Genomic DNA, 57,862 nt, shown 5'->3' with positions numbered 1-57,862 from the left:
CCATGAGAAAAACATCACACAAATCCCCACTGAGGGACAGTCTACAAAATCGTGGACCAGTACTCCACTGTACTGTCAAGCTCATCAAAAACAAGGAAAGTCTGAGAAGCGGCACAGCCCAGAGGAGCCCAAGGAGACTAAATGTAACAAGGGATCCCAGGACAGAAGAAGGACAGTAGGGAAAAGCTAAGGCAATATGAGTAGAGCATGGACATTAGTTTATAAGGATGTGTCGATGTTGGTTCATCAGTGGTGACAGATGCACCATGCTAATGTAGGATTATGACACAGTGCCCACAGGTGCCTCCAAAGGCTCATACATTCTCCTGGGCCAGGAGCCCCTCCGCCAGAGAGGTCCCTAGTTACCCTGGGAGGCTGGGGGAGAAGAAGCCATCTCCCAGGCCTCAGCCACTCTAGACACAGCATGCTCCAGGCAACAGAGGCCGGGCTTGGTGTCTGGAGAACTAGGCGTGAAGCTTGTCTCTGCTCAGATTTACTCTGTGGCCATGTCCAAATTCCCTTCCCTCCCAGTGCCAGGGACAAGAATAACCCCTGTCTCCCTGGGGCCCTGGTCATCCTTCAAGGCCCCTCTCAGGGCGCTGGTGTCTACTCAGCCCACCCAGCAGTTGCTTCTGGTGTGAACTGTTAGTCATGAGGCCCCCACAGCCTGTTCTCTGCAGGACTGAATGAGTCATCCTGGGATCATTTGCCTGCTGGAAAGTGGGGGATGCATGGGGGTGGTGAGGGAGGAGCATCTGCCGCTTTCCCAGACACCTGGTAGTGTCAAGGGAGGCCACTCAGTGCCCTGATGGGGCTCCTCTGGCCGCCCCCAACCCAACACCCAAGGCCCTGGGTCCCTGCCTTGGAGTAAGTGAGGGTCCAGCCAGGGATCCCTCTTTCTGCACTAAAGGATGAGTTAGTGGTGCCCTCCCTGAGTAAGCAGCCATGAGCAGTTGTTGGGGGTCAGTTGGAGGCAAGGAGCAGGTGGTTTGGAGGTCTTGGCCCCAGCTGCCACCCTCCCCTGGGTTTCCATTTCTCTATACCAGCAGGGTGGAAGGGGTCTTTTTCTCACTGTTCTCTCAGTTCTGGCAGGGCACCTAGAGATGGGGCCGATGGGAGAGGAGACAGAAACAGTGGGCGAAAAGAATCCAGCTCAAGTAGGAGAGAAGGAGGGGGGAGGAGCCAGGGCGCTAGGACGGAGGCTCAGTGAGGGAGGGGGCCAGGGTGGCAGTGGGGGCCTCAGAGACAGCGGCCGTGTGTGGCTGGGAGCCCGGGTGCCAGGCTGAGCTGCTGCTCCCAGCTCAGGAGCCCCTGTGCCAGCTGGATTCGGGCGGGTGGGCACGGGCAGGGCTGCCTGCCAGGCACACACAGAGCGCCCTTTGAGGAGGTGGCAGCTGTCAGCCCAGACCCCCCTCTGCTTGCTGTGGCCCTGCCTGCCCCCTCCAACAAGAACTTGCCCAGCACTGCGCTGGGGAAAGCGAGGTACACAATTGCGGAGCCCCCACTCAAGGGGTAAAGCAGGGCAACCCTGCTCAGCTGGAGCAGGGAGGGACCCCAGCTCATCAGTCCTAGAACCAGGACCTGGGAAACATGGCAGGCCTCAACTTCCCCCTTTTTTGCACATCTATTACCCCTCTCATGGCTGGTGGCCACTATTAGGACTCTCCCCAGGACCCTCCAGGAGGAGAAAGACCCAGGCAGCCCCTCTTCTTGGAGATGAAGACTGAAAAGCCTCCAAAACCCCAAAGGATGGTCTGCTAATGGGGGATTTTGAGGTCTGGGGAGCTGGGGGCCAGATCTGGGTCTCTGGGGAAACCCACCTGTCACCTGTCACTGCTCCCTTCCTCTGCTCAGTCACCTTAGGCCTCCTGATACTGCACACTTGGCAGACAGAATAAGCCTGTCCCCCTGGGCACCTGCCCCCACAGGGGCTGGCACTGTCTGTCTGTCCTTCATGTCCCCACCATGAGCCATGCTGCTGCCAGCCAGCATTATGGAACAGGCTCTGTCTTTCTTCTCCAGGTGGTGGGCAGCAGTGTTGACCTCCCCGGACACTGCCCTGGCCCCTGGAACCCTGGTCTAGGCACTCACTCATCCTACCTGGGCAGTAGCAGCCAATTCTCAGGTCTGGCTTTGCCCAAGCAGGGTCCCCAGGGAGCAGAGACAGGCTGTCTGTGATGGGTAGCAGAACAGAGTGGTCAGCCCCCTGGTTCTGCCTTCAGGTAGCTGAGGGGTCTCAGAGCCTCAGTCTAGCATGTTAAATACAACATGGGAACAGCAAGGCGTACCTGGCAGGGGGTGGGGAAATTAGGTCGCACATATATGTGCCCACTGCCTGTCGGTACGGTGTTTGGACACTGTGTCCGATGAGGAACAGCAGAAGAAATCGGGGGTATTTAACCTGGGGAAAGGAAATCTCTGGCCCCAAAGCCTGTCTTCTAGTGTCTGAGGGCTGGCCCCTGGCGTAGGGACGGCCTGGCTGTGGGTGGGCCCATGAGTGGGGGTGACCAGGAGACAGGATCCTTCCTAAAAGCCAGCCCAGCTCTGTCAGGGTGACCTGACAACGAGCCAGGCTGTTCCGGGGGAATCGGGAGCTCCCCGTCCCTGGGGGAGGGGCAGTGGGGAGCGCAGAGTAGGCAGAGGAGCCCTGGGCAGGGCCGCGTGTGGGGTACCTGGGGTCTCTGGCTTTTCAGCGGGGGCAGTGGGAAGGGTTCCTAGGAGCCCTGCTTGACTGACCTGCAATCGCCTTCAGAAGAGAGGCTGGGAGCCCGGCAAGGACCACATGGCAGGCGCCCAGCACCCTGGGCTGGACAAAGTCGGGGGTGGAGGTTCTGGTCTCCAGAACCGGGTGGGCGAACAGGAGATGGTGCGACTCGAGGTGGCCCTTGAAGGATGGGTAACGGGTGGAGACCGAGCCACCTCGCCGCCTCGCCGCGTTGGGCCGACAGAAAAATGCCGGGGTCCAGGGTCCTCGCCTTTAACGCGGCCCCCCGGCGGAGGAGACAGGAGGGGGAGGGGCGGTGCGGGGCGGCGCATGCGCCGCGCGGGCTGGAGCCGCCGGACTGTCCGGCCAGCGGGAGCGCGCAGCAGCCGGCGGGGACCCCCCCGAGAGCGCTGGACCCCGCGCCGGGGGCTCTGAGCTGTGCGGCAGACCGGAGCCCCCAGCCTGCTGGCGCCGCTGCCCGCCAGGGCACTGGGAGCGGCGGCCAAGATGTCCGTGCCGGTGAGTATCGACCGCCGGCCGGGACCCGGGGTCTGCTGCCCCGGCCGGGCCTGCGACCTCGTGCCGCCCGCTGCAGGCCTAATGCCCCAGGGGCTCCCGGGCTGGGAGGCGCCCCACCTGGGCCATCTCGGGCCGGGGATGGGGGCCGATGGGGGCGTCTCCCCCAAGCCGGCCTCTCTGCCCCTGCCTTTCTTTTCATCCTCGCCCTAGAGAGCCGGGTCGGGCTGTGGTCCGTGCTGTTCTCTCGGGGAGCCCCCCAGGAAGGCTGACTTGGCAAGGTCTTTGTTGGCCCTCGGGAAACCCTTGGGACAGCTGGCCCAGGCAGGAGTCAGTGCTGTCCCTCAGGACCCTCTCTCCCACCAGGATGGCCAGGCCTGGTGGGGAGGGGTCTGTGCTGCTCCCTGAAACCCCCTCTCCAGGACGGCTAGGCTGGGTGAGGGAGGGAGGTGGGTGCTGTCACCCAGGAAACCTTACGTGAGGTAGCTGTCCTCCTGTACTCCAAGGATCCCACCAAGATAGCTGGCCCTGGGCCAGTCTGTACCTCTCCCCAGACACCCCTACCCCAGGACAGCTTGGCCAAGTGGGGATCTGTGCCTGTCCCCCAGAACAGCTGATGCACTCACTTTCCCGAGAAGTTTTCCTCGGCCGCTGGATGCCCAGGGTGCAGGGCCCTGGCACCTCCCTCCCTCCTAGCCAGGGGCCTTCTCTTGCCTGACACCCCCTCTGCCTGGCCCAGCAGGCAGGCTTGGGCAGCCCCCAGGCCTGGCTCCACACTTAGACCACAATCTGGAGGCATCTGGGCCCCACCATCTGAGGGTGGCAAGTGATCCTGGCTACCTGCTGTCAGGAGGCCTCAGGTGCAGGCCCCAACCCGCTTTACAGATGGACAGACTGAGGTGGGGGCTGGCACCCTGCATCCTGCTTGGAAGGAGTGCCCTCTGCAGGCTGGAAAGCTGTGGTCTCCAGCCATTGTTTCTCTGCTGAGTTAGGGGCTTTTCCCTCTGACAGGAAGGGGCAATGGGCCAGAAGCCTGTCTGCCTGGTCTTGCTTCTGGGACTGCTCCTCACCTGGGGAATCCGGTCCTTACATTGAAGCAGACAGTTGGGGCTTCCTGGCAGGGCAAGTGGCCTCTTAATTAACCACCATAGAGTGTGGGGAGATTACTGGAGGAGAGATGCTGTGTAAGTGCAAAGCATTGTTATTACGGAATTAAAGATCCCCGCTCCTGCCCGCCTCCAGAAGCGGTAATGCCGAGTTACAGATGAAGAAATTAGGGCTTCCAGGCTGTGCCGATGTGACCCCCGCCCCCCCATCTGTTCTGGTTCAGAGCATAATTGTCTCATCTTTAGAAAGAAAGAAAGAAAACAGAAAATGCCCGTCAAGCCCTTTTTCTCTCCTGCTCTGCTTTCCTGTAAAACTCTGGATCTTTTTTGGCCCAGGGACCTGCCCTGACCCTGTGGGCACTGACCGGAGGTATGCGGTGGACCACCTGGGCCTGCTTGAGGTCCTGTGTCTCCAGGGCAGTAGGGAACAGGGAATGTGACTCAGGTCACATCAGAGCCTGGACAGACCTCAGTTGGGGAGGTCAGCTGTTGATTTGGCTTGGTTGTCCCCAGTCACAGCAGAGATCTGGACATGGAGTCTGAGATGGCACCCAGACCCCTTGGCTTACAGGACTTTGGGCAGCCTTCCTGGGCTCTGCGCCTCAGTAGCCCCATCTGTAACAAGAGAGGAATGGCAGGCGTACCAGGGACTGGGTGTGACTTGGACAGACAGGCACTGCTGTGGAGACCTGCAGCTGAGGTCTGCTCAGTCTGTCCACACCATTGCCAGCTCCAAGTCACTTCCCACCCTCTCTCCTGCAGCCACAGCCCCCGGGGATTCTGCACAGGATCAGCGGGGTTCTCACCCTCTGTCCCCTATGTGGTTGGGCTTTCAGATCACCCTAACTCTCCCCTGAGACCTTGGGCAGCGTGTGAGCTTGCGGGGCTGGGAGGAGAAGTTCATTTCTGGAGCAGCCGTGAAATGTTCAGAAAATTGCTTTCATGTGCTGGTGAGTCGTGAGGCCCCTTGGAGGCTTCCAGGCCGAGCCGCCTGCTCTTGGAACCCAGAATGGTGACTGCCCATGTGGTGCTCACGGACGCATTTGGGTTTTAAGCACACCCATTCATTTGGACAGTCTTTTCCTGGATGGGGCTGACGCAGGCACTTTGGCCCATGGAAATTACAAGATGCTTCAGAATGGAATGGGAGGTGATGGTGGGGAGAGAAGACATTGGGACAGGCTAGGTTGACCCAGGACTGACTTCCCGAGTGTCAGAGCAGGGGGACCCTCCAGAGATCAGGGGTCTGGGGCCCAGAGAGGGGAAGGCACACAGGGTCCTCCTGACTCCCTGCTCAGTGCTCCTTCCTCTACCCTGAGCTGAGGGCAGTGCTCACACAGCACCTGGAGATGCACTTCCTGGCTGTTCTCTGACATCTGCCTTCCTCTTGGGCATGACCATCTGGCGCCCCAGGCCTGTCTCTTCCCTCTGGGCAGGCAGGAAGTGTTTGAAAGGAAAATGGCTGTGCCACCCACCTCCAACCCCTGGTGGGCATTGGCGTGATCAGTGTTTAGGAGTGACAGGATGCTGGCTGCCCCTGGCACTGTCAGGCGAGAGGTCAGCTTCCAGCTTGTAGAGAAGTTCCTTGCTGCCTGTTCCTGCCTCTTGTTTCCTGTCTGTGAAATGGGCACAGTCATTCTAGCCCCCTCCTCTGCTGCTCCTTTATTGAATGAGGGACAGGTCCTTTCAAGGAGTGGAGGATGTGTGTGGAGTGCGTCCTGTGTGCCAGGCGCTGGGCTCAGGGCCTCACAGGCTCAGGGAGGACCTGTGTCTTGCCAGGGTCGCATGGCCACCGAGAGATGGAGCCAGGGTGGGAATGAAGTCTGGCAGGATCCAAAGCCAGAAAGTGAGCATCATCCTGCGTGGCCTCTCTAATTGTGGGGGCTGCGGCCTGTGGAGCTGTCCCCAGAGGCGAAGGCTGCTGAGAGACTGACCCTCTGCTTGTGGCTTTCCAAGCATGAGTTTGTGTAACCCCTTCAGCACCTCTGAGAGATGAGGCAGTGGGAGCGCAGAGAGGCCAGGCAGCTTGCCCAGAGCTGTGTGGCAGGGTGGTCTAGCCCTGCGCCATCCCAGCAGTGGTCGATGGAGATCCGTGGGCCAGGCGTGGCACCTGATTGAACACCCACCAGCAATCCCAGGGCCCCCCTTGTGCCTGGCTCTGTGCCAACCTCCTGTGCTAGGAGAGCTGGGCAGGGAGCTGCAAGGCACTGCCCTGGGCTCACCGCTGGCAGCTGGGGCCTAGTAGAACGGGCTCAAGAGAGGACAGTGGGAAGAGGCCGTGTCCAAGTCCAAAGTCCTCAGTTCAGTCCCCAAAGCACCCGGCACACCCCTCCTGCCACATCCCCTCCTCCTACCAGGCCTTGGCCCTGCCTGGCCCTCCCTCTGCAGGAAGTGACCTCCAGTCACTCCTGCTCACCCTCGAGTGTCAGGCAGAGGGCCCTGCCCCGGGAAGCCTCTGGGAGCCCCCTCTGTGACTGTGCGTTCATTGTTGGGGTCTTTGGTTGCTGGCAGCTCCTCTCCAGATGGCAGGCGTCCTCAGGGTAACCTGGGCTCGCTTGGCTCCTCTCTCTCTGCCATGTTGTCCCAGCTCGCCCTGGCCGCCTGCTGAGGAGGCCGCCCCGGGAGTCCTGAGGGGCCCCTGCAGACCCGTGGCTGTGTCCCTGTGCAGAGAGCATGGCGTCTCAGCTTATGTCCTGGGAGCCTGGTTGGGGGCTGAGTGGGGTTCCCAGAGAGGCTGCATTGGGGTGGGAAGCATGTTTGGTGTGTCCAGGACAGGGGCTCTAGAATGCAGGGTGCTGGCTCCTCTCTACCTCGGTGAGTTACTAAACCTCTCTGAGCCTGTTTCCTTGTCTGTATTAGGGGAATGTTAACAGTACTGAGCTCTTGAGGTTTTGTGAGAACTTGGCAAGGGTACAGAAATCTCTTAGTAAGGTAAGAAATCATAGCAGCCACTGTTGTCGAGGTTGTTATCTTTATCCTGCCCTGCCTGGCTGGTGCAGTGGCCAAGACCCACTCCTGGCTCCTGCACAAGCAGCTTGGGGAGGGGTGGTTAGCCCCCTGCCCCTGTAATTCTCCATGGCCTGCCCAGTCTGCTCCAGAGGCCCTTTCTTTATGGTTGATGTGGCTCCCGCCGAGGCCTGACTGGTAGGATGACCAGCCCCTCCCTGCCCTGGCCTGCCTGCAGGACCCGTGCCCCTCAGCCTTGGACGGGCAGGTACTTGTCCTCACCCCACCAACAGAGTGACCTCTAGGGGGGCCACCAGCTGGCCCCCTGTGCCCCAGCCCAGGTGGACACTCTGCTCGGAGTGCCCCCAGGAGTGGGTACAGAGTTTCAGGCAGTGGAAGCCACTGAGGCAGTGTAGGCCTGTCCTCAGGTGTGGTCTGCAGCAGCCTGGTCAGCAGAGGACAGGCAGGGCCCTCAGCAGAAGGAGAGAACCCCCGAGGTGGGTCCTGGCACCTTAAGGGAGGGGACTCATGCCTGCGCGTGAGGCAGGTGGGCCACAAGGCTGTGAGGGTAGCACCCGCTGAGCCCCTCTTCCCACCGCAGGGCATGAGGCTCCCTATGGTCAGCTGCACCTGCCCTGCTGTCTCCTTCCCTCTCTGTGCGCATCTTCGCCTCCCCAGCCTTTGACTTGGCTTCAGCACAGCTGCTTGCTTTGACTGCATCCTAGTCAATCTCCATTGTTTCTTTGGCTTCCTTCTAGTCGCTGTTTGCTGGGCCATTGTCTCCCTCTCTTCAAGAAAAAGGAGCTGGGGACAGGTTGGGGACCTTGGTAGAGGTGACAGTGGCTGCCCGCTGTGGCGGGAGAGAGGGTCACGAGTATCAGCTCTCAAGTTAAATCCCTTCTCTGAGGGGGATTAGGGGCCGAGGGGGCTTTTCACTAATTTTAATTTATTCTTTAAACCCCACCAAGTTCCAAGAAGGACTGGAAGCAGATTATAGTGAAAGACACAAATAGGCTAGGATGGTCAAAAGAGCCAGAATTGTGCAATGTGTGCGGAAGGTAGGCATACAAGTTTAACTTTAAGCAAAAAGGGTGACACGGTGGGTTTAGGATTACAATACCTATTTTTGGTATTCCTAATGCCATGTATTTTTTTTTTTGTCTGTACTTTATTTTTTCCAGTTGAGACTTTTATTGAGGTGGATTTTACAGATGGTGAAATGGACAGATGTTAGGTGTACAGGTGGGTGAGTTTTGACTAGTGTAGACCCCATGTAACCATCAATCAAATCAAGATAACGAATGTGTCCATCGTCTCAGAAAGTTTGTCAGTGCCCCTTACAGTCAGGGGTTCCTCAGCCCCGATAAGGTGGCCCACATTCTGATTTCTCTTGTCATGGCTTCGTTTCGCCTGTTCTTGACCTTTGCATACTGGAAGCGTATATAGTAGGTACTGTTGGAGGTCTGGCTTCTTTCATTCAGCACAGTGGGTTTGAGATTTTCTTCTACGTGTCGTGTATCAATAGTTCTCCCTTTGTGGCCGTGCTGAGTCGTGTTCCATTTATGAATATGAATGTACGTGCTTATCCATCCTCCTGCTGATGGGTACCTGTCTCTAGTTTTTGTGTGCTGTGTATTTTTAAGTACTGAAACGCTGGCATTGGTGGTGTAATACCCTATTTCAGTGTTTATAACACCTCATCTCCCATCATGTGTGCCTTGAGGCATGCCCAGAGAGTGGTCTGTCCCCCAAATGCTGGACCCCCACCCAAAGTTACATGCTTGTTCAGAAAGCGTGTGACCACACACCTGCCTGTTCACAGCCCTGCCCAGCTGTCTAGGGTGTGAATTCCCTCTTCCTGGGTTGGTGACGAGGTGAAGCGTCTTAGGGTTTTGAGTCACCTGTGTTTCCCTCCACACCCCTGACCACTCTAGAGCTCCTGGTGGGGAGAGGCTGCTAGGCGAACAGGAGGTAGAAGAGCGTGGAGCCTGTCCTGGGAGCTGGCTGCATCCCTCCACCCTCCGGGCTCCAGACAGATCCCTGGCCTCCCCCTCTTTGCCCCGCCCCCCGCCACTGCCAAGACACCCCACCTCGCAGACGCTCCTTGCTGCGTCCCCATCAACTTTGGGAGCCCTCAGCCCCACAGACACCTCATCACTCAAGAAGCTGAGGTGGGTGTGGGGGGTTGCTTGAGAGCCACCCCCTGTGTCCCTAACACCTCTGTCCTCCCTCTTCACGCTGAGGTTGTTGGCAGTTACTGTTATTTTTTTCTTCCTAACGAGCCTTAGCAAAAGATTCACATATCTGCTCAAATGCCACCTCCTCAGAGAGGACCCCCCCAGGCACCTTGTATAAAATAGCCCCTCGCCGTCACTCTGCCATCTGCTTTATTCTCCTTCAGAGCCTGTGTCACCACAGATGTTCCCATGTTTGTCTGTTTGTGGCCTCCCCCCGGCACACACCCTGGAGTGTGAGTTCCCCAGGACATGGACACATTCTCACAGCAATGTCCTAGTACAGCGCCCAGCTGCTGCTCAGTGGGAGGGGCCGAAGGACTCACTGTAATGAGTACAGCGGTAGACCCCAGAGCCAGCCACTCCCCAGCCCTCACGGCCGGCCAGCATTGGCTAGTGGATCTGGAGACACCAGAGATTCATGGAAAGATTTTGCCCCAGAATCTCGGGAGGTTTTATTCCTCTTGTGATTCAGGGGCTCCGAAGCTCAGGGCACCTGAGCAGGGGCTGGGAGAGCAGAGAGGGCTGAGTGGAGGCCACTCATGCAGGGGTGCAGGCCCAAGGGAGTGCCCTAGTGCCTGGCACGTGAGGCTGGTGTGTGCCAGGGAGGTGCTCCATGCAGCCTTTTTTTTCTTGTGGGGGTGGTGAGGAAGATTGGCCCTGAGCTAACATCTGTGCCAATCTCCCTCTATTTTATGTGGGATGCCACCATAGCATGGCTCGAGCAGTGCTAGGTCCACACCCAGGATACGAACCTGCAAACCCCAGGCCACTGAAGCAGAGCAGGCGAACTTAACCACTATACCACTGGGCCAGCCCTTCCAGGCAGCCTTAATGTGCCTACAGTCTCACAGCCTGGGGGTGAGGGTGAGCAGGGCTGCTGCTGGCAGTTACGCTTAAGAAATGTACCACCCGCTTAACAAACGTGGCTCTGAAAGGTACAGTGATGGGCTGAGGGTCCCATGCCAGCTGAAATCATTAACAGTCTCTGCTCCTGTCCTTGTAGGTTAAACCTGGGTGAAGACTTGAGCCTGGGTCCCCAGGGGCAAATGGAGCCTTTCTTTGTAGGCTGGAACAGGCTCCTGTGGGATGCCCCACAGTGTGGTCCAAGGAGGCAGAAAAAGCAGCCCTTTCCCAGTGACTGTGGGGTCTGCCTTTTCTGTATTCTCTCCTTCCTGTACTCTCACTGCACTGCTCCCAGAGCCCCCAAGGTCCCCTTCTGTGACCCCACTGGCCCCCTGGCCTGCTGACCCCAGCTGAGTGGCTGGGCAACTCTTCTGCCCCTCTGTGGGTTTCTGTGGGTGTGGGCACCTGTGCTCCTGTGGAAGGAGGCCTGAGGGGGCAGCAGATGGCATGTGAAGTCGCCCCCCTCCAGCTGCCCTGATATGCTGGGGCTGGTTGCCATGGGGAGAGGTGAGCACAGATGGCTGGCTGGGGCGGGTCTTGACCACACCCTTGTCCCTGCCTGCCCAGGCTGTGAGCCTGAGCTGCCCTGCCACCAGCAGCTATGCTTTCTCTCTGGGGACAGGAACATGTCCTGTGCCCCTCCTTCCCCCTCCTCCCTCTCCCCCAGCTGGGACTGAGCCCCTTTCTTCCCCTTAACCCATTTCCTCTGCCAGCCGGATTCCTCCCCCAGGCAGTGTTGAGAGGCTGCTTTGGGGTGAGGATGCAGGGAGTGGTGTCCCAGTGCCAGCAGGGAGGGCAAAGTGCACCTAGCCTCCAGTCTTCTTATTACACAAATGGGAGGGCTTGGTTGTCAGTCCCACATCTACCTGCCAGCACCCAGAGGGGTCCCCTGCTGGGAGAGGGGTGGTTTTCAGAGAGAGATGGGGAGGTGGAAGAGGGGGATGCAGAAGAGAAAAGGGGGGCTCAGGCTACTGGGGTCAGCACCCTGGGGTGGGGTGAAGAGCCCCTAGGAAGTGCTGGGGCCCAAGGGCCCAGCTAGGCTCACCCCCACTCCAGCCTCATACCTGCTGTGAACAGAGCTGCTCTGAAGCAGGCGCCTCCCTGCAGGTGCTTCTGCTGCTTTTTAATTTTCAAATTAGAAAAGCCATTAAAAGAATTAGGAGAGTGTGCTGCTCTGGTCCTTGACAGAGCTAGAGGGAGGAGGGGAGGCTGCGGGAAGGTGGGGGGCACTGGATGTGCTGGGATCCAGGCCTGAATCTGGGGAGTTGGTCCCCTCTGCCCACACACCCTCCCTTATCCCTCGGCTATGTCCCTGCACCTGGTGGCTCGGTGCCCACACCTGTGGCCCTGGTCCTGCCCTTGCACCCAGGTCTCCTGGGGGGACGTTGAAGGGATGGCAGGTTCAGGACTGGAGCCTCCCTGCCCTGGAGGAGGTGACTGGGAGGGATTTGGCTCCAGGCTGTGTGGCCCGCCCACCTCCCCACAGTCAGAGTCACCACTGTAATGACGAAAGAACTGCCCCGCTGGTCACTCCACCTTCAGGGAGCAGGGGAGGATGGGAAAGCTCTTTATGGCTGACGGCTCCAAGACCTGCCCTAAGAGTACACACTCTACTCTGGGGTCACCTGAGTGCTTTTCCATGGGGACACGCCTCAGTAGCTGAGGGGTGGGTAGGTTATGGTTGTAGCTCTGCCAGTTCCTGGTGGTGTGATCCGGGCAAGGCATGCCCCTCTCTGAGCCTCTGGGTAGTGGTAGTTCTGCCCTGGTCCCCATGGCTGCAGTGAGAACTGACTGACATCAGGTGTGGGAGTGTCTGGCCTGTGTGTGACAGCGGTTCTTGATGCAGCCAGGCTCACCTCTTCCCCAGGCCATCCACACAGTCCCCACACCCTTGCCCAGGCGGGGTTGACTCCAGCTTGCAGGCGGGTTGGGTTTTAAGCTTGCCAGTGTGAGTGGCCAGCCCAGGGGGAAGGCGTCAACTCCTCATGGCCCTCCAGATACATCATTTCTTCCTGTCCCTGGGGCTGGCAGCACTCACCTCCGGCCTCAGGAAATCCTTTCCTGCTGCCGCTCCCAGCTCCCAGCTCCCAGACCGGCTGGCCATCAGCTGACACATCCAGCCATGCTCTTGTGCAGCTGGGAAAGCCAAGGCTTTAGGAGGGGGAAGGGGCTGCTTGCAGGCACACTGCGCAAGCCATTTTAGCCCGCTATTTTCACATTGTCATAAACACGTTCTTGCATGATTTTGGTCTTTGAAAGTGCCCTCTTAATAGCTGCACAATGCTTCTTTGAGAGGCTGTGGTTTGCCTAACCAGTCTCCTATAGCTGGGCATTTGGGTTATGCACCCCACTTTTGCTGTTGTAAATGCTGCAGTAGACATTGTTGGGCCTGAAGCGAGAATACTTTTTCGTGCAGTGGGTCTGACCTGAAGCATTAGGCTCAAAAAGCCCAGAGAGTGGGAGCCAGCTCCCAAGCTCTTCTTCCCACTTAGGGTCTGGGCTCAGCAGCAGCCTTCGCCCCACTGCACGCTGTACGGACACATGAGAACCAGTGTTCCCGGGCGCTGGGCCTGCCATGTTCCCTGCACAGACAGCTCCTCCAGGCCTGAGGGGAGGGGTTGGTGAATGCCCCTCCAGCCGGTGAGCTCATCCTCAGCCTGGCTGGAGTTGCCAGGCCGCTCCTGGGGGTGACTGACTGTGGTCTGGGAGAGTGCTGGCACCTTGGCAGCGCTCCTGCAGCTCCGTCCTGCAACTCCTTCTCCAGGCTCATCCTCTCCTTCCTATCTGCGCATTCCCCAGCACCCGTTTGGGGTTGAACCCCCACTCACACACTGAGGTTCTGGGCCCCAGTTCTGAACTCAGCTGTGTTTGCCTGTGCTTGGGTCTCAACTGCCTGTCCTTTGGTGTCTCTGGGTGTAGTAGGGTCTTTGGCTTTCCAAGCCTGGTGCACCTGCCCTTGACTCCTTCCTGGCCTGTCCTGAAGGTGCACAGGGCAGTCTGGGTGGACTGTGGTCTGGCATCTCCACTGTCCCTTCCCTGGCCGCCTGCTCTGTCCCTTCTGTGGCTGGGAGTCTGTGGGATGAGGTGAGGGGCTGTAAACTGGTTCTCAACCTCTTCATCTGTAAAATGGGGCTAATCAGGAAGCCTGTTTTGCAGGATGGCTATGGTCATGAAATGAGCACAGGGTGCTGCTCCCTCAGCCTGCCCAGTGGGCACCCCTCCCACATCCACCCCCCCCCCCACCGGGTGGCGTTCCTCTCCCCCTCCAACTACCCCCCCTTCCAGCACAGTGGGGCACAGATCCTGAGGCCTTGATTACAAAGCGGAAATGCCATTCTGGGAGGCACAGGCTTGGGGGGGAAGGGAGTTTAAGTGGAAAAGGAGCAAATTTTTGAAATGCCTTCTCCTGTGCTGGTTTCCCCTCCCCCGCCTACCCGCCCACACAAGCAGCACCGCCCCCAGGGCCCTTTAATCCAGCCCGGGAAACGGGAGGGTCTCCTGTTCCCTTGGTCCCAGCCAGCCGCCTCCTGTCTCCCAAGGCCAGCTAGGACGCAGCAGGGCCAGTCCGCTGAGGGCCAGGCCTTTTGTGTCCCCGCCCATGCCCGCAGAGACCTTCTGCCTAGAGCCTTGCCAGCAGGGCACTGCCTAGCCGTGAGGCCTGGTCCTCGCCCCTCCCCACAAGAGGGGAGACCCAAGGAAAACCTGAAGACTCCCCTGGCCCCCAGCACAGACAGGCCCCCAGCACAGACAGTCAGATAACTCATATATGTCCCAGCTGGTTTTGATCTTCTCCCTTGGAACCTGGGGTGCCAGCCAGGCTGAGGACAGGGTGAGGGTTTAGGAGGGCCAGGCCCACAGCTTCCTGCCTGACTCGGGCACAGCTGTTGGGAACACGCAGGAGGGGAGGCCCTAGGTGGTGTGTCACTGAGAGCTGGCTCCTGTGGTGAAGTGGGCTGTTTTGAGGGTGACAAGGGGGCCAGTCTTGGGGAGGGCATAGGGTGGCAGCTAGTTGTCCCATTCCTTCTTGGGGACTCTGAGTCACACTGTGTCCAAATCCCACTGCTCCTTACCCACCCCTGTGCTGTGAGCTCTGTCCAGTGGGTCCCCAGGATGCTTTGAAGAAATGCAGATGTCCCAGTGCCCCCATACCCAGTTTTTCTGGAGGGGTGGGATCCAGGAATCTGGTTTTTAACAAGCTCTCCAGGGGACCTATAACCAGCCAGACTTGGGCTGCCCTAGCCTAGCCCCTTTGTTTTACAGATGCAAGAGGGCCTGCCCAAGGTGGCACACCTGGCCAGGGGCTGAGTCGGCTGAGCCCTGGGTGTCAGGTGTGTGTCAGGTGGAGGGGTCCACCTAGGGCTTGTATGTGTTTTATAGGCCATGCCTGAGGGTTCTCTGCTGGGCGAAGCTGGGTCTGCCCCACTGCTTCCCTGGCATTGCAAGCTGCCTCATGGTGTCCACACTCAGCAAGTGGCCCAGGATGCTGACTGTCTGAGGATCCCAGAGATAAGGCACCAAACTGTCCCATTCTGGAGCAGGTTCCATCCTGGATTTCCCTGCAAGGCTGACCCATGCTCAGGGACTCTGGCACACCCTGGTACTGCTGCGTGGGGTGACAGTCACTGACCTGCAACCTAGGGAGGGGGGACTCAGGAGAACTGTGGTGCTCTCCACTCAGTCTCTCTGTGGTGGTTCTTCCTTCCCCCTCCTTCCTGGCTGTCACCTCTCCCACCCATGTCTCCGAAACAGAGTTGTTGGGGAGTAGGCACAGGTGTTAGGCCTGGACAGGGCTGACGGAGGGATGAGGGCTGGGGTCAGAGCTCGTAGCGCAGAACCCAGACCGCAGCGGGTGCTTCAGAGAGGCTGGATTCAATTCAGTGAACCTGGGTGGCCTGGAGCCACGGGGCACATATCTGGTTGAACAGGATGAGCCCTGGCTTTGCACCCCCTGGGTTATGGAGACCAGCTGGAGTCCCCAGCCTCCCTGCCTTGAGCCTCCATTTCCCCGGGCTCTTATGTGGTAGGCCGCACCGGAGTCGGTGCATTGGCCCTTATAATTAGCCTGCTGCTGGCTTGGGCATGCCCCTTGCCCTTTCCCTGTAGATTTACATTTGAGTCGCACGGCTGCTCACGCGCGGAATACCTGGGGGTTGGTGGGCAGGGAAGGCAGAAGTCAACTTGAGGCCGGGCCCTCTGAGGCGCTGGAGGAGTGCAATCCCTGCAGTCTTCCCAGAAGAGGGGGCGTTGGCTTAGGCCTTTGAGGAGGGGAGCATTCTCGCCCATGGTGGAGGGCGGGGACGTGCATTTGGAGAAAAGGAGATGTCCCGCGTACTAAGCTTGAAGCCTGGCATCAGGCTGGCGCATAGAGCCTGGCGCTGGGAGTGTCGGGGGCGGGGGCCGGGGGAGGGGGGGCGCGCGGTTCCAGTGGACCGCGCGTGCCCGTGCCTGTGCGCGCCCGCAGCGCCCGCGCCCCTGGGCAGGCGGCTCATTTGCATGGGGAGCCGCAGCAGCCAATGGGCGCGCGGCCGGGCATGCCGGGAGCCGGGCTGGGCCGGGCGGACCGCGGCGGCGGGCGGAGCGCTGGGGGACCGGCTCCGGGTGGCGGTGGTGGCGGCAGTGGCAGGCGTGGTGGCTGAGGCCACCGGACCCGGACCGGGGTAGCTTCGGCACTCTCGGGGACCTGAGAGCGCTCGGCGCGGGCAGCTGGGTGTGCGCCCCTGCGGGGAGCCGGGGTCCCCGGCCGGCCCGACACGATGAACTACCTGGTGAGTGTGACAGGCGCCGCCCGGGTCGGCTCGCGGCGGCCGGGGCGGGGTCCGCGAACCGGCTTCGAGGCGGCCGCCCTACTCGCCCCCGCGTCGGGCCCAGGCGGGAAAGAGTTAAGCGAGTGGCATTTCCTGCCGGACCTGCGGGTCCTGGGAACCGCTGGCCGCTGGCGCCTCCGCGGGGGCGCGACCGGGCCGGGGTCCGAGGTCCTGGAACCCGCCTCCCGCCCTGGCCCGGGCGTCCGGAGGCGAGGACTGCGGAGGATTCCAGAGCCTGCGCGCCCCGGGCTGGGTTGGAAGGGCCGGACTCAGGGGCCGCTGGCCGGCAGGAAAGTTCCTGGATCCGGGAAAGTTGCTGGCGGGAGGCCCGCTCTCCTCCTGCTGGCTGCCGTCTGCTGGGTGACCTTGGGCCTGCGAGCCCTGCCCCCTAGTCTCAGTTCCCTCGGCTACGAGGAGGGGTCCGCGGTCCCTGGACGGTGAACTTCCAGGAGGTCTGAACTTCCAGGAAGCGGGGTGGTGGTCCGTCCGTCGCTCCATCTGTGTGTTTTGGAGTGGGGGCTACCCCGCCCCCAGGCTAGGTGTTGAGGGCTGGGCTAGCAAGCGTGTGGCGTCCGTGGAGATGTCAGCGCGGCGGGAGCGCCAGTCCCCGGCCGGTTAATGATTCACCCCCCGCCCTCCCGCGCTGGATTCCAGGACCGGCGGCAGGCGCTTCTCGGCCTTTACCTTCCCCGGTTGCAAAAACGGCGGCAGGAGCCGGATTCTTCTGGCGGCGGGAGTCGAGGACCGCACAGCGCCTCCGGGGTCCCAGCCTCCGGCTCGCGCGCGGAGCCGGGGTAGGGGCGAGGCTGCCGCTCGAGTGTCCGCAGCCCGGGCTCCCTGCTCCACATTGCTGCTGCTGCGCGAGGCAGAGCCCCAGGCGGCGTTGGAGGGAGCCGGAGAAGCTGAGATTTGCTGAGGGCTGGGAGTGGTTGGGGAGCGTGGGCGGGTTGGAGCCTGAGGAGATGTTGGGGTTTCGGATCCCAGACTGAGGACAGCGGCCCCGTCTTGAGAACCCGGAGTTTCCTTTCCTGCACCCCTACCATGAGGAAGGGTTTAGGCTGGGAGGCACTCTCCGAGTTTGCTGTGGCTTCCTTGCTTCCTTGCAGATTTGAGCCTTGCGGGCGCGGAGATCTTCCTCATCCCCCTGGGCTGGGAGACACGCCCTCCCGTGCTCATTTCCTTTCCCGGATGGGGAGCTGACCGTGGGGTCGAGAGATGGCAGGGCTGACAGGCCTAGAAGAGCAGGTGTGTGCTGGGTGCTGGGAGGACCAGGAGCGGGACTCAGGTGCAGGTGGAACCTGCAGGTAAGAGAGGTCTGGGAGGAGCTGCTGGCATGCTTTGGTGACATTAGCACCCACTACCGCTTGCCTTGGGCAAGGAAGGAGCCCAGTGGGAGCTGAGTGGAGAAGGGCAGGGTAGCCCCAGGTTTTGCCAAGACAGTGACTCTCAGCTCTGGGAGGAGAACTGGAGCTTCTGGCCATGACTGTGCTGAGTAGAGTGAGCACTGTGGGCTGGCACCATCTCTCCAGGCCTGGGCAAGGGATTGAGGTAAGGGCAGTGCCAGTAGGGCATCCTGTTTGAGCTGGAAAGGCACTTGAGACAACCACTCTCCCCACCAGTCATACGGATGGTACACATGAGGAGATTGTGGCACAGAGAGGGACGGGTACTTGTCCTCACAGAACTGGATCCAGAACTTAATCTCTTGCTCTGCCCCCATGTACCCCCCTCCACCGGGATTGGGGGCGCTCTGGTCCTCAGGGTGCTGTCATGCTCCACTGGGGCTGCCAACTTGGTGGGGTCCCTCTGGCTCCAGGGCTGTGCCTTTGTGCCCCCTCCTGGCATCCACTGTTATTTTAGAAGGTCCCACCACTCTTTTTTCTTGAGCCTAGAGAACTCCCTGCCCCACCCCCAGGAGCCCACAGCCGGTTGGGGCAGTCAGAACCAGCTGCAGGCGAGGTGCGCTCCCTGGAAGGCTGCCCAGAGGGGCGAGGGGCAGTGCTGGAGGCAGACTTGGAGGGTAGGATGTAGGGTGGGAATGATAGGGATCATTCTCCAGCAAAGACACTGGGCAAGCTCCTCCTCCTCCAGATTCTTAGGGCCCCCAAATAAGGGGCTGCAGTGGGGTCTCACTCCAAGGGGGTGGGGCTGGGCCCTCTGTCAGCCCCCTCTTCTGGCCCTCTAGCACTGGGGAAAGGCCCTGGCCCCTCCTCTGTTTTCCTGCCCTAACTCCCTCCCACCTCTGAGGAGTGGAGCCAAGTTCTGGGCTGGGGCAGGAGGAGCTCAGAGGGTGAAGGGGCAGGGCCCTGTTTCAGGCCCCCATCTCCATTGCCCATCCCAGAAATCAGGGGTTTGGTACTTTTATTTGATCTAGAGAACCCTACTTTTTGTGCCATTGTGTTCCCCTCCATTCGTGCTCAGAGATGGTGCTGCTTTAGGGCTGCTAAAAGTTACTCAGGACTGGAGAGTGGCAGAGCTCTAGGGGGCTTTAGATGTCAAGGTGGAGAAACCATGGCCTTGTAAGGAGTGAAATCCCTGTCCCACCTGGGCTGTCTTCTGCCTCTCCTCCTCCATCATGACAATTCTGGGGCTGGAGGCGGGGGTTACCCCTATGCTGGGCCTGGTGCTGTCCCTGAAGTAAAGGTCAGCCTCATGCTGAGCCCTCTGCCAAGAGACCAAATCCTGAGAGTGAACAAGCCAGTCCACTCAAGAATCTTGTGAGTCTTCCCTGCAGGGCCCCAGGGACAGAAAAGGAGAGTGATGGGTGGTCAGGCACACAGGTCTGGGATCTGCCACCTTGGGTCAGTTTCCCAGCCTGGGTCAATTCCCTGGGCTGGGGGGTAGTGGTGAGGGTTCTCAGGGGGTTGAGGACCATTCCCAAGCTGCCAGCAGCTGGAATGGGCTGGAGAGTGGAGGGTTCGGCCCTCACGCTGCTCACACAGGCTCATTGGTACTCTGACCCCAGGCCTGCCTGTTCCCACCATCTGTGGTGTCTTGGGGGCTGCAGATGCCATGTCCTGCAGCAGGAGGGTCCTCCCTATGCCACCTCTTCTCCTCTGCCCAGACTCACGGGGACAGTGCTTGGGACGCCCAGGCAGGGGTTGGGACAGGGGCCTGCTTCTGGCCCAGAGCTGACCCTGGACACAGAGGCATCTGCTATTGCTGCTGCAGCCAAGGCCAGGCTGTGGCTTGTGCTTGTCTGAGGGAGCTACTGGCAGTGGCCTCCCACCAGTGGGTTTTTTTTTTTTTTTTTAAGATTTTATTTTTTCCTTTTTCTCCCCAAAGCCCCCCAGTACATAGTTGTATATTCTTTGTTGTGTGTCCTTCTAGTTGTGGCATGTGGGATGCTGCCTCGGCGTGGTTTAATGAGCAGTGCCATGTCCGCGCCCAGGATTTGAACCAACGAAACACTGGGCCGCCTGCAGCGGAGCGCGTGAACTTAACCACTCGGCCACGGGGCCAGCCCCCACCACCAGTGGGTTTTTAGTCCTTCATTCTACAGACCTGTCTTCTGCCTGTTGAGTGTCAGGCATGGGGCACCTGCTCTGTTCTCTGAGCCTCAGACACTCCTGGGATGGCTCTAGAATGTGGCCTCAGCCATATTCTTGCTCCCTGCCAGCCATGCACTGAGGCCTTGAGCCCAGACCCTGGCCACTCAGTTGTACCTGGTAGTATTAGGGGACAGTGATGCTAAGGCTGACTAGTCCTGGAGTTCTGCCCAGGATGAAGGCATGGGGATGTATGGGCAGGGCATAGCTGTTGCCCTCAGGGCCCCATCAGAGCCTGTGAGGCAGGGCGAGGGGCTGGTCAGTACCCTGGCCCGTGGGCCTGCAGCTGCTGCCCCTCCAGGGGGATTCCCAGGGCACAAGTGAGCAGGGGTTGTGGGCACAGACTGCTAGTCGGGCACATGCACATTGGGCCTGTATCCATTGACCACCGGGGGCTCCTTGGGACAAGCAAACAGAATACCCCAGAAATAAACTTGGCCTGCGTTTGAGATGACTCTGGGATGAAGGGAACTAGTGTTTCTCGAATGACTGCTGTGTGTGACGCTCTGTGCTTGGGGCTGGGGTGTGGGTGTGTGTTGGGGTAGGGGACAAGAAGGGATGGAAAAGGCCTGTGAAGTTTCTATTCCTGGCTTCCGTGAACCTAAGCATTACCCCAGGAGCCTTCCAGATCTGCCTCTGCTGCTTTCTGACTGTGACCCTGGCAAGTCAAGTAACTGTCCTGCGCCCTCAGGTTCCCCATGTATAGGATGGAGATAATCATAGTGTCCCATAAGGTTAAAAGAGACGATTGAAGTAGGTGACCAACCCCTGCCTCTGACACGGTCAGTGCTCTTCCTCAGTGTTGTTACTGTGTGACCCTATCAGTCGCATCTCTCCCTTCACCACTCCCAGCCACCAGGTAGCACCCTCCCCCAGAGTCGGGGTTTGGGGATACCCAGAGCTGGCAGAGCCAAGGGTAAGACCCAAATACCCATCAGAGGGCTGCAGTTCTCCCAGACGCACGCCCATTGGCGGCCAAGACCCAGCTGCTCCATGTCCGAGGGCCCGCCTGGCTGTTGTGCTCTGTCGCCCAGAGGACCCCGGGACACAATGAGGGCCATTCTCAGTGGCAGGCAGGGCCTGTGGGGCAACCCTGTTGGCTCCTATGTGCAACAACCAGGGTGTTGTTCTTAGCTGGCCTGGCTGGCTGGCCACTGTCTGGGGAGTGTTGGCATCAGGCTAGGGGGGGGGGGCGTCTCCTCTGCCCCTTCCCTCTGGCGTGAGCAAGCCCCAGAAGGCCTTCCTGGCTTCCACAGGTGTGGCTATGCTGCTCCCAAGAAGGGCAGGACACAAGGAGAGCTTCTGCCTGAGCCTGCCTCTTCAGCAGCCACGTGCTCAGTGCCCATTCTGGGCCGGGCCTGCTGTGTGTATGCCTGGGGATTCCATGCTGAAGGAGACAGGCCCCTCCCATCCTGGGCGCCCGGGGTTGGGGGGCATGAAGTGGGCAATAACAAGACATGTAGGTCAGCACTTGGAGGTAGGGGCAGTCGAGAGCGGGTGCCCTAGGAGGGGCACAGGAGCCTTCCTGGAGGGGTGACACCAGAGTCATGTCCTGAAGGAGGACAGCGAGAGGTTTCCTAGAGGCAGGAATGAGGTGGCCAGAGACTGAGGAAGTCAGGCAGCAGTCTCTGTGGTGCCTCGGACATAGATGGCTGGCAGTGTCTGCCTGGACTGTGATGGTGCCCTGGTACTGTGCCCTCTGAGAGGTCACAGTGCTGTCCCCTTGCACGCTTGGGGGCAAGCACCTAATTGGCCCAGCAGTGAGAGAGGCTTGAAAGCCAGGCGTTAGCGGGGGTTGGCCCCTCTTCCAAGTTGGGGGCAAGACACTGGGTCCTGGGGGAGCATGTCCAGAGCAGGACGTCTCAGTGGTATGGGCTTTGCCCTAGCTGGGCTTCTCCTACCATGAGATGTCACCATTTGGATAACCTTAACTGAGCTCTCTGTGCATCATCCCATGGCATCCTGCAGTGTGACTGGCCCCCACCTGCCTGCCGCGGAGGGCACAGCCCTGTCTCCCCTGGCCTCTGCCTGCTCTAGCAGCTTGGCTCATGCCTGGTCCTCTACCTGCATGCTCTTCCCTGGCTGGTTTCATGGTTGCCTGGTTTTCATTCTTCATGAGTCAACTGAAGTGTCTCCTCCTTGAAGAGGCCATCCCTGACCACCCTCTATGCAGTGGCCCTGTCTCACGTTATTTTTGGCACCCCGCTTTTTCCCCCACCCTAGCAAGTTGTTTGGTGTCTGTCTGACCTGCTGGAATGTAAGCCCCATGCAGGCAGGGGCCTGGTCTAGCTGGGCCTACACCATCTCGTAGAGCCTAGCCCAGCACCTGGCAGAGAGCAAGAGCTAGGCAAATCTTTTTTTAAACAAAAGAACCATCCTATGAAACCAGGATTGTCGTCTTAGCACAGGGCATCTGGGTGCTCAAAGAGGCTAAAGGACTTGCCCAGGGGGAGAGCCAGGCCGAGATCTGGTCTTAGCTGCTGTGGAGTGACTCGAGAGAGAAGGAAGGAGGAGCAGCTGGGGAGGCTTCGAGGCCCAAAGGGGCGGGTACTCAGCCTGCTGGAGCGCTCTGGCTCCAGCAGTACCCAGGACTCAAGGGCTGGGCTGTGGAGAGGCTGCCTCTGGGGCTCTGGGCGGGGGCACCAGCTGACGCAGAGGAGCTCCTGGTGCCAGGCGCCTGGGACCGTGTGCCCAGCCCAAGAGGTGCTTGCCAGCCTGGCCCCGTGCCACCCCAGACTATACAGTTGTAGCCGTAGTTGGCCTTGACTGCTCAGTGAGCTCATGCCGAGGGGGTGGGGGCTGGCCACCTGGGCACAGGAGGCCCCAGTAGCTGTCCTGGGTTCAGGTGGAGCCTCCCCCTCCACGGCCTGCCTTGCCCTCAGCCAAGCTCTGCAGCCCCCTAGCCCTCCTGAATGCCCAGCCCTGCCCTCTGGGGCCTGGGTGAGGCCCCTCTGCCAGCCTTCCCTGGGCTGCCCTCCTCCTAAGAGGTGAGGGGCCTCCAGAGGGGCAGTCCCCTCTGTCTGCACCCGCCCCCTCTGACTGGGCCTGAGGGGAATTTTCCTGTGACTCACTCTGCTGGCACTTCCTGTGGTCACTAGGGTAGGGGCTAGGGGACCCAGCGGGTGGCTCTGTGTTCTGGGGTCACTGGGGGAGGGTGGGATGTGATTCCCTGAGGCAGGCAGCAGACCATATTTGGGAAATGCTTTTCTTGCAGGCAGCTTGAGGATGGCCCGTGGGCTCCGGTGGGCTGCAGGGCAGCCCCCACCCCTGCCTGCTCCTCCCGGGGCTCTGGCCTCGACCTGCTTCAGCCTCCTCTGTCCCATCCTGGCTTGGAGCCTGGGAGGTAGTCCACTGTTTTCTTTTTCAGGATGTGTATTTTTCAACCCCAAAGTCAAGAAATGCTCATTAAATACAAATTGAAAAATTCTGAAAAACAGGAAGAGAAGCATCCCCCTTCATCTCAGACATTAACACTCCTTCTTACCCTCTCTCATTTTTTAAGTTTGATGCTTTATTGAGACATAACTTACGCTTCAGTGCGTTGACAACTCTGTTGTGATCATGGTGTGGACAGCGTTGCAGCAACTGCAGTTCTGAAGGACTTTGTCCTGCTGCTCGCCTTGGTGCTGGGCTGAATCTGCCTGGACTGCCTTCTGCCCTGGGCCTTGCCCTGGCCTCTGGCCCTTTCTGGGGCCGGAGGCTCTGAGCTGCTTTGGAGAAATGGGCTCCCTGCTGGTTCTCTGCAGGCCTGAGAGTGCAGTCGTGGGGCCTGGAGCACCTGCTGCCTGCCTGGGCCTCCTTTCTGGGCCACCGTCCTCTTTGGTGATGTTCGGTCCTCTTCCCTAATCCTCCGTACAGCAGGCGGGGGAGATGGAGCCCAGAGGGGCACTTTCTGGCAGCAGATACTGGTGTGGAGGGAGGGGGTAGACCCTCCTGGACTTGAGGCCTCACCCCTACTCTTTTCTCGAGTAGGGCCCCAGCTCCCACTTGCTATTTCTGCCCAAGGGGGATGTGGCCTTTCTTTTCCACCTAGAATTCCAGCTCCTGCTTGACCCCTTGGAGATGGAGTCTAGGGGACAGAATGAGACTCAGGCCCAGGCGGGGTAGGTCACACAGCAAGTGGGTAGCCAGAACCCAGGTCCCATTTCCAAATCAGGGGTCTAGACCAGGCTCTGTGTCCTCAGACTGCAGGAGACTAAGAGGAGGGCAACCAGAGCTGAGGCCTGGCTGGTGGGGCCAGAGCCTAGATGGCCTGGCACTGTCCTCTCCACAGGCCTGGCTTCTCTCATGTGTGAGGCCTGGGCCTCTGCTGAGCCCACTGAGCTCTCTGGGTAGCCAGGGCCTCCTGCTGCCCTAGGAGGCCAAGGCAGCCCTGGCCGCCTCTCACCCAGGCACCCCTTTGCTTCTGCCCTTTCCTGGAACTGACCTTGACCCTCCAGCTGGGAACCCTCTGTGATATCTCTGGGCCCAACCGGAGCCTGGCACCTGCATAAGGCGGGGGGCAGTGGCAGCAGTGGCCAAAGACTGAAAAGGAAGAGGCCTCCCTGCCCGGGTTCTCTATCCCAGTGGCATGCTAGGCCTGCCAGCTCAATGTCTGCCCGTGCTGTGGTCCTCCCGCCTCTGGTCCCACAGCCTCCCTCAAGTTCCCCAGAGCTGCTTGGCTGCAGGGCCTCTCCGTGCCAGGGCCCCATGGAGCACATGTCCCTGCTCCAGGAGGGTTTGCTGACTAAGGGAGCCTCATGGCGGTGCCCACTTCTGGGGTAGCTGTGAGCATCACAGGAGTAAAGGTGGGCTAGGGGTGCTGTTCTTTGGCGGTCCTCGGTCTGTATGAGAGCACTTTTCTCATTTTCCCCATTCATTCCTGCTGCCTGTCTCATTCCCTTCCTTCTTCCAGAAGCGCCCATGCTAATGTAATGTGTCTGGAATCTGTCCTTGGATAAGTGTCTGTGAAAAATACGTAGACTTGTTTTATAGACGTTTGTAACATTTACGTAAAGGCTTTTGGGCTGTAGATCTCCTGTTTGTTCTTCTCAGTCAGGAGGGCATGCCTGACATTCCTCACCAGATACCTGGACACCTACTGGAGCACAGAGCAGAGTCACCGATGTGCGTGTCCTGGTTTGCTGGCTGGAACCCTGAGCATCCTTTGTGGAGATCTTGGCCATTGTGTTTTCCCTTTCAGAGAACTCACTCCAAGTTTTGTTGGTTTTCCCTTGGTGTTCTTGTCTCATCCTTGCTGGTTTGTAGGAGCATCTCCAGATTCTAGATAAATCACTCTCTTGTCATTTGGTGACCTGTCACCCTGTCAGCTTTGTGTTGTCCACTATCCAACAGAAACTGTTCATTTCGATGAGGTTGAATCCATCTATTTGTTTTTGTTGTTGTTACTTTATATTTTGTATTTTTGGGGTCTTTGTTTTTGGGGTTTTGTTTTATAATTTTTTCCCACATCAAGGTCACAAAGATATTCTCCTGCTGTTTTTTCTTTTATTAGCTCTAGAGTTGTACCTTTCACATTTAGGTCTTTCGTTGCTCGTTGGTTTTAAATGTGAGACAAGTGTCCAAATTGGTTTTTCTTCTTCCAGTGACTGAATTTGCCTGCTGTCACCTTTGATGCAGTCTTACCCTTCCCCTCGCCATGTGGTACCGAGTTCCCGTAGAGCAGGGCCTCTTCTGAGCCCTGTCCCGGCCGCAGGTCCCAGTGCTGCTCACTGATTTAGAGTGTGGCATGTCCTCACGGCCAGTGCTCCTTTGCCTACCATTTTCAGAATTGACCTGCTTGTTCATGGACCTCTAGTCCCCCATTTAATTCTAGAAGGATTCTTTTTCTTTGGTCTGATATATCAAAAAAAAAAAATCCTACTGGCATTTTTATTGTAATTGTAATTTATTAAGTAAGCTTGGGCACATGGGCTTTTTACAGTGCTTCGTCATCCCACCATGAACTTGGTATGTTTTCCCCTTTATTCGGGTTTTCCCTTGAGCCCTTTGTCTGAGCGTAAGCATTTTTTCCTCTGAGGTCTCGTGCAGCCTTTGCTTGATTAATTCCTGGAGAGCGTGTAGCCTTTGTTGTTATTGTGCGACGTCTTTTCCGTGACATTTCTCATCAGTTATTGATTCTTCTAGTTTATTGGGTTTTTACATAGATGATCATATGGTCTGCAGATGATGACCGTTTGTCTCTGTGTGTTCCCTCCCCCCTTCTTTCTCGTGTTTTCCTCTTGGCTGATTGCACTGGCAGGGCAGGAGGACTGATGAGTTGGAGCAGGGAGGGTGTGCATCCTGTTTTCTTCCCAGAATGTGGTGGCCATTACTGTCATTATTGCTACTCGCCCCAGTGTTGGTCTGGGTTGTAGTGTGACTTTGGGGGTGGTTTTTAAGGGTATCTTGAGTGCCATCCCTGGATTGTAGGTGGTGGCAGCAGTCAAGAGGATTTTGAGGTGTTCTCTGGGCTTATTTGAAAAAAAAACACAAAATCAACAGGACCTTTCTGTGGGGGGCAGTGGGGGAGGAGGCGCCAGGATCTTGCCAAACCCTGCCTAGTTCCTTTCTCAGTGCCAAGGCCAGAAGCCTCAACAGTCCTGGAGGGGTGGGAGCTCAGTGGCCCACCAAGTGCACACTCAGTGCACACCCTCCTGCCTTCATGCCCACCTGTGTCCTCTCTCCCCAGAATGTGCTGGCCAAAGCCCTGTATGACAACGTGGCCGAGTCCCCCGATGAGCTCTCCTTCCGCAAGGGCGACATCATGACGGTGCTAGAGCGGGACACTCAGGGCCTGGACGGCTGGTGGCTCTGCTCACTGCATGGGCGCCAAGGCATTGTGCCTGGGAACCGCCTCAAGATCCTCGTGGGCATGCATGACAAGAAGCCGGCAGGGCCCGGCCCCGGCCCACCTGCCACCTCAGCCCTGCCCCAGCCTGGCCTGCACACCCCGGCTACCCAGTACACGCCTATGCTGCCTGCTGCATACCAGCCCCAGCCCGACAGCGTCTACCTGGTGCCCACCCCCAGCAAGACTCAGCAAGGCCTCTACCAAGCCCCTGGGCCCAGCCCACAGTTCCAGTCTCCTCCGGCCAAGCAGACGTCCACGTTCTCAAAGCAGATGCCACATCACCCATTTCCCAGCCCAGCTCCCGACCTTTACCAGGTGCCACCAGGGCCTGGCAGTCCCGCCCAGGACATTTACCAGGTGCCGCCTTCTGCTGGGATAGGGCATGACATCTACCAGGTCCCCCCTTCCCTGGACGCACGCAGCTGGGAGGGGGCGAAGCCACCAGCAAAGGTAAGGCCACACTGGCACAGCTGGGCAGTGCCCCTGCTCGCCCGGGCCCCAGTTTCTGGTCGCAGCAGGGCCCAGATAAGCACGTTTGGGGTCTCCGGGGCTCCAGCAGCGCCTGCATGTTTGGTCTGGTGTCACCGGGAGGAAGTGAACATTTGGGGAATGTGTTCATCCTTCTGGTGAAGATGGGTGTGAACAGGCTGGGGTAGCCCAGCAGTGCAACCTCCGAGCTGGCCTTGGATGATGAGGTGGCCTTCAGGAGTGGGAGGTGTCACTGTGAGGCAGAGGATGCAGCTTGTCTAAGACCTGGAGGTATGGAAAAGTGTCTGCATTCCAAGTGGGCAGGTGAGGCTTGGCCGATGAGCCAGAGCAGCAGGTTGGGGACAGACTCCCAGGGCCTGGTGCCCCCTGAAGGACCAGCTGCCTTCCTGAAGGGGGAAGGTTTTGCATAGGAGTAACCTGCCCAAATCGGTGTCCTAGTAAAGTCATTCTGCCCACAGAGAGGAGGGTTTGGGGAGCATTGAGGGGTCCAGACTGGGGCGGGGAGCCCAGGAAAAAGAGGGTTGTGAGGGGAAAAGTCAAGTATGGGGCGCAGTGTAGCAGCTAGGCGAGGGTGGTCAGAAACCCAAAAGTGGATTGACGATAGAGACGTTTCTTTCTCACACACCGTGATCTGGAAGTGAGGAGTACAGGACTGATGGCAGACTGTCGGGCCACGGTTCCTTCCGTCTTGTTGCTCTGCCATCCTTGATGTGGGGCTCGTGTCTCATGGTCCAGGGTGGCGGCTGTGTGAGCTCCAGCCAGCATGGCTGCATCCTGGCCAGCAGGGAGAGGAGGGAGGGACAGGGGAGAGGCCATCCACCTCGTGCCCAGGGCCTCCCCTGGGTGTGTGTGTCAGCCCCTTGGACGAGGGTGGAGCACATCTTCTGACCAGCCCTGCTCCGCAGGTGTCCAGCCCGTCTCCTCTTCTGGGGCATGTTAGTGTGCCAGCGGGTGCCTGCAGGGTGACCTGTTTGTGACTTCTGGAATGTGGGGAGGACACTGCCTGTGGGATTGCCATAATAGGGTCACCCTGAGAGAGACTCTGGTTCCAGTCCCTGTGGACTTTTGCTGATGGGATGCTGGGCCGGGGGACACGGCTCTGATCCCAGCACCCTCACCTCCACACCGGCCTGCTGTGGGCCCCTACGTGCCTAGTCCATCTGCCTGTGAGGAGGAGGCGGGACTGAAGAAGGAGGCCAGACCCTCACCCTCACCTTCAGCTTTGGGCTCGATCAGAAGCAAACTTTTCTTCCCTTTGGCCTGTGTCTTCCCATGCCAAGTCCCCTCAAGAGTTAGGGAGTGGCGTTTCCTGAGGCCTGGAAGCAGAGGAGGTGTCCCGTGGGCTTTGAGAACAGAGCTGTCATACTCAGCTCTGCCTCCTCCATGGCTGCTTCCCCGTTATAGCTCACTCAGGAGGACGCAGAACAACTCAGCCCATGCCGCAGGGCACCCAGCCCCAGCTTCCCGACTCACCCCTCCTCAGATGGAGACCATGGTGGGTGGTGTGCCCCAGAGGCCCTAGTGGGAGAGCAGGTGGTGGGCACAGCAGCTGGCTGTTAGGAGAAGTGGCCTGGCTCTGCTGGGATCAGCTTCCTGGGACTCAGGCCCCTCCTCGTGTTTGTGCCATGTCTAATCCAGAACCGCCTTTATCTGGAGAGACAGCAGCCAAGTGGGCGTTTACCCCATGGCACTGAGCCTGTCCTCAGAGCCGGTCTAGGGTTGGCTTGTCCATGCCAGCTGGGCAGTGGATCAGCAGGCCGTGTTGTCCTGTCCCTACCCACAGGGTGGAGCTTGGCACCCAGGAAACCTGGCTGGAGGTCATTGGCAGGCTGAGAGTGGGGCTCCATGGATGCTGACCACCAGGGGACCCTGGGTCACTGGTGCCTGCTTCCTGCCCTACCTGCTCCTTCAGCTGCCTGGCAGAGACAGGCCGGTGGCAGAAGCCTGTCATTCTGGACTGGGATAGCCCAGACTGGGCTGCTCCCAAGATGGCTTTAGGGAGAGGAGCAGAGCTCTGCCAGGGGAGCATCTGTCCTGTGGGGAGGCAGCAGAGAGCAGTGGCTGGCCGGCGAGCCTTGGGACAGGCCATAGTCCATTCTCCGACACACTCACACTCACTCACACACACAGTCCACGCCCTGCACACATCCCAGGGAGGCACACCCTTTCCCCTCCCTTCTCTCCCTCCCCATCTTTTCAGTCAAGCTTGACCTGGTGCATCTCTGAGGCTGGGGCAGGCGTGGAAGCCCCCTGGTCTGGGAAGCAGCTGTGAACCCCTTGTGTTGGGCTGTAGACTCCACCCCATGTTTTGGCTGTTGGTTCTGTTCCGCTCCTATGCCAAGGGCTTGCTCGCTGACTACCTCTGGGCTCACCTGGCTGGGCTTCTCTCTCCCGGGCCCACTGGTGGGGCTGCCCAGAGCCTTTGTCCCTCAGGGCCCTGACCTGGCTGGTGGCCCAGGAGGGAGAGCCCTGTGTTACCCTCCCTGAGAAGCCTCATTGCTTCTGGCTGAGCAGCCTTCATTGCGTCTGCTTTTATTTTATAATTGTGAAAACGATGCTTGTTTGTCACAGAAAATGCATAATGTATGAAAAAGCCTAGAGATGAGATTCCCCAATCAAGAGGTAATCACTGGGAAATTTTGGCATATTTTGTCTAGCATATTGTCTATTTGTCTCTCACAGATTTGTACACATACTTTTGCATTTTGAGGTTGTAAATCCAACATTAGATGTCGAAAGCATTTTGTTGGGTCCCTAAGCATGACTGTGAGTGACAGCTGCCCCTGATTTTCTTGTGTTGCCCCCTCCCCTGGGGGCTCTAGGCGGTTTTTGACTGCCCGAGTCTTTTAGAGACAGCCAGGCGATGAACATCTTGGTGTGTCTGTGCCCACATTTCAAGGCTGTGCTTTCGTAAGCTTTGTCTTCCACCTCAAGAAGTCTGGGAAACCGAGGCTCCTGGTTCCAGGGGTAGGGGTCAGCTGGGCTGAGGAGTGCCCTGCCGGGGCTGTGGGTGGGTGGATGGGGCCCAGGCACCCAGGAAGCTGGAGAGTGAATGACAAGGCTGGTGGCCAGGAGGGGTCAGAAGCCAGGAGCCTGAAGCGGAGTGGCCTGCATGACTGAGGGGAGAGGTCAGCACCCTTAGGGCTGGGGAGTGGCTTTAGGAAGCTGAGGACAGAAGCAGGTGGGGCCCCCAGAGGGGGAGGTGATTTTGTGAGTCTGTCGTAGGGCGAGTGCCTCTGAGTGAGGGGCCACAGCTGTGCCTAAGGAGACAGCTGTGGTGCTGGGTCAGGCGCTGTGGGAGGCACAGCTGAACTCCTATTCCTTCTGGATTTCACCCTGGGAAGCTTCATTGCCTCCCCAGGTTCCTGATGCGCGGGGAGGGGACCCATGCCAGGCGTGTCCCTCACTCTGTATGAGAGGTTAGATGGCCACCTCCTGTGTCCCACAGTACTCCAGCAGTGCTCCATTTCCCAGAGGAGGAAACCGAGGCTCCTAGATGGGGGTGGGACTAGGGGTGTGCCAGGGCGAGCTGGCCTGGGTCATGTGCAGTGATGTCCATGTTGCAGGAAGGGAGGTGAGCAGCCAGGCTGCCTGGAGGTGCTCCCGGGGGATCTAGAAATGAGCCTCTAGCTTTACTTCTCCCTCCTGCTCTGTCTTCACGTCCTGATGGGCCCCGCCTGCCTGGGTCTGTCTGTCTGTCTCTGGGTGTGCGTCTGGTGGTGGGTGTTGTGCATATTTTCTCGGCCTCTGTGTGTCTGTCTGCCTTCTGCACCATGGAGATGTGCTTGTGGGTCTTGGGTCGGAGTCTCTGCTCCTCCTGGACTCGGCCTGTGTCTCCACCCCCAGGGGCCTCCGGATCCTACTAATGAGGCCTCAGGTGCAGAGCAGGGTGGCCGGTGATTAGCGGGCTCAGCAGCTCTCTGGAGAGTCAGCTTCCCTAATGAGCTTTTCTGCACTGGTGCTGCCTTACTATTTTTTCCTAACAGAAAAACGTTTACTGGCCAGTATGGCTGCTTACTGTCACCAACTCAGACGCAGGAGTGGTAAGCGGCTGATAGCCCAGGCCTGGGGTCCAGCCTCCGGAGCCTTTCCCCCACGCTCCCTGCCCTCTCTCCTTAGCATGGGACGCAGAGTGGGTGGACGCACACCCCTCTTCGTGGGGCTGGGTCTCCACCCACCTTCCAGAGGCCAGCAGGGCCTGGAAATGCCTCAGGCCCTGCCTCAAGGCCCCGCCAACCTGCCACGTCCCGCCAGCCCCGGCCTGCCCTGCCTGCCCTGCTGTTGGCAGGTTCCAGCGTCTAAAAATAACTCTGGAGGAGACTCAAGTCTGGGGCGCAAGCAGAGAGATGAGTTTGGGGAAGGCCGCCAACTGCACTCCCAGACACACGGGGGTGGGTGCAGTGGGCGGGGAGTACCCTGTGGAGGCGCTGCGCAGAGCCAGCCTCAGAGGCCGGGTGTCGCAGGCCAGCCCTGCTGAGCTGCCCGGGAGGCAGGCACAGGATGCATCAGCAGGGGGCTCTGCCAGGCCCTAGGCTGAGCAGAAAAGTGCTGGTGCCCACGCTTCTGGGGGACACTCTGCTGCTCCTGGGGTACCCAGCATGTGCCTCTAGGGCACACAGGCGTGCAGAGCTGGCTGTCGATGTCATGGAGGCTGAGGGGCTGGGCGCAGGAACAGGATGCAGGGTTTGGGGGCGTTGAGCCTGAGGGCGGGCTTTGTCTCCACCCTGCTGCCTCCAGGGATGTGTGTGGGGAAGGCCTGAGTCAACCCTGTCCCAGACGTCCCCTTTGATTAGGGAACAAAAGGCCTTTCTGTGGGCCAAAGAGCTGAGCAGGGAGCCTCGTGAGGGAGGCGTGCCGTTCCTGGGTTAGAAGAGGCTGCAGGCCCCTCCCACGGGGCCGGGTGCCTGCCGGGAGGGAGGCTGCCCACACACCACTGCCTGCCAGGCCGCGCTGCCCCTTCCAGGCCGGGTGCTGGCAAGAAGGGCTCTCGGCAGCTTGCTGCCCTGGACCCTGGGCCGGGGGATGAGCACCAGGGAGGGGAAGGGGCTGGCCTCCTCTCTAGGCCGAGGTGCGTCTGCTAAGGCCTCCTCCCTTCAGGTGAGTGGTGGTCTCAGTGGCTCCGTGGGTGCGGTGCAGTGGGTATGGTGCAGTGGGTTCTAGTCTTGGCCACTCCCTCACACCCACACTTGACTTTCCAAAACAGCCCAGTCCCTCCATCTGCCCCAGAACTGACCCTGAAGTCTGGGAGTCCTTGGTGGCCCTGTGCTCAGGAGTCTCCCAAGATGTGCTGAGGGAGTGAGGAGGGCCAGGGCACTGTTTGCTGCTCTGCTAGACCACTGCCTCCTTGAAGCCCCAGGCCCTCACTGTTGGGATTTGCTGCAGGCCACCTCTGCTGGGCCCAGCCCGAGGCAGGCACAACCTGGCAGCGGCACCTCCCTTTGTCCTGGAGCCAAAGGCAGCTGCTGGGTTCTGCAGTCAGCACAGCCCCTTGCTGGGCAGACCTTTCTGAGGAGGATGCGGCTGGAAGGTGTCATCAGGCAGAGACGCCCCAGTCAAGGGTGGCCTCTCCCCCATCACCCACATGTACCCTCCTCTGAGCCTTTCGAGTCATCTACCTGGAGAGACCACTTCTGTTTCCTGGCCAGAGCCAGGTAGCTCTAAGCAAACCCTGGGGGTCCTAGTATTCCCCAAGTGCTGCATTTCTTTGAAGAAAGGGCAGAGAATACAAAGGGATGAGAACACTTTTGCCTCTGAGTGGCCTCTGAGGCACCCTCACAGCGGAGTGGAATCTCTCTGAGGGCCTAAGGGTGGATCCTGGAGGCTGTCTGCCCAGGCCAGTGGTGACCGTCGGCTGTCTGCCCCCAGGTGGTGGTGCCCACCCGTGTGGGGCAGAGCTATGTGTTTGAGGCCTCCCAGCCAGAGCAGGACGAGTATGACATCCCACGCCACCTACTGGCCCCAGGGCCCCAGGACATCTATGATGTGCCCCCTGTCCGGGGGCTGCTTCCCAGCCAGTATGGCCAAGAGGTAGGTGTCAGGGTTAGGGGTGGGGGCACCTCAGCCTGGTCCTGCCCAGGAGGCTGGGCTTTCGTGGCCCCAGCCAGGATGGTCCTTGGGTGGGTGCTGTGGGGTTTGTGCTCTTTCCATCCCTTCAGGTGGCCCTGGCACCTGTGTCACTGCACATTTTCTGCCCCCAGGTATATGACACGCCCCCCATGGCTGTCAAGGGTCCCAATGGCCGGGACCCATCGCTGGACGTGTATGACGTGCCCCCCAGTGTGGAGAAGGGCCTGCCACCGTCCAACCATCATGCGGTGAGCAGTCGGGAAATGCTGGGGCCTCGCGGGCTGAGGCCTGATGGGTGCTCAGGGTTCTGGATGTGCCTGAGTGTGTGCACTGAGGTGGAGACTCACATCTGCAGGACTTGGGGCACCAAGAGACCTGACTCTAGGCCCTGGCTCTGTCCCTCACTCGCTCTGTGACAGATGTGGAAACTGAGTGCTCCTCTGAACTGAGGAGCCTCAGCTTCCTTGTCTATGAAAGAGCCCCTTGTAGCCCCTTCTTCAGCGGGTTCTTGAGAGGATCTCACAGGATGTCATCAGTAAGGTGACTACAGAATTTATCATCCAAACCAGGACACTTCTGAGAGTGAAAGGGGGTGACCAGTAATTCTGAGGGGGAATCAGGCACAAACCAGGACTCTCCTGGGGACCGGGCCATCATCACCCTGAATATAACACACAAATAGCTCAGCCAGGTACACGCAGGGAGTAGAGGATATATAAGTGGTGGTTGTGGTGATTGTGATGGTGGCGGTGGTGATGATGATGATGATGATGATGATGATGAGGTGGTGGTGGCGGCGGTGGTGATGATGATGATGATGATGATGAGGTGGTGGTGGAAGTGATGGTGGTGGTAATGATGGTGATGGTGGTGGTGGTGGTGATGATAATAGTGGTGATGGTGGTAGTAGTGATGATGGTGGTGGCGGTGGTGGTGATGATGACAATAGTGGTGATGGTGGTGGTAGTGATGATGATGGTGGTGGCGGTGGTGGTGGTGGAGGTGGTGGTAGTGGTATGACAGCTTCCCTTTCACTGAGTGTTTGCAGTTACACAGTGAATTAACTCATGTAATCCTCACAATGAGCCTGTGAGGGAGTCCTCCCATCTTATGGGTGAGCAGACAGGTACAGAGAGAGGTTGAGTCACCTACCTGCCTTAGGTGACACAACTACTAAGCAGTAGAACCAGGATTTTGAATTTAGGTCTGGCTTCAGAGTTGGACTCTTAACGAGTTATAACCTGTGTGGACAAGAATTGTGATGAATGTGTGCATCTGGGCTGTGTCTGTGTGTGACCAGGTCTTGCCCTGAGGCTTCCGGGTGGGCAGTCCTTTACAAGGGACAGGCAGCCTTGACCAACCCTCGGCCCCCCAGGTGTACGATGTTCCTCCATCGGTGAGCAAGGATGTGCCCGACGGCCCACTGCTGCGTGAGGAAACCTACGATGTGCCCCCTGCCTTCGCCAAGGCCAAGCCCTTTGACCCGACCCGCCACCCGTTGGTCCTTGCTGCTCCCCCTCCAGACTCGCCACCAACTGAGGATGTGTATGATGTGCCGCCCCCTGCTCCTGACCTCTACGATGTGCCCCCCGGCTTGCGGCGACCTGGCCCTGGTGCCCTCTATGACGTGCCACGTGAGCGGGTTCTTCCTCCTGAGGCGGCCGATGGTAGCGTGGCCGACGACGGTGTGTACGCGGTGCCTCCCCCAGGTGAGCGGGAGGCCCTGGCTGATGCCAAGCGCTTGTCGGCCTCCAGCACAGGCAGCTCGCGCAGCAGCCAGTCAGCCTCTTCCCTGGAGGCGGCAGTGCCAGGTCGCGAGCCCCTGGAACTGGAGGTGGCCCTGGAGGCCCTGGCACGGCTGCAGCAGGGCGTGAGCACCACTGTGGCCCACCTTCTGGACCTGGCAAGTAGTGCTGGTGGATGTGGGGGCTGGCGCAGCACTCCCGAGCCTCAGGAGCCCCCAATGCCGGACCTGCGGGCTGCTGTGGCTGCTGTCCAGGGGGCCGTCCATGAGCTGCTGGAGTTTGCCCGCAGTGCTGTGGGCAATGCTGCCCACACTTCTGACCGCACACTGCATGCCAAGCTCAGCCGGCAACTGCAGAAGATGGAGGACGTGTACCAGACACTGGTGGCCCATGGTCAGGCCCTCGACAGTGGCCGCGGAGGCCCTGGGGCCACTCTTGAAGACCTGGATCGCCTGGTGGCCTGCTCACGGGCTGTGCCCGAGGATGCCAAGCAGCTGGCCTCCTTCTTGCATGGCAACGCCTCACTGCTCTTCAGACGGACCAAGGCCCCTGTTGCAGGGTCTGAGGGGGGTGGCCCCCTGCACCCCAACCCCACCGACAAGGCCAGCAGCATCCAATCCCGGCCCCTGCCGTCACCTCCCAAGTTCACCTCCCAGGACTCGCCAGACGGGCAGTACGAGAACAGTGAGGGGGGCTGGATGGAGGATTATGACTACGTCCACCTGCAGGTGGGTGCCCGCCCTGCCCAGGTTCCCAGGGCCCCTGGGGAAGCACCCTGGCCTCTTGGGGCTCTGACTTTGCTACCCCTGTAGTGGGGACCCTGATCCCCGACACACACAGAGGGCTTTTGTAGCCAAAGGAGGATGGGGCCCCAGCCTCAGTGAGTTCCTGGGCCCTCCTCTCACTTTCATCTTCCAGGCTAGGTGTCCACCCTGAAGCCCATTCCTTTCTCCACGTCAGGCCTTTGGGCCGACATGGCCATGTCATCAGGGGTCCTGCAGTGCCAGCCAGGAATGGCTCCCGAGCACCTGCAGGGGCCAGGCTTCTCTCACCAGAGACCAGGGCAGAGGTGGCTCTTTTCTGTTTGGGGAGATGGACTCTCAAGTCTAAGCAAAGACAAAGATATTTCCAGGCATGGGGGCAATAAATAAAACCAGGCAATGGGAAAGTGGGGTAGGCGTGGGCTCTGAGCAGAGAGCTGAGTACCAGCCAAGTAGACCTCCTGGGAGGAGCGTTCCAGGCTGAGAGCTGGCAGGTCCCAGGGCCCAGTGGTCAGGGACCGGTGGGCAGGCCCTATACACTGAGGAGAGGGGCTTGGATGTGATTCCTGGCATGGGAGCCAGGGAAGGGAGCATGGCCGTGGCCACCAGGAGTGTGCCCGACCCCTTCCTGTCCTGGCAGGAGGTGAGGGAGGCCCAGGAGAACTGCTTCCTCAGGAAGCTGCGCTCACCCTGGGCCTGGTGGTGGCAGCACGGACCTGGGTGTAGTGTGCGGCGCCACCTGGTGGCAGCTCTCCTTGCACTGCACCCCACCGGGCCTGTGGGGGCTTCTGCCTCAGCCCAGTCTCATGTCTCCCCTCCAGGGGAAAGAAGAGTTTGAGAAGACCCAGAAGGAGCTGCTGGAAAAGGGCAACATCATGCGGCAGGGGAAGGGCCAGCTGGAGCTGCAGCAGGTGAGGACACTCAGGTTCCCTGGCTTCTCCCAGCACAGGCTTCTCTGTCAGCGAACCCAGCCTTCCCTGGGAGCCTGTCTCCGGAGCTGAGCCTCCGGGGCCGCCCTCCTCTGCCGTGTGCTGTCTCCAGGTGTTTAAGTTGTTTGCAGAGTAATCATGGTGGACGTTTCATAGAGCATGCACAGAAAAGTGTGAAAAAGCAGAAATAAGCCCCCCACACCCAGAGGTGGTCACCGGTTACTGGGCATGGTGTCCAGTCCTGCTCCTGCCCCCTAGGGGCCTCTCTCTCTGTGTTTGAGATGATACTTTGTGAGCACTTACATCTGCTTTTTTCTCAAGATTTTTCCATGGCATTAAACGTTTCTCGTAAACTGTTTTAAAGGCCACATGATGTATATTATTGTTGAATGTTTATGCGATACCCAGTTTTCCTTATTATAATAATACTGCTGGCTTTATCTGCAGACATAGAATTTTCTTCATATTTCATATCATTTCCTGATGGTAGAAAAGGGATATACAAAAAAAAAACTAAGGAAGCTTTATTCTGATTATGAAGATAATTTAAAAAATTAAAATACAGACTAGCGCAAAATAAACAGAAATGTCACCCATAAAATTTCCCTCCCACCCTCCCCCCAGGCATGGGGGAAGGACAGCATAGCAGAAAGCTGCCGGCTCCACCCAGAGACCCAGGACACAAGCCACAGGGTCCTCAGCTGTAAAGGCGGGATCACAGTTGTATTCGTCTCAGGATCGTTGTGAGAGTTAAATGAGTAAAGACTATAGAATGTTTAGGAGGTGCCTGGCACATAGAACATGCTTGGTGAAGGAACAGATGTTAATAATTACATATATATATATATATATATATATATGTATAATGCATGGAATCTCCAATGGTTTAAGAAATGGTCATGTGCTTGATCCTCTTTATCTTCCTCTGACATCTTCCAGCATCTATTTAAGCAGTCCCTTGTTGGTGGACATCCATGTTGTTCCCAGAATTACTTTTGTAAACAGTACTATGCTGAAAATGAATCTCTTCACATATCTGACTGATCACTTAGGTAAATTACTAGAAGCTGGAATATAAGGTAGGAATATGTATGAAAAACTCTACAGATCTAGAGTTCCTAAGCCAGGGACATAAAGTACAGGTAATATACAGGCACATAAAATATATTGACAAGGATGTTTATTGCTCCATTTCCATATCACAGAAAAATCTGGACCCCCCCGCAAATGTCTAATCGTAGAGTACTAGTTGAATAAAGTATGAATATTCGTGCAGTAGAATATTATTCAGCTGTTAAGAAATGTCAGAGAATGAGAAAGACCCACTAGCGTTTAAAACAAAAAACTGAGGGTATTCTGGGGCTGGCCCCGTGGCCGAGTGGTTAAGTTCGTGCGCTCCGCTGCAGGCGGCCCAGTGTTTCGTTGGTTCGAATCCTGGGTGCAGACATGGCACCGCTCATCAAACCACACTGAGGCAGCGTCCCACATGCCACAACTACAAGGACCCACAACTAAGAATATACAACTATGTACTGGGGGGCTTTAGGGAGAAAAAGGAAAAAAATAAGATCTTAAAGAACAAAACAAAACAAAACTGAGGGTATTGTCTTGCTGGGGAAGTTCGTGAAGGGGCTGCCTAAGCGGGGCAAGTCATAGGGTTCCAGTGTTAGGAAGGGCTGTTTCAGGTGGGTTTCGCTAATGAAATTCGGGCTTGAAAACGTGGGTGGAATGGAACTTGTCTGTCCCTGGGTCTGTGCACAGCCGGTCACAGCCAGTCAGCCCCCTGGCCAGAACCAGCTCTGGTGAGGACATTTTGGTCCACCCCGATGACCCCCAGCGAGGGCTGCCACTGGTGGAACGTTCGCTTTGGCCACATGCTTTTATGCGTACTCATTGACCTGAAATGAATGGCCTATTGTTGGCTGCTAAAAGTAGGCTCGAAATATTGTATACGGTGTGTCTCCAGTTTTCTAATTGAGAAGGAAACAGGAATATTCATGTTTAAAGGAAAATGAGTTGAATATTCACCAATTTTTTGTGTGAATTTTTGTTTTCTGGAATTTTACAGATATCGTAATCTTTTGTTTACAGTTTTTATTATGGAAAATGTAAATATATTTATAAAATAGTCCCTCAGGTACCCACTGGATAAAACAGACTCCCAGGTGCCATTTACCCAGCCCCTCCCCATCTCAGCACAGCGGCTGATCCTGTCTTAGATGCCCCCTCTCCCCGCCAAGTCATCTTGGAGCCATTGTATCACTTCATCTGCGAATGCTTCAGTGTACAGTTGTAAAAGATTTTCCGGAATCTTAACAGAGATTGTTTCTGGGTGCATAGGATTCCAGATGACAGCTGTCTTTTTTCCTGCTTGGTGTATTTGAATCTTTTTATAATGTATATGTTAAGGAGAAAATGTGTGGGGTTTTTTGTTTTTTTTTACTTTTCATTTTGAAATATTTATAGAGTCACGGGAAGTTGCAGAGTCCAGAGCAGTCCTGTGTCCCCTCACCCAGTTTCCCCCATGATCACATCCTGGGTGACCAGAGGACAGTCCCCACGCCGAGAGATTGGCGTCCCTCACCCCCGCGGCTGTGCTTTGTTCTTTTCTATCATTTCTTCATTTAAAAAAGTTTATATAAATGGAATCATACCTTTTGAGACTGGCGACAAAATTATTTGGAGAATCTCTAGAAGGTTAGTAAGGATGTGTGCTCCGCCAATGGGACAGAGACAGCCTGCTCCCCACCCCCCTGCTGACTCTCAGGACTGTCCCTTTTTAGAAGGGAGCCATTTTTTTCCCCCTTTTCTCTGTGGCCGCGGTTTTTACTCTGCTTTCCTCTGCCCCAGCTGAAGCAGTTTGAGCGCCTGGAGCAGGAAGTGTCACGGCCCATAGACCACGACCTGGCCAACTGGACACCAGCCCAGCCCCTGGCCCCCGGGCGGACAGGTGGCCTGGGGCCCTCAGACCGGCAGCTGCTGCTCTTCTACCTAGAGCAGTGCGAGGCAAACCTGACCACGCTGACCAACGCGGTGGATGCCTTCTTCACCGCTGTGGCCACCAACCAGCCCCCCAAGATCTTTGTGGCACACAGCAAATTCGTCATCCTCAGCGCCCACAAGCTGGTGTTCATTGGGGACACGCTGTCGCGGCAGGCCAAGGCAGCTGACGTGCGCAGCCAGGTGACCCACTACAGCAACCTACTGTGCGACCTGCTGCGTGGCATCGTGGCCACCACCAAGGCCGCTGCCCTGCAGTACCCGTCGCCCGCTGCTGCCCAGGACATGGTGGACAGGGTCAAGGAGCTGGGCCACAGCACCCAGCAGTTCCGCCGGGTCCTGGGCCAGCTGGCAGCTGCCTGAGAGCGGATGACCAGAGGGATGGAGGGCAGGGGAGGAGGGCAGTGGTGGTCCGAGCTGCCCCGGGTACATGTTCCAAGAAGGTCGCCATGCCACGGGCATGGGGACAGGCAACCTCAGTTCTGCGCGGGCCTGGTGCTCTAGACTGTCCAGGGGTTTGTACATATTTATGATGGGGCAGGATGTGGGACGGTGCCTCCTCAGAGGAGCCCAAGCAGAGCTGGGCCCCCAGGAGCTGAGGCCGGGCTGGTGGTCTTCCCTGAGTGTGCTGCAGGTCCAGGGAGGGTCCCAGTGCCGGGGACCGGGCCAAGGGCACACAGGCTCCTCAAGCCGCACTGCCTCGGGTGACTCCTTGGGCTGACGTCAGCCCTGGAGGGTTCTTGTTGCCCCCACAAGGCAAATGCAGCTGTGGCCTGTTCCTTCTCTGCACCAGGAAAAAACCTTAAAAAACTATTTTTCATTATTGATTTTCCAATCATTTGACTAATAGTCTACGTTTAAATAAAATTTAAAAATGAAAAGCAGCCTCCTGAGGTGTGAGAGGCAAGAGGGCCCATGGGTGGGAAGGCAGATGCTGCAGGCTAGGAGTGGGGGTTGAGGGGGCTCCATGGTGAGGCTGTGGGCGGCCTCTTGGGAGGGTGAAGAAAAAGTGGGTTCCTTCAGAAGAAAACCAAGGCCCGAGGAAATGGCTGGGCTGGGGAGTTGAGGCTGGAGTGTCTCCTGCAAGGTGGGGATGAGGTTTGCAAATGGCCATGAGACCTGGGGAGCTGGGCGGGGAGGGCTGTGGCCAGGCCTGGGCTTTGAGGTCTTATGCAAAGACAGCACGGTCCCAGGGCAGGTGGCCAGAGTGAGGACAGAGGTGGGGACAGGAGCAGCTCCAGAAGCAGGGTGAGCCCTTCTGGGGCCCCCCACATCCCAAGGCAGAGAGCTCACTGCTGAGGGCACTGCTGAAGGATACACGATTCCACACAAACAGTCGCTTTCACAGACTTTATCCAGAACTTTGCTCTTAGAAAGAAGCTCATAATTTCAGCCTGTGGAACTTCTTCCAAAGTATCTTATTTGAATTACACATGGACTTGGCCTCCCAAGTTAGGAGGTGGGGGCCCAGAGAGGCCATTGTCCTGGGGCAGGGCCCTCTCCAGACCTCTGGGAGTATGTCTGGCACCCTAGGTGAGGTGAGAGCCCCGGGAATCAGGAGGTGCTGCTCCCGGCTCTGACCGTTCTGCATGTGAACTTGGGCCTCAGTTTCCCCATCTCTACAAAGAAGAGAGTGGGGCTGGGTGATCTGCCAGCCATCTAGGCTCTGAACTGCCCAGAGGGGGCCTGAGTGAAGGCAGCCGTCTCCCACCTTTCACCCACCCCAGTGAAGACAGTGAAGATGCATGCAGTTGCTCTCATGGGTTTATTTGGGTTTTACACAGATGGGTGGTGGTGGTGAGCAGGGTCTCACTTGGTCTCAAGAACCTCTTGAACCCAGGGAATAAACTCAGTGACCCGGGCATACACGCCTGGTGAGGATGGGAGACACCGGCTGCTGCCCCAGGACACGATGCCCACCAGAGTCCAGGTTCCATCTTTCTGGCAGACAAGGGGCCCGCCAGAGTCGCCCTGAGGAGGAGAAAGGACTTGTGTCCAAGCCTGAAAGGGGGTGCCAGCGCCCTAGTGTGCCCTGGTCTGGCCAAGTCCAGGGCGGGGCTGAGAAATGAGGAGTGTGGGCTCAGGCCATACACAGCTACTTGGATCTGGTTGAATGGCAGCCCCAGCTCTGCCACCTACCCTGGAGGGCCTGGGGCAGGTGGCTTACCCTCTCAGCCTCACCATCGTCTGTAAAATGGGCCGAAAACAGCCAGCCCCCGGGGGTGGTGGGGGTTAAAGACCCCTGGGAAGCCCCGCCCACGCCCGGCCAGAGCGAGCCCTCCGGGGGCATCTGTTAGTGCTGGTCTTGCCTTTCGCTGGGGCACCGGGCAGGGAGCAAGCTTAACAGGTCGTGGCAGGAAGGAGTGGCCCTCCTGGCCAGACCAGGGTGGGGCACGGTCAGTGAGGGTGGGCACGGTGCCACCCTGCCGTGAGGACATACCATGCAAGAAGAGACGCCGCTGGCGCCAGCGCAGACCATCGAGTTGGCGATGTTGCTGCCCCAGTACTTCTTGCAGTCGGTGTTGGACAGGAGGGGCAGGACCGCCTGCTGCAGCTTGTCGGGGGTCTTGCTGGCTGGAGGGACAGAGCGGGTGGGGTCAGGGCCCCTCTTCCCACCCAGCCCACCCCAGGTGGAAGGGCCCGGGGACGGCTTGGAGTCCTGCCCTGGCCTTTCCAGGTCCTGGTCCTTCACCATCGCGGTGACCATGGAAACCGAGCTCCGCCCCTCCCCTTAGACCTGAGCGGCGCCTGTGGGACTCAGTTCCCTTGCGGGTCCACACCAGGCGGGGGGACTCGGCTTCAAGCACAGTCGTTCAAACAAGCCCTGCCCTGCCAGCCCCGGCGCCGTGTGGTGGGCGGAGGGGCCTCGTCTCCCTTTCCAGGCAAGGGGCTCCGCGTCCTCCTGACGGGAGACCCTGGAGGGGACCCGCCACCCTCGGCGGCCGACGAGGGAGCACCCTCCCCCTGCTGCCCTTTCCTGGCTGCTTCTGTCCAGTTAAAGGAGCAGCCGGGCGAGCCGTGGCCTGGGCAGAAGAATGGAGGACGCTGGAGGAGGACAGGCAGGCAGGCAGAGCGAGCAGCCGGGGACGGTGAGATGCTGGCCGCGCTCTCAGGGCCCGAACCAGCCCTGGACATTTGACTCGCAGCCCAGACTTCATGGCGAGCTGGACCCCCCGCCCCAGGCCTGGAGAGAAGGCCGGGCTGGCCGTAGGACGCTGCGGCACTCGACGCAGGTGGTGAGCGGGACATATGATGGTTATATATTGATGATATCCGTAATATATGATGGAGTGTAATTTATAGGTGTTTCTTCAACTTCCGGTTCAAGTGTATCACTATTCCACCTCGTTTTTATTCGTGTTTGGGAGGCTTTTAATTAAGAGGGTTTTAAATAAAGAAATGGAAAGATTTATGACTTGCAATTTACAATTGTGCTTGGAATTTAGACCGAAAATCAGAACGAATCTTGCTCCTAAACAGCACCTGCAAGGACACTCACCATTATGCCGGGTCTTGCCCCAGCCTGTGGTGGCGCAGAGGGAGCCCGCAGGGAAGCTGGCGTTGGCACTGGGCAGGCAGACAGGGGACACGGTCTTCGAGAGGCGGGCAGGGGTGGCCAGCTTCAGCAGGGCGATGTCGTTGCGAACTGCATACCGGTCCCACAGCGGGTGTTCAAAAACCTGTGGGGACAAGAGTGGGGGTGGGCAGACCTTTGAGGGAGGACCTGGGAGATTTGGGGAGGCATGGGCCCCGAGACTCAGAGGGCACAGTGCCAGTCAGGCAAGGTGTTGGGAAAAGGACACAGGGGGCTGGACAAAGTCTCTGGAGACTGGTGGGAAAATGACGTGACACATCACTGATATTTAATTTTTATATTTTTGCGTTTTGTACAATGAGCAGACTTATTTTATAATCAGAAACAAACTTTAGTGTTTGGAAAGGAGCTTTAGTACTTGGGAAAGAAGCAAAGAAAGCTCAGGGCCAAGAGGCACAGGTGGGGTGAGGCCTGAGCTGCTGGCCGGGGTCCTCTGTGCCCAGTGACCCTGCCTGCCGCAGGCCCCTCCCTTGTCCCTGCAGCCCAGGGGCAGCCCTGCTGGGGCCGCTCGAGCCCACCCTCCTCAGCCTGCCACCTGGCTCTACCTTGGCGATCCTCAGCACCTGGACAGCCTCCTCGTCAGAGCCAAGATCCGACACCCCGGCCACCACACGGTGGGTCTTCCTGGGGAGAGAGGAGGCGGCAGACAGTGCTCAGGCTCCTGGCTGCCTCCTCAGAGGGGCGCCCGGGCAGGAAGTGTGCCAGGCAGGATGAGCCCCAGCTGGGCCACTGAATCGCGTGGTGACCTCCGGGCATCCCTTTCTTGCTCTGGGCCTCAGTTTCCCCATCTGTACCCTGAATGCACAGGACTAGACCATCTGTCATGAGCAGGGGGCTGAGGGGAGGGGTGCTGCCTGGAGGTTTTCTCCTGCAGACTGGGGCTCTGCCTGTGGCCAGGTGAGGAGCAGCTTCTTCCCAGCCTGCAGGTTGTCGAGACCCTTCCCCACCGGGATGGGGTTGGCAGGGGGTGAAGCTTGTTCCCAGATACCTGGAGGCCCCGCTCCCCAAGCCTCACCTGACCCCACAGTGGGCGGCGGTGACCACCCAGTGCTGGCTGATGAGGGAGCCCCCGCAGAAGTGGAAGCCGGAGCTGGTCTGGGGAGAGGGGTGAGGGGAAGTCAGCCTTGTCTCTCCTGCCTGACCCCTCCCCATCTAACCCACCCCTCCTCCGCCTCCCCCTCACCTGCAGGGACACCTGCCAGGGCCAAGAGCTGGGGACAGCGTCCTCCCCATTGACGATCCTGGACAGGCCACTCAGCACGGGGTAGATGGCAGGAACCCCGCAGCCTGGGGCGCAGGGATACGCCACAGGTCAGTGGATGGTGTTCCAAGGGGACCAGAGGTGAAGACCCAGCACATCTTGCCCTCTGTGGCACCTTGGCATCCAGAGTTAGGGCACTCAGGCCACTTCCACCCAACCCAGCCGGCAGCCACCCTCAGGTGCCCTTATGGAGGGTGTCAAAGGCTGAGAGCATCTGGAGTTGGGGCCCAGAGTTTGGGGGCTGAGTCTGGGGACCCCCACGTGGGCAGCTCCCCGACCCGCTGTCTGCCCTGAGAAGAGTGTCCATCCTTCTCTGAGCCCAGAGTCCTGGGTCATGGGGGCTGGGATGTCCTGCTTGAGTGCTTGGTGCTCTCTGCCTGGGTCTACAGCAGGAGCAGGTTGGGGTGAGGGCGTTATGCCACCTGGGGCACCACAAACCTAGGTGGCTGCCCACGTCCAGAGAGTAGCGGGCAGGGCAAAAGGGATGGACATGGGAGACATTCCCAAGGCAGGATTCACAGAGCTCAGTGGCAGGTGTGGAGGGTGGAGGGGCCCAGACGACCCCTCGGCTTCTGAGTAGATGGAGGAGACCAAGACGAGGCAGGGTCCAAGGGACATCTTGAGTTTGAGATGCCTGAGGGACCTTCAGGCGGTGGAGGGGCCCCCCGGTCAGGCCTAGGAGTAGGGAGCCGAGCAGAGACCCCCAGGAAGGCTGAGAGGGGCAGCTGGGCAGGGGGCCAGCCGAGGTGTGGGGGCCAGTTAGAGGTATGAGAACTTGGACCCTCTGGTTCCCTGCTTCTGGGTGTTCAGGGCAGGGGGTGGACGAGGCTGGACCTAGGGCTGCCTGAGCCTCGCACTTACCAAAGCTGATGCCAAAGAGGAGGAAGCTGAGGACAACCCAGAGAAGGGCCATGGTGTGTGGCTCAGGAGGTAGTGTGGGGTCTGCCTGAGGGACCCCCATTATATTCCCCCAGCCCACCAATCACAGCTGGCCTTACCATCCCCTCCTTATCATGAATCCTTGGGCTGAGCAGCACCTGGCTCCAGTGTGGGCCTGGGACAGAGGCAGCCCCGGGGGGCCGCGCCTGGGAAGGTTCCTGGGGACCACAGGTGTGCAGGGCCAGCAGCTGGCTCATCCCCCAGCTGCCCGCTCCCCAGAGTGGGGCACTGAGCACGCTGAGCAGGTGCTGGATGGCGAGGACCCCGCAGCAGAGGGTGGGAGCATTGAGTGAGGGGTGGGAGCCAAGGTCCCATTTCATGTGGCTGTGTTCCTTCTGGCCACTGTCTGGGGAGGGGGACTAAGGAGAGGCCATTCCGGGGACCCCCTTGCTGCCTGGCCCAGTGAAGGCCCAAGTTTGGGAGCAGAGTGAGGCCTCAGAGGCCCCAACACAGGAGACTGACACTGTCAACATGTCTTCCACTGGTTTATGGAGGCTTTGTGGGAGCAGGGTCAGCCAGGAGGCGAGGGTGGGCCTGGGGCTCCGATGGCCTCCAGGACCTGCCGCACCCAGGCATGAGCTTGGTGATGCGGGTGTACACGCTGGGGCTGGAGGTGGAGCAGGTGCTGCTGCTCCAGGACACGATGCCCACCAGGGTCGAGACTCCATCCTTCTGGCAGAACAGGGGACCTCCAGAGTCACACTGCGGGAGAGGGAGAAGGGGGCTTGGATCTGGCAGCCCAGGGGGCCTGGTTCAGGGGTCCCTGGACATTGTTCCCAGAGCGCAGTCCAGGGCCTGACAGCCAGTAGACACTCAGCACATGCATATTGGAGGGATTATGAAGGAAACTTCAGCAGCTGCTTCTCTGGTTCGTTCCCTTGGAAGTCTGGGCCACCCCCTAGGATGGGTCCTATAATGGAGGCTCAATAAAGCTAGTTTCATTGATAAGAAAAAAAAGTGTGGGCAGTGCTGGCCATGGGGCCACTATGAGGGAGGAAGAGCTGCCTGACTCAATCTGGAGACCTTTTGGACCGCCATGTTCCACTGCCCACGCTGTGCACTGCTCAACTCCAGGAAGTACCATTTGCTCAGACGCAGATATCAATGGAATTTTGCAACATAGCGGCTGAAGTACCAGAGCCCCTGGCTCTGGCACCCCTCTGCTGAGGTCATGAGTGATCCACCAGGAGCCCTGTCTTCCCAACTACTCAGAAGGAAGTACCCAGGGAGAGAGTGGCCCCAGGAAGAGGCCTGCTGCTACTTCCATTTCCTCCCTCTGCCCAAGCCCCTGGCCTGGGCTTTTGCCTGAACGCACCCCCCCCCCCCCCCCCGCCAGGCTGGGCGGGAAGGGGTGCCAGGGAGCCCAGGAGGCCATACTATGAAGGAGGAGGCGCCCCTCGCCCCGGCACAGACCATGAGGTCGATGACGGTGCTGCCCCAGAACTTCCTGCACTCCGCGTTGGTTGGACAGGAGGGACAGGGCCGCCCGCTGCAGCCTGTCAAGGGTGTGGGTACCTGAAAGGGCAGGGTGAGTGATCAGCACCAGCAGCCGTGCCCTGCCCTGCGGCCTCCACCACCCTCCCACTCGGCCGGCGGTCACTCACCGGGGCGGCTGGTCTTGCCCCAGCCTATGGTGGCAGCATCCCAGCAGGGAAGTTGTCGGCCTCGGTGGGCAGGCACATGGCGGACGCAGCCAGCTTCAGCAGGGTGATGGCAATGTTGAGGGTGAACCTGTTGAACTTGGGGTTCTTGAAAACCTGTGGGGCGGGGCCAGACAGCCGCAGCTGGGGTCTGGGAATAGGCTGAATCGAGGCAGAACCAGGGCGCCTGGCTTCCCCTCGCTGCCTCCACGCTGCTCCCTGGACAAAGGCCTGCTTGATCCCGTACCTCCTTCCGTGGCCCCAGGAGCCCGAGCCCCAGGCCCAGGCCGGGGTGCAGACCCTCCCCTGCGGGGAGCCTCGCACACTCTGCCTTTTGCTTTGCCCCATTGCGATGGGGTTTTGGGGTGATTGGGAGGAGCTGGGGTGCCCCTTCCCACTCCCCCAGCCTGGGGGTTTTCAGGGCTCTTGGTCCAGCCCCATTAGCCTGGGCCACCCATTCCTGAGGGCCTCCCCTCCCTGGGGTCACACCTGGACTCCGGGGGCCACCATACCTGGGCAATCTTCAGCACCTGGGGGTCCTCGGCGTCTGAGCCCTGGTCAAACTCCCTGGCCACGATCATGTCGGAGGTTCTGGAGAGAACTAGAGAAAGGAAGGGGTTCCTGCTGTGAGGTGGTGGGGCCAGGCTGGGGGTGCAAGGTGCTACGTGTGCGCATGAGTGTGAGTGCACTCGTGTGCAGGCATGTGTACATGTGTGCATGTGCATGTGTGGTGTTGATCGCAGAGATGGGAGCTCAAAATATCGACCACTGCCCACCGAAACCACTGTGCCTACAGGCTGCTTGTGTTTCCTCCCAGCAGCCCCCGGGAGACAGGCAGGTCTTGAGTATTCTACACATTTCCAAATAAGGAAATTGAGGAACGAAGGAGTTTAAGGATTAGTCCTCAGTGCTGAGGGTGTTCCCCGCACCCCAAGGGGTTTCCTGGGGACCCTGGGCCTTCATGTGATGCTGCAGTGGGCAGCGGTGACCACCCAGTTCTCGCTGATGAGGGAGCCCCAGCAGAAGTGGAAGCCAGTGCTGTCCTGGAGGCAGACGGGGAGGTCAGCGCTGGCTGGACACCAGCAGCCTCCAGCCGGGCCAGTAGCCCAGTGTGTGCCCCCCCGCACATAGAATCCCCCCTCAACCGCAGGGACACCTGCCAGGGCCAGGAGGCAGGGACAGCGTCTTCCCCATTGATGATCCTGGACAGGCCAGTCAGCAGGGGGTGGGTCATGGGGACCTGGCAGCCTGGGAGTGGCAGTACAAGGTGAGGGGTGGAGGCCGAATTCGACTCTGAGCCCCCCACCTGGGTGCCACCACCCCAGGAATCCCCCAGAGACTGCTCAGTCTGACATGGGCTTCAGCCCAGACGAGCCCAATAGGTTGAGTGTGAGGAGGTGGCAGGGCCAAAGCACGGGCTGGGAGGCTGGGCTATGTGGGCTTGAACTCAGCCCCTTCACTGCCCCGTTTAACTGCTCTGAGTCTCAGTTTTCCCATCAGCGAAATGGGGCTCATACAGTTGCTAACCTCATCGGTCTAAGGATGCAAGTTGTGTTAGCGGGCACTGCGGGAACTTGCTCTGCTCCTGGCACAGGAGCACAGGTCAGTGCTCGGTGAGCACGAGCTTAAAGGGCCCAAGAGGGCTGGTGGGGCCCAGCCACGCCTTCCCACCTGCTCAGCATCGGAGTCTGTTTGGGAGCCACCGACTGTTCAGAGAACTTTCCATCCCTCTGGACTTGTCCTCCCTGTCCCCTGCACAGGGTGCGAGACCTTGGGAGCAGCCCCAGGAAGGTCCACCTCCTCCCCAAGGGCCTCACACTGGCTTCTCTGGCCCAACCCTCCCAGTGTCCCCATTGTAGACATGGGGCTGGCGGGGCTCAGAGCAGGAGAGAGACTGACTCAGGCTCACAGCACTGCACATGGCGGAATTGGGAACAGGGACCCTGCTGCCCCTTGCTGGCCTCGGGGTTGGAGGGGAGGGGAGACAGCCTTCCTGGTCTCCGCCTGCCCCAGCACCCACCAACAGCTGTGCCCAGGAGGGCACAGCAGGAGAGGAGCCAGCAGAAGGTGGCGGTGCCATGGTTGGGGAGGTGCTGGGTGCCTGCCTGGGGGCTCCCTGTTATATCCCCACGCACCAGGCTGTTATCTGGAGACCTTGAAGTGATAATCCCTTTCCTGGGCATGTGCCCAAGTGGGCAGGATGTGCCCAAGCAGGGCTGGCATCTGGGCCTGGGACGGCAGCAGCTGCAGCCCGTGGCTGGGCTTGGAGCCAGGGCCAGGGACAAATGTGGGGCTGACCAAGGCAGCCCTCAACCCCAAGTCAAGGCCAAGGGGAAGGGATCAGGACACTTGGGCTTCCTCCTGCTGGCCCTGCCTCGGGAGGGGTCCTCTGGGCAGCAGCCAGGCCTGGGCAGGGTTTGAGCCCCAGGCTAGTCTCTCACAGTTTGGAGGACCTCAGACGAGTAAATCAGTTGGTCCATTAGTTGTTCGAAACCCCCGTCGTGTGGTCAAGTAGCGAGGAGGTGTGGGGACCGAGGAGCAAGTGAGGGCGAGGATGGCCAGGGGGCTGAGGATGCGTCCCCTGCTCACGGGGATGGCTAAGAAGGCTCAGGGAAGGCGTGGTTCGGCATCTGTGGCGCCCACGTGGGCTGTGTGCAGCGTGGCTCAGAGGGGCAAGCCGCCTGCTGCCTGTTCACAGGCAGCCAGGCCCCTTCACCCAGGCGCCACGGGCTCCTGGAGTTGAGCATGTGGCATCCCAGGGCGCCGGAGACTGGGCCCAAGGGCCAGCGAAAGAGCCCCTGCTATCGCCCTGGGAAGAGCCAGTGGAGGCTGGACCAGGCGGGAAAGCGAAGGGGAGAGAGGCCTGTTTCTGGCTTGGGCGACAGGGCTGGGCAGTGGGGTCCTTTCCCAGCAACTGGGAAACTGGGGAGGGAGAAATCTGAGTGTGAGGCTGTCAGGCGCAGGGCAAGCTCCCCAAAATGCACAGGGAAAATGACATCTCACGGCTGTTTGTAATTTCCATTGCATCGATGATTGCCGTGCCGTGGTTCACAGGACAGGCTTCAGCACAAAACAGCTGTGGGACCTTGGGCAAGTTACTTACCCTCTCTGATCCCATTTCTAAGTATGTAAAATGGAGGTGCTTATAGTATGGGTCTCACATCATGGAAGCGCACGACCCATCCTGAGCACGCTAGGACCAGGCCTAACACACAATCCAAGCTGCGAGTCCTCTGTCCCACTCCTTCTTGAATTGCCTGTTGGTGCCTTTGCGCATTCTGGAAGACTGTCGGAGGACAGGGAGGGGGGCCACGGTGTATTAGGTGGGAGAGCAGCTCACAAAACAGGACGCAGAGTGTGGTCTGCTCTGCATGAAACCATACTGTCTGTGCAAGCCCATCCATCCTACCCACCAACGCTTACCAGGCCCTACTGGAAGAGACCAACAAGAGAAAAGAAACACGAATTCCTGCCTTTAGCAAGCTTACACAGAAAAGGATGTAAGTCTAGGGAAAAGAGTTAAAAAAAAAAGAGTAAAATATACGTTACTAACAGCTAGGGAGTTATCATTATTATTATTAATAATAATACCGAGGCAGGAGGGCCTCACTCAATAGGGGACCTTTAAATTGCAACCTAAGAGTTTGCCGGCGTGCACCGAGCACAGCTCGCAGGCGTCCACGCAGAGGGAACAGCGAGAGCATAGGCCTGGCTGCACGCGCCTGAATGTCACAAGAGGCCCCGAGGCCAGAGGGGACGGAAGAGCTCAGAGGGCAGGAGGCCGGGCAGGAGGCCAGGCAGAGAGGCCAGGGGGGCCGACCGAGGAGGGCTCTGATGAAGAAACTGCAGGAGCGGCTGGCCGTGATCCTCCGGCCGCCGCGGCCCTTTCCCCTGTGCAGGCGCAGTGGCAGCCCCTGGTGCCAGGTGGCAGCCGCCGCGGGGCTGGAGGGGCCTGAGTGGGGAGGACGTGGCAGGTGGGGGAGCGGATGCAGCAGCCAGAGCTGACCCGTGGCCGTGGCCTTGGGAGCCGACAGGTGGCAGGGGCCCTGCCCGCCGCGCGCCCCTGGCGCACCGCCTGCCCAGGCCTGGGAGCCGGCGCAGCTGCAGGTGCCCCGACCCCTGCTGCCCCGGGGAGGGGCCAGAAGCTGGCTGGGGCGGGACCCGCAGCCCTCCGGCTCACCGGACATGGGACAGCGCGCTCCGCCGACCCCCAAACCCGAAGAAGGACCCCCCAAGGGCAGAGAGTTAGATGCCGGGCATTCTCCAGAGATCGACGTGCCCTGAGCTTCCTGCCTCGAGGCCTTTGCCGGTGCTGTTCGTGTCCGTAAGAACACCCAGCTCTCCTCCGCCGCTGGGCCGGGGCCCCTCCTCGCGGGCAGCACTTCTGCCTCGGCTGGGGCTGGCCAGCCGCACGGCCGGCGTCCATCAGAGTCCATGGATGAGTCGATGGATCTCTGGACCCAGAAGTCGTTTAGCCACCCAAGTGTACAGTGAAGACTATTTTCCCGGGCTCCGCTTTTTCGCTAATATTTCTAATCTCCCACCCTCGGGTCTGGAACCCTGCCCATTCTCCTAGACTCCCGGGGAGCTCACCCATTTCTGCTCCCGCAAACTCCCCAGGAGAAGGGATGGCCTTGTTTGAGGGTTGTCGGTCATTTCAGAAAACCTTAGCTCCGCCCTTGTTACCTCGTTACAGGTGGGTGGTGTCTAGAGTGTTTAATGGGCAAGGAAAAGGGGTAACAACGAAATTTATTCAGGAGGTGACCCGATCCAAGTGCGCACGGGGAGCGGCATCGGGGGCAGCTCTCTGCCAGCAGCCTGGGTTTGGGGGAAAAGCTTTGCTGGGGACAGGAGGCCCCTGCTGCAACCTCTGCCCAGCTGCCTCCGGGATTGGCCTGGGGTGGGGACTGTGCCAGGGCTCCAGGTTCCGCCCAGCATGGAGGCGGTGCGGAGGATGCGGGCCATTGCGCATGCGTCCCTCCGGACCCGGGCCTCCAAGACCCCGGCATCTTCCCTGAGGCAGGAACGCCTACGTCAGTCTCCTTAGGTGAAGAAGCCGCTTCTCTGAGAAGGCCAAATCTCAACCTTCTTTTTTATTAAAAATGAAATATGAATTATAATTTACATATGGTGAGATGCACAGAGGGTTGGATTTTGACGTATATACAGCGTAACAAACGTCACAACCAAGATGTAAAATAATGCCACCGCCCCGGAAAGTTCTCTCCTGCCTCTTTCCAACTCCGCCTCCTCTGAGGCAACCAGCAACCACTGTTCTGATTTCTTTCGCCATAGATTAGAGTTACCTGTTCTAGAAATTTATATAAATGGAACCATAGATATGGTCTTCGTGTCTGGATTCTTTCGCTCAAGGTTCTGAGCTTCACCTGTGTTCTTGGTGTGTCAGCGGCGGGTTCCTTTGTACTGCTGAGTGGTGTTTCCCGTCCGTCATCACTACATCATGATTTCCCTCCCCATCCTCCCGCTGGGACATTTGGGCGGGTGCCCCTCGCCCACCCCACCCCGTTTTTGCTCCTTTATGATGAGGTGATTCTCAACCCTAAACACGGGCATGCAAGAAATATAGGTTTCTTAATTTTTCTATTAGAGAACGTGCTTTCTACTTTGATCCTTTATTCTGCCAGGAGTCTGAAACCAAACCTCAGCCCGTGGAGGGTCCCCCCGTCATCCTCGGCTGGCAATGTGTCCAGACATGGGGAGGGGGGGCTGGTCCTTGGGCCTCCTCAGGTGTCCGCACTGCTGCTTGCTGAGGTGCCTGCACCCCATTGCTGCAGCTGGCCGTTTTTCTTCTCCATCCCCGGGCCTCCCAAGGACTAGGCCTCTTTCTTAGCCATTTCTGCACCCTTGCAGGCACCGGGGAACCATCTGGCTGCTCCCTCTGCTATGTTAGGCTCAGGGGGACTCTGGAAGGTCCAGCCTCCTAGTCTTCACAGGTGGCCCTCTCTGCTCTCAGACTCCCCAGCAAGGTAGGAATGGAGCCACCCTGAAGGTTGCTCAGAGGTGATAAGGCAAAGGCCCTCCTTCAAACCCCCTTGTTTCCTATTATTTTCCCCCAACCCTGGTCGAGCAGTGGACAGGAGATGGCTATGGGCAGGATCTCAAGCCTGTTGTCAGAGATGCACAACAAAAACTCTCCTTTCTCCTCTAGCTCAGGGAATCTTAAGTTAATATTTTTTGGAGAAAAGTTCTCAAGTATTTCAAATTCCCAGGTGTGTGTTGAGGTTGTGTTCAGCTGTGAAAAACAGAGACCTGAAAAACTATACGTTCAGCAAATTAGACATTTATTTTTCTCGTTTAACAAGAGTTCTAAAGGCAAACAGTCCAAAGCTGATGTGGTAGTTCAAAGCCTGTGGCATCTTCCTCATGGCTCCAAAATGGCTGCCGAACTTCCAAACATCACATCTGATTCAGGCAGGAAAAGAAGGGGGAGAAGAAAGGGCAAAAAGCAATACCAACTGAGTCTGTCCCATTTAAAAAATTCTTCTGGAAAGCCCCATCCAATGATGTCTGCTCACATCTCATTAGACAGAACGATGTCTCAAGGCCACCTCTAGCTCCAAGGGAGTCAGGAAAGGAAGCATTTTAGCTGAGGCCTTCTCCACCCCACAAACAGAATCTGGAAGAGTGGCAGGATAGGTATTGATAGGTTATCTGCACTGGCTGCCACACCAGTGAATCTTTATTTCTTCTGGGACTGGAAAACCTGATTCTTCCCTTGTTTTTTCAATAGCACAAATCTGTTGTCTTGAATCCTTCAGGATTTAGGATTTGCAACAGAACAGCCCAGGGTCCCACAAGTCAAAATCTCTGGCTTGTTTTAGAAGTCAGGACTCTCAGTTGCCAGCAAAACAGTCAACTCTGGTGGACTTAAGGGGAGAATGAGTTTCTTCAGAGGCTCCCAGTGTTGTCAGGACAGTGAACTGGGAAACCAGACTTGGGGCTCAGCAGCCAGGCCCAGACTCTACACCAAGCTCAGAACCCACGAGGAGGGCAATGCCCCATAGTCAGGGCTGACACCAGTGGGGAGACGCAGCGACAGGCTGGAAATGTAGGCGAGGTTACCTGGACCCCTGAGGGCAAATGCATGGGGGAGGCCACCACCAGCAGTTGGTCTTCGTGGAAATCAGTGAAGACCACGACCCAAATGAGAACAGGCAGAGGCTGTTCGTTCAGAGCTTGCTACAGCGAGGGAGTCAGCCACCGTCGCTTGCATTTGGAGGAGACTCAAAAGCAGGAGGGAGAGCTTTGTAGTGGAAAACGGACAGGCTTCAGGGGCGCCCCGAAGCTGTTGGCACAGGGAAGCTGGAGTTGGGCTAACAGGAAGGGGGGCGTCCTATGGGATTGGTTAGGGGTGCAGACTTGGCTTTTGCTCATTAGTCCTGAGTTGGCAGCGGGGGCAAAGATTAGGGAAGGTGTCAGTTATTGGTCAAGTCCTGGCCTTTTGGGGCCAGTTGTTATTGTTGGGTTTCCTTGGCTAGTGGCTGCAGATGGGGGGTCCGAGTCCTGTTTTTCTATATGGTCCGGCCGTTGTCCGTTGTATATTCAGTCTCTTACCTTCCATATAAAGTTTCAGGGCAAAAGGGGTGGGTATAGGGAGATGTAGAGAATCAGGACCATTTTTTCAATCTACTGCAGGATCTACTCTCTTCTTGGGTCTAGAAGCCATGTGGACTGGCGGGGTATGTTCTGAGAAGACCTGAGGTGGCCTTGTGAGGTGACAGCCCTGGGTTGTCATTGAAATCTTTTATGCAGAGAGAGCCTCGCTTCCTCAGACAGGGGGTTGGAAATGCCTGTGTTGGCAAGGCGGGGGTTCATGGAGATTTGGGGGTTCAAAGTTCTGCAGCCTTGCTCAGTCTGCTCAAGGGACCTCAACTCATGTCTCAGGGATCCGCACCTCCCCCACCCATTCCTTACCTGGTAGCGATGGGTATTTAACAGGTTCTATACTCCTCAACCCTTAAAATCCCAGAGCCTGAAGGTTCTGGGTTTGTCCTCAGCCACATCCGTCCTGTGACCACAGGAGATGAGGGTCCCCTCTGAAGCTCAGGGCTTTCGATGGTCAACCCACGTTCGAGGGGGAGCATTCACACCCTTCAGCGGCTCCTCTCCCCTGCGTTTGCCTCTAGGACCATCAGAAGAAGGCTGCTGACACCACAGGGGTTTTTAACAGCTTTATTGAGATAGAATTCACATGCTGTACAATTCACCCATTTAAAGCGTAGGTATATTTGGTATGTTACATTAACTTTTTTTAATGTGGTAAAACACATATAACATAAAAGTTGCCATTTTAACCATTTTTAAGTGTACAGTTCAGTGGCATTAATTACAGTCACAATGTTGTGCAACCATTACCACCACCTATTTCCAAAACTTTTTCGTCACCCCAAACAGAAACTCTGTACCCTCTGAACAGTAACTCCACATTCCTCTCTCGCCGCAGCTCCTGGTAACTCTAATCCAAGTTTTCGTCTCTATGAATTTGCTCATTATGGATGTTTTATGTAAATGGAATTGTCCAGTATCCAGTCCTTTGTGACTGGCTTCTTTCACTTCGCCTGATGTTTTCAAGGTTTCTGCATATTGTAGGATGCATCAGTTCTTCATTCCTTTTAATGGCTGAATAATATTCCATTGTGTGGATACACCACATTGTGTTTATCCATCCATCCACCAAAGGACATTTGGGTTTTTCAACCTTTTGGCTGTTGGCATAGTGCTGCAATGAACATTTGCGTACAGGTATCTGTTTGAGTCCCTGCTTTCATTTTGGGGAATTATACACCTAACAGTGGAATTTCTGGGTCACATGATAATTCTATGTTTAGCTTTTTGAAGTACTGCCAAACTATTTTCCACAGCAGCTGCTCCATTTTCCATTCCCACCAGCAAGGTACAAGGATTCCAGTTTCTCTACATCTTTGCCAAAACTTATTTCTCATTTAAAAAATTATAGCCATCATGGTAGTTACGAGGTGGTATCTCATTGTGGCTTTTTTTTTTCAATTTTCAAAATTGTAGTGAAATACATATAACGTAAAATTTACCGTAACTATTTTTAATCGTACAGTTCAGTGGCATTAAGTACATTCATTTTGTTGTGCAAACATCACCACCATCCATCTGCAGAACTTTTCATCTTGCAAAACGGAAACTCTATATCCATTAAACCGTCCATTGCCCTCAGTCCCAGGCGCCCACCATTCTACTGTCCATCTCCATGAATCTGATACTCCAGGTGCCTCATATAAGTGGGCTCAATAGTATTGGTCTATTTGTGACTAGCTTATCTCATTTAGCTTACTGTCCTCCAGGTTCATCCATGTTCTAGCATATGGCAGAAGTTTCTTCATTTTTAAAGCTGAATAGTATTCCATTGTGTATATATACCACATTTTGTTTATCCATTTGTCTGTCGATGGACACTTGGGTTGCCTCCATGTTTTATCTACTGTTAGTAATGTTGCTGTGAACATGGGTGCACAAACATCTCTTTGAAACTCTGGTTTCAATTCTTTTGGGTGTATACCCAGAAGGAGAATTGCTGCATCACAGGGTAAATCTATTTTTAGTTTTTTGAGGAACGGCCATAGTGTTTTCCATGGTGGCCGCACCGTTTTACATTCTCACCAACAGTGCACAAGGGTTCCAATTTCTCCACATCCTCTCCAGTTCTTGTTCTTTTCTGTTTTTTGTTTATATTAGCCATCCTAATCAGTGTGAAGCAACACCTCACTGTGGTTTTGATTTGCATTCCCTAAGGACTGGCGGTTTTGATGTCTCTTCCCGTGCTCATTGGCCATTTGTATGACTCCCCAGCATGCGTGAGTGCCACCGATGCTGTGGGAACTTAGTGCCACGTGACCCCCCCGGGGCCTGTTTCCACCTGCACTTCAGCCTTTGCCACCTCTGTGTTAATCTGAGCCACTGTGATGCTGCAGCATGCCATGGACCACCAGGGTCTCATCTTCCCTGGCAAACAGGCTATTCATGGACTCCTCCAGTGGGTGAGCAACTCAGGCCCAGAATCCCATGTTCTGTGGTCCTGGGGCATCAATTACTACATCACTCAGGGTCCTGCCTGAAAACAGATGGCACACTCAAATCGGGTTATTTGAGGAGAGTTTTAATAAAGGGAATTTTTACACAGGTGTGGGCAGGGCTTAGAGAAACCAACAAAGGATAGTGAGGTGCTAGGGTCCTGGCAACAATGGGGACACACCTAGAGCTGAAGGGACGAGGCGGAGCAGTTATGGAACTCAGAAAGGGAGGGCCACCTGAAGGGAACTGCGGCCTCTGTCAAGGGAGGCAGCCAATCCACAGCAGCCTCTCAGGGAAGGAACCCGGAGAACAGATACCTGACTCCTCTCTCCTCCCCTCTCTGGGCCCTGCTCCTTCTGGGGCCTCCCCTTCGCTGACACCAACAGGAAGCCAAGGGCCCGGGAAGCTGTCTGCAGTCTCACCCCTAAGGGTCCGTCTGCTGGAGGCCAGCAGAGTACAGAGGGGCAGAGGATGGACCTGGAGGGGAAAATGGAAGCCATCTAGCACCATTCTTAAGGTTATTTTGTTTTACCTAAGATGCTTTTTGTAAAAAAAAACCACATGGCTGGCAGTGGCTAAACAGTAGGGGTTTGCCTTCTCACATGAGTGCACACGAGCAGAGACGGGAGGCAACTGCAGGCTTTGCTCCGCAGCTCACGATGGTTCTAATTCTGGGTCAGGATCTCTGTCTTTCTTCTCGGGGCCTCCAGATGGCGGCCGAAATGCCACATCCCTACAAGACTGCCAAGGTGCAGGAAGGGTGGGGCTGGGGTTCTCCG

General features: G+C 57.9%; 2 protein-coding genes and 1 pseudogene across 7 annotated transcripts; 1 reads left to right on the top strand and 2 right to left on the bottom strand.

The window, feature by feature from the left end:
- Nucleotides 1–3,019: 3,019 nt before the first annotated feature.
- BCAR1 (BCAR1 scaffold protein, Cas family member) lies at nucleotides 3,020–42,998 on the top strand. Of its 6 annotated transcripts, XM_070613892.1 has the most exons (8): nucleotides 3,020–3,223; nucleotides 5,163–5,276; nucleotides 26,435–27,046; nucleotides 32,951–33,112; nucleotides 33,283–33,399; nucleotides 34,527–35,624; nucleotides 36,479–36,568; nucleotides 39,437–42,998. In XM_070613892.1, exons 3-8 carry the CDS (start codon nucleotides 26,510–26,512, stop codon nucleotides 39,947–39,949), a joined length of 2,517 nt encoding a protein of 838 aa, XP_070469993.1. In that variant the 5' UTR covers nucleotides 3,020–3,223; nucleotides 5,163–5,276; nucleotides 26,435–26,509; the 3' UTR covers nucleotides 39,950–42,998. The 6 variants fall into 6 exon arrangements, with proteins under 6 accessions (XP_070469993.1, XP_070469992.1, XP_070469991.1 ...); XM_070613891.1 differs by lacking the exon at nucleotides 5,163–5,276 and having other exon boundaries at nucleotides 3,023–3,223; XM_070613890.1 differs by lacking the exons at nucleotides 3,020–3,223; nucleotides 5,163–5,276 and adding an exon at nucleotides 15,960–16,177.
- On the bottom strand, nucleotides 41,333–45,431 carry LOC103553045 (chymotrypsinogen 2-like). The gene is made up of 7 exons (XM_008523434.2): nucleotides 45,304–45,431; nucleotides 44,365–44,468; nucleotides 44,197–44,276; nucleotides 43,727–43,805; nucleotides 43,086–43,266; nucleotides 42,027–42,160; nucleotides 41,333–41,557 (listed from the first exon to the last, which is right to left on the bottom strand). Exons 1-7 carry the CDS (start codon nucleotides 45,401–45,403, stop codon nucleotides 41,396–41,398), a joined length of 840 nt encoding a protein of 279 aa, XP_008521656.2. The 5' UTR covers nucleotides 45,404–45,431; the 3' UTR covers nucleotides 41,333–41,395.
- A 1,060-nt stretch (nucleotides 45,432–46,491) lies between these two features.
- Nucleotides 46,492–51,722, bottom strand: LOC103553046 (chymotrypsinogen 2-like; annotated as a pseudogene).
- Between the last annotated feature and the right edge of the window lie 6,140 nt (nucleotides 51,723–57,862).

The sequence above is a fragment of the Equus przewalskii genome, chromosome 3 (genome assembly GCF_037783145.1).
Source record: "Equus przewalskii isolate Varuska chromosome 3, EquPr2, whole genome shotgun sequence".
NCBI lineage: Eukaryota > Metazoa > Chordata > Mammalia > Perissodactyla > Equidae > Equus > Equus przewalskii.
The sequence above is the reverse complement of the archived record's forward strand: the minus strand, read 5'-3'. Positions and strand labels throughout refer to the sequence as shown.

Coding starts and splice junctions, on each gene's coding strand:
- BCAR1 (XM_070613891.1), top strand. Junction 33,113..33,282: donor CCAGCCAGTATGGCCAAGAG/GTAGGTGTCAGG, acceptor TTCTGCCCCCAG/GTATATGACACGCCCCCCAT. Junction 33,400..34,526: donor CACCGTCCAACCATCATGCG/GTGAGCAGTCGG, acceptor TCGGCCCCCCAG/GTGTACGATGTTCCTCCATC.
- LOC103553045 (XM_008523434.2), bottom strand. CDS start 45,403: ATGGGGGTCCCTCAGGCAGACCCCACACTACCTCCTGAGCCACACACC. Junction 43,267..43,726: donor AGGTGCTGAGGATCGCCAAG/GTAGAGCCAGGT, acceptor TTGTCCCCACAG/GTTTTTGAACACCCGCTGTG. Junction 41,558..42,026: donor GCGGCGTCTCTTCTTGCATG/GTATGTCCTCAC, acceptor TCTCCTCCTCAG/GGCGACTCTGGCGGGCCCCT.